The sequence below is a fragment of the Lontra canadensis genome, unplaced genomic scaffold (assembly GCF_010015895.1).
Source record: "Lontra canadensis isolate GAN:19392208 unplaced genomic scaffold, GSC_riverotter_1.0 scaffold245, whole genome shotgun sequence".
Taxonomy (NCBI): Eukaryota; Metazoa; Chordata; class Mammalia; order Carnivora; family Mustelidae; genus Lontra; species Lontra canadensis.
In genome coordinates, this window is record NW_022631239.1 from 304,983 (window position 1) to 377,071 (window position 72,089).

At 38.9% G+C, this 72,089-nt stretch overlaps 1 long non-coding RNA gene and 1 pseudogene across 2 annotated transcripts; one reads left to right on the forward strand and one right to left on the reverse strand.

The window, feature by feature from the left end:
* The first annotated feature begins 2,126 nt into the window (after nt 1–2,126).
* LOC116862464 lies at nt 2,127–32,917 on the forward strand. 2 transcript variants are annotated; one of them, XR_004381638.1, is made up of 4 exons: nt 2,127–2,164; nt 5,801–5,866; nt 12,736–12,876; nt 32,881–32,917. It is a non-coding gene; the product is annotated as an uncharacterized LOC116862464 (long non-coding RNA). The 2 variants fall into 2 exon arrangements; XR_004381639.1 differs by lacking the exon at nt 2,127–2,164 and adding an exon at nt 4,104–4,144.
* A 20,385-nt stretch (nt 32,918–53,302) lies between these two features.
* LOC116862455 lies at nt 53,303–53,933 on the reverse strand (annotated as a pseudogene).
* Between the last annotated feature and the right edge of the window lie 18,156 nt (nt 53,934–72,089).

Sequence of the window (72,089 nt, forward strand, 5' to 3'; positions counted from 1 at the left end):
GATACACAGTGAATTCTCTTGGTTGTATTTTGCCTTGTATATGCCAGACTGGGTGCTAGAGGAATAGGGAACTAAAAAAATGCCAGTAGGAAAAGACAAGAAGAGCCCCCAGAGAATCTTTTCTCTGGACAAAGAACCAGAAAGGGGGGAACCTAACAAGAAAGATAGTTTTTAGACAACTGCCCAAACACCACAGAATGAAGCATAGCTCCACCTCTACCATGCCAGCAAAGGTTGAGTGGGGAGCATGGATTCCATGCCCACACGATTGTAATTAGGCACCCATCCTTACCCTTGGGGGATATGAGAGAATACTGCATGTAGAACAGTGACTTTCATTCCAACCTGGGGGAAATGAGCACCCCTCCTCATGGTGTCAGTGGAGACCATGCGGGAGCCTACCTTCCACCCACATTCAGTGGTAATGAGGTATCTTCTCCTCTTCTCTTAGAAGTTTCATGACCATCCAATAAGGAGAAGGCCTCCTCCCCTCCACAGTGTCAGTGGAGATCACACGGAAGGCAGTAAGGAAGTGTCCTCCCCACCTGCCAGGGTGGTGTCAGTGGAGGCCTGGAGGGAGTGAACTGCCAAACAGGAACAAGGCGTCCCTTCCCTTCCACTACCATGCACAACCACCTCCCCCATGTCAGTGGAGGCTGAGAGGGGGAACCTGGACTTTTATCTTTTTGCCATCTGTCTCTGGTTAGGAACACATGCTTGGAGTTGCAAACATCCATGAAGAGAGGATAGCAACACCTCATAGCAAGTTTGTGGTGAAGAACTAAATCTAGTCAACATCATGAAGAACCTTTCCCTAGGGCCTGCTTTAACTAAATGCTTCATAAATATTAGATGTCTGTACCCCCCAAATCAGATAACTCCTGTATCTCCTTTATCTGACGCTCAGATAGGGCCCTGAACCTGGATGCAGGTCAGAATCACCTTGTGATCCTTTTCTAAACCCTTATCTGAAACTCTCTGGTTGGGAGAAATGGGACTTCCATCTCAAAGGCCGTTGAAGTTATTCATCTGTCGTAACATGGGCCTTGGGAAACAGATATGTCCATTTGACATAACGTTATATGTGAGACTCTATTTCCCCTTCATTCCTTTAATACCAGCTTATGCCTTTATTGCTAATATGGTTGCTCATTTCCCTGGACTTGCTCCATTGGAGGGGTGATCACAGGCAACTAGTGGTGGTGGTCTGAAGAGTGAAGGTGGTTTGCTTTTGGTGAAAGGGGACCTAGTGTTGTATTAGGCACTTCGTTACTCCAGTAAAACACAGTGATTGCTGGGTCTGTCTCTCCCGGTATAGCTCTTCATGGTGAGTGGCCCAGCTCATATCAGGTGCCTGAAGGAGGCAGGTTCTGAGGATGTGTCCGGATGGCTTCTACTCCAGCAGTCCTCAGGAGAGCCCATCACCTTACATCCCTGGTGGAATATGGTACCTGGCTGAAGAGAGTGCATAGATCTGAAAAAAGCATGTTGTGGAACAGCTCCTTTGAGGTTCACAAACTAGCCTAAAAGTAGAGAAGCTGCTTTCATCTCATCATGGGAGAAGAGGTTTAGCAGGTGGAATTTTATTTCGTCAGCAGCTATAGCCTGTGTAGTAAGCCCTTGAGGCCCATCTTAGAGAGACTTTTTTTTTTTCCCTGAAAAACAATGAATCATCCAGTTTAGGAAGAAACTTACTTGGACTTAAACATACATTTAATATACATTAACATAAACATACTTAAATTGTTCTCACTGTGTAAATAATCAGCAATTCTCATGTCTTTCAGATGGGTATGGAAATGTGCAGTTGTTAGATCTTTCTAGTAATATGACATTGTAACAGATTTTTCTCTGGTGCCCATGATTTTTTCCCATTATATAATGAAATGTTTTAAAGAGCCAGAAAATTTCCAAGTGTTAGTTAAAGATATCAGTGACAAGAAACTATTATTATTACTGTTATTATATTGTTATTGTTATTATTATTATTTTAAAGATTTTATCCACTTGTTTCAGAGAGAGAGCAAGGGGAGTAGCAGAGGGAGAGGGACAAGCAGACTCCTCACTGAGTGCAGAGCCCAACGTGGAACTCGATCCAAGGACCCCAAGACTAGGACCCCAGCTGAAACCAAGAGGCAGACTCTCAACCAACTGAGCCACCCAGGTACCCCTAGAACTTAACATAAGAAAGATAATTATTACCCTAGCATTTGCCCTCTTATAATGATACTCAGCTATATTCCCTAAAATAACCAGTTACACTTCAATATCATTATGATTATTTTCCTAGAATATAATATTTTTATTTCCATACTTTAGAAGGATATGGACATCAACTTTCCCTAAGTATTTGGATATATTTCACTAAAATGATTATTTCTATTTTGGTTATATGTAGCATGGACAAATTTGGTAAGACAGTGTGTGGATCTGCTAATGTTACAAGAACACAGTTGTGGAAATCTTTTCCCTGATTTATTTAATTGCATCAGAGAATTTGAATATATAAATATATGTAAAGTACTTTATTGATGTATGATTGACATACAATCCACTGCATACTTAAAGTATATGCTTTGATAAACTTTGATACATGTATGTACCTTTGAATCTAATACTAATACAGTCAAGGTAATGAACATATCAGTCACCTTAAAAACATTCTTTGTGCCCCTTTGGTAATGCCCCCATCTACCTCTCTCCAGCCTCTTTCTCTCCACATCACCCTACGCCATTCCCAGGCAACTACTGATCTTCTGTCAGTATGGGTTAGATTTCTTTTCTTACAGTTGTATGTGAATAGAATATTCAGTGTGTATTTTTTGTGTCTTGTTTCCTACAACCTAATTATTTCTAGATTTATCCATTTGTTGCATGTATCGATAGTTCCTCCTTTTTTATGATTGACGAATATTCCATTGTACGGATGTATCACAATTTATTCTGTCCATTTACCTGGTCATGAATATTTGGGTTGTTTCCGATTTGGGGCTCTCTGCATTGGTGGTATAGTGGTGAGCATAGCTGCCTTCCAATTTTGGGCTCTTATAAATAAAGCTGCTATGAATATTTGTATATGTGTCTTCATTTGGACATAACATTTTCTTTCTCTAGGGTAAATACTTATGAGTACAATGGCTGGGACATATAGTAGTTGTAAGATTGACATTTCAAGAAACTGGCAAACTGTTTTCCAAAGTGTTGGCAACATTTCTCATTGCCATTAGCAGTGTATGAGAGTTCCATCCTCCACAACGCTGCCAGGACTTGGTATGGTCAGTTTTTTTAATTTGGCTGTTCTTAGAAGGGTGTAGTGGTATGTTGTAGTTTTTATTTATATTTCCCTAATGGATTTGAATATTTGAGAAAAGTTGTTTAACATCTTTTCAAGTGCTTATTTAACATTTATGTATCTTTTTCAAATATATTTTATTTATTTACTTGACAGACAGAGATCACAAGTAGGCAGAGAGGCAGGCAGAGAGAGAGAGAGGAGGAAGCAGGCTCCCTGTGGAGCAGAGAGCCTGATGCAGGACTCGATCCCGTCCCAGGACCCTGAGATCATGACCTGAGCCAAAGGCAGAGGCTTAACCCACTGAGCCACCCAGGTGCCCAAACATTTATGTATCTTTTTTAATGGAGTGTCTATTCAAATTTTTTTTTTGCCCATTTATTTGTTAGAGTAACTGTTTTCTTGTTAATGACCTTTGTGAGAAATTCTGTATTCTGGATACAAGTCCTTTATCAGAGTTCTAATTTACAAATATTTTCTCCCGGTCAGTGGCTTATCTTTTAATTCTCTCAATAGTGTCTTTGGAAGTGCAGAAATTTTTAACTTTGAGGAAGTCCAGTTTATTGATTTGTTCACTTACTAATTATAGTTTTGATTTCGCATCTATGAAATCTTCACCTAACCCAAGGTCATAAGGATTTTTTTCCTTTCTTTTTCTTTTCTTTTTTTTAAATTAAGATTTTATTCATTTATTTGACAGAGAGACAGTGAGATCGGGAACATAAGCAGGGGGAGTGGGAGAGGGAGAAGCAGGCTTCCCACGGAGCAGGGAGCCTGACACAGGGCTCCATCCCAGGACCCTGGGATCATGACCTGAGCCAAAGGCAGATGCTAAACGACTGAGCTACCCAGGTGCCCCTCTCCTTTGTTTTCTTTTAGAAGTTTTGGGTTTTATATTTAGGTCTATGATCCATTTTGAGTTGATGTTTGTATATGGTAAAATACATGGATGACTGTGCATATGGATACGCACCTGTCTCAACTCCATTTGTTGAAAGACTGTCCTCTCTCCACTGAATTGCCTTTGCAATTTTGTCAAAAGTCAGTTGTTCATATGGGTGTGAACTCTGGACGCTTTATTCTGTTCCTTTGATCTTCTTCCTGTCTACCTTGATGCCAATACCACATTGTTCTGGTTACTGAAGGTTTTATCATAACTCTTGAAATCAGGTAGTTTTGATCTTCCAGCTTTGTTCTTTTTTTTAAAGAATTTGAGTAGTTGACACACAATGTCACACTAGTTTCAGGTGTACAACATAGTGATTGAAGAAGTTTATACATTATTCTGTGTTCATCACAAATATAGCTACCATCTCTCCCCATTCAAACACTATTACAAAGCTGTTGATTATGCTGTGCCTTTTATTCCCATGACCTATTCATTCCATAGCTGTAAGCCTGTATCTCCTATTCCCCTTCACCCATTTTGTCCATCCTCCAACCCCCTCCCCTCCAGCAACCATCAGTTTGTTCTCTGTATTTATAGGTCTGATTCTGCTCTTTGTTTATTCATTTGCTTTTTTAGATTCCACATATGAGTGAAATCATATGGTGTTTGTCTGTCTTAGTCTGACTTGCTTCACTTAGCATAATACCCTCTGGGTCCATCCATGTTGTAAATAGCACAATCTTATTTGTTCTTTTTCAAAGTTGTTCTTATAATCTAGGTCCTTTACATTTCAACATGAATTTTAGAATCAACTTCTTAGTTTCTTAAAAACAAAATGTGTGCTAGGATTTTTATTAGGATTACAGTGAATCTGTTGATAAGTTGTGGCAGAACAGACATCTTAATAATACTAGTGTTCTGACACATGAAAATGGTATGTCCCTCCATTTAGTTGGATCTTTAATTTCTGTCAGCAGTGTTTTGTACTGCTCAATGTACCTACCTTTACATATAAGTAGAGAGATGATTCCTAAGTATTTTATACTTTTTGGTACTATCATGAATGATAGTATTTTTTATTTCTATTTTTATTATTTTTTAAAGATTTTATTTATTTGACAGAGAGAGACAGCCAGAGAGAGAACACAAGCAGGGGGAGTGGGAGAGGGAGAAGCAGGCTTCCCGCCGAGCAGGGAGCCTGAAGCGGGGCTCAATTCCAGGACCCTGGGATCATGACCTGAGCTGAAGGCAGACACTTAATGACTGAGCCACCCAGGTATCCAAATGACACTATCTTTTAATTGCAATTTACACATATATTTTCACTAAACTGTCAGAAGCCAAAATGTTGAAAAATAGCCATCAAGGAATCTTTTTGGTTGAAAGCTCAGGCTACTTGCTCTGCAGTGGAAAAAGTACTTGATGCATAACATGCATTTGTTTGTATTTTTATATCAGCTTTTAGAGGTTATTGGCAATGTATTGAAACTAGGGAGAAAAATGTCCCAAAGACAAGTCTACAGTTCATCTGAAAAAAATAGTTTAGTAGTTTTCAAGTTTGTATGTGTATTTAGAATTGAATCCATTGAATTGTAGTGTTTTTCTTTTTTACTCCCCAGATATTCCACTATAATGAATTCTTGGGATCTCGAGTGGGGAGAGAAGAGGAAGAAGCATATGTGAATGTGGGTACATATGTATGCACATATGTATATATTACTAAAGCTGCTGGGAATATATTGTCAGGAATACTTGACGGGTGAATTATTGTGTGTTATGTCAGTCCAGCCCAATTCCTAGCACATGATAGGAACCAAATCAGGGTGGTTGCTGTTTGTTTTTTTCCTAGCTTTCCCTGGCCAATATGTTTACCATGGTGACTCAGTGACTGCTGTGGGATCTGATGCAGACTGATGCACTCAGATCTGTTGCCTGGATCATTTGTTACTATGATAGTTACCAAGTGTTGCTTTCCTTTTTCTTTAAAAAACTAAATGTTATTAATTTCATACCTTATGTAAAACTTTAATCATTTTGTTTTATTTTTTTCATCTGATAAGTGTACTCTTTAATCTCCATCTCCTATTTCCTCCACCCCCCCCACCCACATTGCCTCTGGTAACCATCAGATTGTTCTTTATACCTACAAGTGTATGTCTTGGTTTGTTTCTCTCATTTTTTTCTTCATTTGCTCATTTGTTTCCTTTTTTTTAAAAGATTTTATTTATTCATTTGAGAGAGAGACAGAGAGAGCACAAGCAGAGGGAGAGTCAGAGGGAGAGGGAGAAGTAGACTTCCCGCTGAGCTGGGATCCGGATGTGGGGCTCAATCCCAGTACCTGGCAAACATAACCTGAGCCAAAGAGAGATGCTTAACCATCTGAGCCACCCAGATGCCCCTCTTTTGTCTCTTAAACTCCACATATCAGTGAAATCCTATGGTATTTGTCTTTCTCTGACTTATTTTGCTCAGCGTTATACTCTGTAGTTGTATCCATGTGGCAAGTGGCAAGATTTCATTCCTTCTTATGGTTGAATAATATCCATTGTATATGTATGTATATATCACATCTTTATCTATTCATATGTTGATGGACACTTGGGATGCTTCCCTAGTTTGGTTATTGTGAATAGTGCTACAATAAACGTAGGGGGTGCATGCATTCCTTTGAATTAGTGGAGTTTTTTGTTTTGTTTTGTTTTACTTTTTAAGTAAGCTCCACACCCAACATGGGGCTTGAACTCACAATCGGGAGATCAAGAGTCAGATGATGTACTGACTGAGCCAGCCATGTACTCCTGTTTTTGTATTTTTGGGGGGAAATAGCCAATAGTGTGATTCCTAGATTGTAGGGTATTTCTATTTTTAATTTTTTGAGGAAACTTCATACTGTTTTCCATAGTGGCTATACCAGTTTGCACTCCCACCAATATTGCAGGAAGGTTCCCTTTTCTCCACATCCTCACCAATACTTGTTTCTTCTGTTTTTGATTTTAGGCATTGTGACAGGTGTGAGGTAATAGCTCATTGTAGTTTTGATTTGCATTTCCCTGATGATGTGTGATGTTGAGCATCTTTTCATGTGTCCGTTGGCTATCTGGATGTCTTCTTTGGAGAAATGTCTATTCATGTCTTCTGCCTATTTTTTAATGGGGTTATTTGTTTTTTGGGTCTTAAGTTTTATATGTTCTTTAATATTTTCACACTAACCTTTTATCAGAGATGTCATTTGCAAATATCTTCTCCCATTCCATTGGTTGCCTTTTAGTTTTGCTGATTGTTTCCTTCATTGTGCAGAAGCTTTTTATTCTGATGTAGTCCTGATAGTTTATTTTTACTTTTGTTTCCCTTGATTCAGGAGACATATCTAGAAAGAATTTGCTATAGCTGATGTCAAAGAAGTTACTGCTTGTGTTCTAGGATTTTTATGGTGTCAGGTCTCACATTTAGGTCTTTAATCCATTTTAAATTAATTTTTGTGTATGGTGTAAGAAAGTGGTCTAGTTTCATTGTTTTGGATGTTGCTGTCCAGTTTTCCCAACACTATTTGTTGAAGAGCCTGTCTTTTTCCCGTTGGATATTTTTTCCTGCTTTGTTGAAGATTGACCATATAATTGTGGGTTTATTTCTGGGGTTTATATTCTGTTCCTTTGACTTGTGCCAGTACCATACCATGTTTTTTTCTTTTTTATTTTTAAGTAGACTCCATGCCCAACATGGGGCTTGAACTCATGACCCTGAGATCAAGAGTCCCACACTCTATTGATGGAGCCAGCTAGGTGCTCCTTAGTATCATACTGTCTTGATTAGTATAGCTTTGTACTATAGCTTGAGGTCTGGAATTGTGAAGCCTCCAGCTTTGCTTTTCATTTTCAAGATTGCTTTAGCTATTTGGGATCTTTTGTGGTTCGATACAAATTTTAGGATTACTTGTTATAGTTCTGTGAAAAATACTGTTGGTATTTTGATAGGGATTGCATTAAATCTGTACATTGCTTGGGGTAATATAAACATTTTAACAATATTTATTCTTCCAATCCATGAACATAGAATGTCTTTCCATTTCTTTGTGTCATCAATTTCTTTCATCAATGTTTTATAGTTTTCAGAGTATAGATCCTTTACCTCTTTGGTTAGGTTTATTTCTGGGTATCTTATTGTTTTGGGTATAATTGTAGATGGAATTGTTTTCTTAATTTCTCTTTCTGCTGCTTTGTTTTTGGTGCATAGAAATGAAACATTTCTTTTTTTTTAAAAGATTTTATTTATTTATTTGACAGAGAGATCACAAGTAAGCAGAGAGGCAGGCAGAGAGAGAGGGGGAAGCAGGCTCCCTGCCCAGCAGAGAGCCCGATGTGGGGCTCAATCCCAGGACTTTGAGATCATGACCTGGGCCAAAAGCAGAGGCTTAACCCACTGAGCCACCCAGGCGCCCCGTTGGTTGTTATTTCTCTTCTTTCGTTAGTAATTTTGTTTGAGTTGTCTCTCTTTTTTAAATTTTTTTTAAAGGTTTTATTTATTTATTTATTTGACAGACAGAGATCACAAGTAGGCAGAGAAGCAGGCAGAGAGAGAGAGGAAGGGAAGCAGACTCCCCGCTGAGCAGAGAGCCCGATGTGGGGCTCGATCCCAGGACCCTGGGACCACGACCCGAGCCGAAGGCAGAGGCTTTAACCCACTGAGCCACCCAGGTGCCCTGTTGGTTGTTATTTCTCCTCTTTTATTAGTAATTTTGTTTGAGTCATCTCTCTTTTTTAAATGACTCTTGCTATAGGTTTATCAATTTTGTTGATCTTTTCAAAGAACCAGCTCCTGGTTTCATTGATCTATTCTGTTGTTTTCTTTTTAAATTTCTATATCATTTATTTCTGCTCTGATCTGTTTTTTCCATCATTTTGCTGGTTTGGGGTTTTGTTTGTTCTTTTTCTAGCTCTTTTAGGTATAGGGTTAGGTTGTTTATTGGAGATTTTTCTTGCTTCATGAGGTACGCCTGTGTTGCTATAAATTTCCCTCTTAGAACCACATTTGCTGCATCCCAAAGATTTTAGACTGTTGTGCTTGCATTTTCATTTGTTTTCATGTCATTTTTTATTTCTTCTTTGATTTCTATGTTGACCCATTCATTGTTTAGTAGCATGTTATTTAACCTCCATGTATTTTATGATCTTTCCAAGTTTTTTCCTGTGGTTGATTTCTAGTCATAGCATTTTGGTCAGAAAAAATGCATAGTATGACTTTGGGCTTTTTTTTTTCTTTCTTTTTTTTCTGTATTTGTTGAGACTTGTTTTGTGGTTTAATATGTGATCTGTTCTGGAGATTTTCCATGTGCACTTGAAAAGAATGTATATTCTGCTGTTTTAAGATAGAATGTTCTGAATATGTCTGTTAAATCCATGTGGTGCATTCAAAATCACTGTTTCCTTGATTTTCTGTTTGGATGATTGGTCCATCAATGAAAGTTATGTGTTAAAGTCCCCTATTACTATTGTATGACTATTGATTATTTCTTTTATGTTTGTTATTAACTGCTTTATACATTTTGATGCTCCCATGTTGGGTGCATAATTATTTATAATTTGTATATCTTCTTGTTGGATTGTTCCCTTTGTTATTATATAGTGTCCTTATTTGTCTTTTGTTAATCTTTGTTTTAAAGTCTATTTTTTCTTATATAAATATTGCTACCCTGGCTTTCTTTTGGTATCCATTTTCATGATAGATGTTTCTCCATCCCCTTAATTTTAATCTGTAGGTGTGTTTTGGTCTGAAACAAGCCTCTTATATTCAGTACATAGATGGTCTTTTTTTTTTTTTTTTTTTGAGTAGGCTCCATACCCAGCGTGGAGCCCCATGTGGACCTGGACTCAACGACCGTGAGATCAAGACCTGAGCTAAAATCAAGAGTTGGACACTCAACTGGATGAGACACCCAGGAACCCCAGGTCTTGTTTTATTTATCCACTCTGTCATCCTGTGTCTTTTGATTGGAGTGTTTAGTCCATTTACATTCAAAGTAATTATTTACAGATACGTATTTATTGGCATTTTGTTCCTTGTTTTGTGTGTTTTTTTTTTCTATAGATTTTCCATGATTCTTCTCTTGCTCTCTTTCATGGTTTGTTGGCTTTCTTTAGTGATATACTTGGATTCCTTTCCTTCATTTTTTGCATATCAATTACTGGTTTTTGATTTGTGTTTGCCATTAGGTTTGTATGTAATATCTTCTGCATATAGCAGTCTATATTATCTTGATGGTTGCTTAAACTCATTCTTTACTCCTCTTCCTCCCATGTTTTAGGTATGTCATGTCACATTTTATAACCTTCTGTTTTATGAATTCCTTGCCTGATTTTTACAGTAATATTTATTTTTATTGCTTTTGTGTTTTTTACTTTTTATACTCTCACTTGTTATTTTCCTTTCTACTCAGAGTCCCCTTTAATATTTGTTGAAGGGCTGCTTAGTGGTCACAAACTCCTTTAGTTTTTGTTTGTCTGAGAAACTCTTTATCTCTACTTCTATTCCGAATGATAGCATTGCTGGATAGAGTATTCTTGGCTGCAGATTTTTCCCATTCAGCACTTCGAATATATCATAACACTCCCTTCTAGCTTAGAAAGTTCCTGCTAAAAAATTCACTGATAAGCTTATGGGGATATCCCCTTTTCTTCTTAAAATATTTTATTTATTTATTCATGAGAAATGGAGAGAGGGAGGCAGAGGTAGTGAGAGAAGCAGACTCCCCACAGAGCAGGGAGCCCAATGTGGGACTCAATCCCAGGACTCTGAGATCAGGACCTGAGTGGAAGGCAGATGCTTAACTGACTAAGCCACCCAGGCGCCCCATGGGGATTTCCTTTTATGTAACTGTCTTCTCTTGCTGCTCTAAAAATTTTTTCTTTATTGCTCCTTTTTTTAAAAAAAGATTTTATTAGTTCATTTAAGAGAGAGTGAGAGAGAGGGCATGAGCAGGGAGAAGGAGCAGAAGCAGAGGGAGAAGCAGGCTCCTCACTGAGCAGGAAGCCTGATGTGGGACTTGATCCCAGGACCCTGAGATCACGACATGAGCCAAAGGCAGACGCTCAACCAGCTGAGCCACCCAGGTACCCTGTTGCTCCTTTTTGACCTTTTAATTACTATATGTCTTGGTGTGGACCTCCTTGGGGTGAATTTGGAGGGGAGTGGATCTCTATGCCTCGTGGATCTAGATATGTGCTTCTTTTCCCAGACTAGTGAAATTTTCAGCTATTATTTCTTCACATAAAATTTCTGCCCCTTTCTCTCTCTTCTTCTGCTGAGATCCTAGTAATGAAGATGTTATTACACTTGATGGAGTCACTGAGTTCCCTAAGACCATTCTCAATTTGCATAATTTTCTTTCCCCTCCTTTGTTCAGCTTGGTTATTTTCCATTGCTCTGTCTTCTGGGTCATTAAGTCACTTGTTCCTCTGCTTTACCTTGCTTGCTATTTATTCAATCAAGTGTATTTTTAATTTTAATTTCATTTATTGTGTACTTGATCTCTGATTGGTTCTTTTTTTTTTAATCTCTGTGTAAAGGGTCTTCCTAACGTCCTCTACTCTTTTCTCCATTCCAGTGAGTATCTTTACAAACATTACTTTAAGTTCTCTATCAGACATACGACTTGTACCTGTTTCACTTTGGTCTCTTGTTGTGGTTTGGTCCTGTTCTTTCCTTTAGGAGATGTTTCTTTATCTCCTCATTTTGTCCCACTTTCTGTGTGTTTCTGTATGTTAGGAAAGTCTACTAATTCTCTTGTTCTGAATGATAATAGCCTTAAAAAGAAGAGGTCCTGTAGTGCCCTGCAGTGTAGTGTCCTCTGCTCCCCAGGGCCTGGAGCTTCTGCTTGTGTTTCCTGTGTGTATTGTATGTGCTCTGCTATTGAGTCTTGGCCTCTTTTTCCTTCAGTCCAGTCATCTGCACAGGCTCTCTTTGCTTATTTTGGGTAGCAAGTTGTGCAGTGGTCTACTTGCTCAAGCTGAGGTCCTGCCATCCAAAGCTTCTTCAGATTGGCTTCTCTGTCCATTTGTCACTTCCTTAGGGGTCTTTGAGTATCGAGTATCGACTTTTTACTTTCTGAGCTTGAGTATTTCCCTGTCTATAGAAAGAAAGCAACATTGCCCATGTTAGAGCAATACTTTGAGGATTTAAAGAAAAAAGTCTGAAAATAACAACTTATATTGAGTGGCATTTAGTAGGCCCTCTAAATGCTAATTGCCTTTTCCAACTTGGCCTCCTTAATTCTGTCAATGTGATGCCACCTCTGACATAAACATCATAGTATAACTACCAGAGAGAGTACTTGGATATGGAACAGCAAGCAGGGATGAGCCCCCATTTCCATGATGTGAGAGCTTCAGTGTCACTTGTGTGTGTGGGAGGGGGCTATACATCATTGCACAGCTTTCTGTGAACTGAGTGGGGACAGGCAAGTTTGTGTTCACCCTTTTTCCCTGTCTTTCATGTGCTTTCCCTTCCTCTCACTTTTTTCTCTATTCCAACTGCTGTCTGATCCCTTGACTTTCCCTTCTAGTAGAACATCAGAGAAAGGTGTGGACTGTAGGCCCTCCAAACAGGAGCTGATAGAGAAGAACCAAGTATAATGTCCAGTGTGCTAGTCAATTTCCTGGAGCAAGAATGAAGATATCGGGTTCCCATCATTGGGAAACGTTAGGTAAGTCACTGCCCTTCCACCAGCCTCATCTATACTTTAGTAAAGTGATACCCAATTCCTCCCACTACACAGGAATATTGTTGAGTTTAAGTGTGATTTTATGTGGGAAAGCAATCTGTAGTCATAGGTGGGAGGGAAGGACCAGTGCCCCCTTTGAGTAATTATATTAATGGAGATGCCCTTCATATCACATAATCTGCATGGTATGCATTAATGTTACACAAATATCAGATGTTTAGGTCAGGATTTTGCCAAGTGTGGTTCATGGACCACTTCATCAAAATTGTCAGGGAGTGTTGGTGGAAACTGCAGATTCCTGGGCTCACCCTAGGTCTGCTGTATCCCAAACAGGGAGGTAGGTGGGAAGGGTTTAAATTTTGAATAATTTGGTTCAAATAGTTGGTTCTGGCTCATTCCAATTTGTAAAGAACTCTGGATTTACAACAAAATGTTCTTAAAATTTTGAATCTTTGGCATCTAATTTCTTTGTCAAATATCTTTGTCTGCTCCTGTGTGTCAAATAGGTAGTAATTCCTTCATTTAGGTCATACATTTTTAGTGATTTATATGTGAGGCCTTAAACTAGGTATTGGGAATATAGCACAGAGAACAAGATAGGCAGAGTCCCTGGAGCTTTCATTCAGATTCGGGAAAACTGGCAATAAGCTGTTAGATCATAAGTGGGTCAGTTCCATATGGGCTTTAGGAAGGTAAACACATACACAAAAGAGAAAATGATGGGCCAGGGATTACTTAGATTGGGCTGTCCATAAAGTTCTTTCTCAGGAAGTGGCATTTGAGGTGAGTCTTGAAGGACAAGAGGCAACTAGGCCTAGGCTGGCCTCTTGATTTGTGATGTGTGTGGCCAATCATTTGTTCCAGGAGCTGATGATGAGCTTGAGTGGCTGGAGCCTGGCAGATAGAGTACAGATGGTAGGAAATGAGGTCGGAAGGGCAGATGGAAGCCAATCCAAGGAGAAGTAAAATATTCACACTCGCACACTTTGTAAGTGGCAGAACTAGGGTTTGGCCCTAGTCTGTCTCCAGAGGCTGCATTCCTAACCAGTGTACTTAAGAAGAATTAAAAAAAACACGTGTTGGGGGTGCCTGGGTGGCTCAGGTGGTTAAGTATCTGTCTGCCTTCAGCTCAGGTCATAATCTCGGGGTCCTGGGATTGAGCCCCGTGTCGGGCTCCCTACTCAGTGGGGAGTCTGCTTCTCCCTCTCCTCCTCCACCCCCCCAACTCCAATCATGCTGTCTCTCTCAAATGAATAAATAAAATCTAAACAACATCAAGAGCAACAACAAAAACAGGTATTGAACTATGTCAGCTCATACTGGGTGATGTTAGGCTGGAGCTATATGTTTTTTTTAAAGTTTATTTATTTTTTTAAGTAATCTCAGCACCCACTCAAAACCATGACCCCAGGATCAAGAGTCACATGCTCTACTGACTGAGGAAGCCTGGTGCCCCCAGGGCCATGTCTTTGGGTGAAAGCTATGCTTCAGTGTGCATTTTTTTAAATACATAGAGGGTATTTAAGAAAAACGAGAAGGTAATAATTATAAAAAACAAAAAAAATGATTATCATAGTTACTATGCATTGGACAACTTGTCTATTAAAATAATACCTTGGGCTTCCACAATGAATTCTTTTTATAAATTCAGAGTGCTCTTCAAGATGAGAATGACATTATTTTGTGTCTGAGGCCTCGGTTGTTGGGTGGCAGGTATGATCTGATCCCTTTTGACAGGTGAGGCAAGCAGAGCTGTCTTAACTTACCCAAGGTCACCTAGAATTAGTGGGTTAGGTCTGGTGCAGGTCAGATATATCTCCTGCTTATACTCAGTTTTCTTTCCATCAGATATGGTACTCTATGAAGTGCACCGCTTTTCAAGAGCTCAGAGGATATGTGCTTCTCTGAGGTTATTCTGAAGGTTATATAAGGGGACACTAAATACTTTCAAATGAAAGGAAATGAGGTGTTGATTTTCCTCTTTCTTAAACTCAGTAGGGAGATTAGAAGAAAAAATTTCTGGAATCATACAGCATGTACTCTTTTACATTTGGCTCCTTCAAATCAACATAATAGGGGTGTATGTGTGTGTATGTGTGTGTGTGTGTTTGAGTATGTGATTTACATTATCATTGTAGTTGCAGATCATTCTCATTGGTGTATAGTATTACATTGTAGATATTTTAATCTATATATCTGTTATGGGGATTGGGTGTTTTCTAGTTTTTTTACTTAATGTTGCTATGGATGTCCATACTTGTACCTACCTTTTAGATGGATACTTACTTTCCTTTCTCTTGGGCACATACCTAAGACAGGCATTTCTGAGTCATAGTATGTGTGTGTGTATGCTGAGCTTAGTAGATACTACCAAACACTTTTTCAAAGTGGTTGTTTCAGGCTGTATTTCCAATCTCAGCAACACTTGGTATCTTTCATCTTTTTCATTTTTGTTGTTTAGGTAAGCTTGTGGTAGTATCTCATTGTGGTTTTAATTTTAATTCTCTGAAGTCTTCAGTGGCATTTATTTTTTTTAATTTTATTTTTTTAAAGACCTTATTTATTTATTTGACAGAGAGAGAGATCACAAGGGGGCAGAAAGGCAGACAGAGGGGGAGGGGGAAGCAGGCTCCCCACTGAGCAGGGAGCTCGATCCCAGGACCCTGAGATCATAACCTGAGCTGAAGGCAGAGGTTTAACCTTCAGTGGCTTTTATTTTTATTTATTTATGTGTTTAAATTTTTAATTTTTAATTAACATATATTATTAGCCCTAGGGGTACAGGTCTGTGAATGGCCAGGTTTACACACTTCACAACACTCACCATAGCACATACCTTCCTCAATGTCCATAACCCTACCTCCCTCTCCCTACCCCCCCTCCTCCTGGCAACCCTCAGTTTGTTTTGTGAGATTAAGAGTCTGTTATAGTTTGTCTTCCTCCTGATCCATCTTGTTTCATTTATTCTTTTCCTACTCCCCAAACCCCCCCACATTGCCTCTCAACTTCCTCAAAACAGGGAGATCATATGATAATTGTCTTTCTCTGATTGACTTATTTCACTAAGCATAATACCCTCTAGTTCCATCCATGTCATTGCAAATGGCAAGATTTCATTTCTTTTGATGGCTGCATAGTATTCCATTGTATATATATAGCACATCTTCTTTATCCATTCATCTGTGGATGGACATCTAGGTTCTTTCCATACTTTGGCTATTGTGGACATTGCTACTATAAACATTCGGGTGCACGTGCCTCTTCAGATCCCTACATTTGTATCTTCTGGGTAAATACCCAGCAGTGCGATTGCTGGGTCATAGGGTAGCTCTATTTTCAACTTTTTGAGGAACCTTCATGCTGTTTTCCAGGGTGGTTGCACCAGCTTGCATTCCCGCCAACAGTGTAGAAGGGTTCCCCTTTCTCCGCATCCTCGCCAGCATCTGTCGTTTCCTGACTTGTTAATTTTAGCCATTCTGACTGGTGTGAGGTGATATCTCATTGTGGTTTTGATTTGTATTTCCCTGATGCCGAGTGATGTGGAGCACTTTTTCATGTGTCTGTTGGCCATCTGGATGTCTTCTTTGTAGAAATATCTGTTCATGTCCTCTGCCCATTTCTTGATTGGATTATTTGTTCTTTGGGTGTTGAGTTTGAGAAGTTCTTTATAGATTTTGCATACTAGCCCTTTATCTGATGTGTTGTGTGCAAATATCTTCTCCCATTCTGTCAGTTGTCTTTTGGTTTTGTTGACTGTTTCCTTTGCTGTGCAAAAGCTTTTGATCTTGATGAAGTCCCAATAGTTCATTTTTGCCCTTGCTTCCCTTGCCTTTGGTGACGTTCCTAGGAAGAAGTTGCTGTGGCTGAGGTCAAAGAGGTTGCTGCCCGTGTTCTCCTCAAGGATTTTGATGGGCTCCTTTCTCATATTGAGGTTCATCATCCATTTTGAGTCTATTTTCATGTGTGGTATAAGGAAATGGTCCAGTTTTGTTTTTCTGTGTGTGGCTGTCCAATTTTCCCAACACCATTTGTTGAAGAGACCGTCTTTTTTCCATTGGACATTCTTCCCTACTTTGTCGAAGATTAGTTGACCATAGAGTTGAGCATTTATTTCTGGGCTTTCTATTCTGTTCCATTGATCTATGTGTCTGTTTTTGTGCCAGTACCGTACTGTCTGGATGATGACAGCTTTGTAATAGAGCTTGAAGTCTGGAATTGTGATGCCACCAACTTTGGCTTTCTTTTTCAACATTCCTCTGGCTATTCGATGTCTTTTCTGATTCCATATAAATTTTAGGATTATTTGTTCCATTTCTTTGAAAAAGAAAATGGGATTTTGATAGGGGTTGCATTAAACGTGTAGATTGCATAGACATTTTCACAATATTTGTTCTTCCAGTCCATGAGCATGGAGCATTTTTCCATTTCTTTGTGTCTTCCTCAATTTCTTTCATGAGTATTCTATAGTCTTCTGAGTACAGATACTTTGCCTGTTTGGTTAGGTTTATTCCTAGGTATCTTATGGTTTTGGGTGCAATTGTAAATGGGATTGGCTCCTTCATTTCTCTTTCTTCTGTCTTGTTGTTGGTGTATAGAAATGCAACTGATTTCTGTGCATTGATTTTATATCCTGACACTTTACTGAATTCCTGTACAAGTTCTAGCAGATTTGGAGCAGAGTCTTTTGGGTTTTCCACACAAAGGATCATATCATCTGCAAAGAGTGATAGTTTGACTTCTTCTTTGCTGATTTGGATGCCTTTAATTTCTTTTTATTGTCTGACTGCTGAGGCTAGGATTTTTAGTACTATGTTGAATAGCAGTGGTGATAATGGACATCCCTGCCGTGTTCTTGACCTTAGCGGTAAAGCTCTCAGTTTTTCTCCATTGAAAATGATATTCACGGTGGGTTTTTCATAGATGGCTTTGATGATATTGACGTATGTACCCTCTATCCCTACACGTTGAAGAGTTTTGATCAAGAAAGGATGCTGTATTTGTCAAATGCTTTTCATCATCTATTGAGAGTATCATATGGTTCTTGTTCTTTCTTTTATTAATGTATCACAATGATTGATTTGCAGATGTTGAACCAACCTGGCAGCCCTGGAATAAATCCCACTTGGTCGTGGTGAATAATCCTTTTAATGTACTGTTGGATTCTATTGGCTAGTATTTTGGTGAGAATTTTTGCATCTGTGTTCATCAAGGATATTGGTCTGTAATTCTCTCTTTGACGGGATCTTTGTCTAGTTTTGGGATCAAGGTAATGCAGGCCTCAAAAAATGAGTTTGGAAGTTTTCCTTCCATTTCAATTTTTTGGAACAGTTTCAGGAGAATAGGAATTAATTCTTCTTTAAATGCTTGGTAGAATTCTCCTGGGAAGCCGTCTGGCCCTGGGCCCTTGTTTGTTGGGAGATTTTTGATGACTGCTTCAATCTTCTTACTGGTTATAGGTCTGTTCAGGTTTTCTGTTTCTTCCTGGTTCAGTTGTGGTAGTGTATATGTCTCTAGGAATGCATCCATTTCTTTCAGATTGTCAAATTGGCTGGCGTATAGTTGCTCATAATATGTTCTTATAATTGTTTGTATTTCTTTGGTGTTGGTTGTGATCTCTCCTCTTTCATTCATGATTTTATTTATTTGGGTCCTTTCTCTTTTCTTTTTGATAAGTCTGGCCAGGGGTTTATCAATCTTATTAATTCTTTCAAAGAACCAGTTCCTAGTTTTGTTGATTTGTTCTATTGATTTTTGGTTTCTGTTTCATTGATTTCTGCTCTGATCTTTATTTCTGTTCTCCTGCTGGGTTTAGGCTTTCTTTGTTGTTCTTTCTCGAGCTCCTTTAGGTGTAGGGTTAGGTTGTGTATTTGATACCTTTCTTGTTTCTTGAGAAAGGCTTGTATCACTATATATTTTCCTCTCAGGACTGCCTTTGCTGTGTCCCACAGATTTTGAACCGTTGTGTTTTCATTATCATTTGTTTCCATCAATTTTTTCAATTCTTCTTTAATTTCCTGGTTGACCCATTCATTCTTTTTTTTTTAATTTTTAAATTTTTTATTTCTTTTCAGCGTAACAGTATTCATTGTTTTTGCACCACACCCAGTGCTCCATGCAATCCGTGCCCTCTCTAATACCCACCACCTGGTTCCCCCAACCTCCCACCTCCCACCCCGCCCCTTCAAAACCCTCAGATTGTTTTTCAGAGTCCATAGTCTCTCATGGTTCACCTCCCCTTCCAATTTCCCTCAACTCCATTCATTCTTTAGAAGGATGCTCTTTAGTCTCCATGTATTTGGGTTCTTTCCAACTTTCCTCTTGTGATTGGGTTCTAGCTTCAGAGCATTGTGGTCTGAAAATATGCAGGGAACGATCCCAATCTTTTGGTACCGGTTGAGACCTGATTTGTGACTCAGGATGTGATCTATTCTGGAGAATGTTCCATGTGCACTAGAGAAGAATGTGTATTCTGTTGCTTTGGGATGGAATGTTCTGAATATATCTGTGATGTCCATCTGGTCCAGTGTATCATTTAAGGCCTTTATTTCCTCGTGGATCTTTTGCTTGGATGATCTGTCCATTTCAGTGAGGGGGTGTTAAAGTCCCTTATTATTGTATTATTGTCGATGTCTTTCTTTGATTTTTTTATTAATTGGTTTATATAGTTGGCTGATCCCATGTTAGGGGCATAGATATTTAAAATTGTTAGATCTTCTTGTTGGACAGATCCTTTGAGTATGATATAGTGTCCTTCCTCATCTCTTATTATAGTCTTTGGCTTAAAATCTAATTTATCTGATATAAGGATTGCCACCCCAGCTTTCTTCTGATGTCCGTTAGCATGGTAATTGTTTTCCATCCCCTCACTTTAATTCTGGGGGTGTCTTTGAGTCTAAAATGAGTTTCGTGTAGACAGCATATTGATAGGGTTTATTTTTTTTATCCATTCTGATACACTGTGTCTTTTGATTGGGGCATTTAGCCCATTTACATTCAGGGTAACTACTGAGAGATATGAATTTAGTGCCATTGTATTGCCTGTAAGGTGACTGTTACTGTATATTGTCTCTGTCCCTTTCTGGTCTACTACTTTTAGGGTCTCTCTTTGCTTAGAGGACCCCTTTCAATAATTCCTGTAAAGCTGGTTTGGTGTTTACAGATTCTTTCAGCTTTTGTTTGTCCTGGAAGCTTTTTATCTCTCCTTCTATTTTCAATGATAGCCTAGCTGGATATAGTATTCTTGGCTGCATGTTTTTCTCGTTCAGTGCTCTGAATATATCATGCCAGTTCTTTCTGGCCTGTCAGGTCTCTGTGGGTAAGTCTGCTGCCAATCTAATATTTTTACCATTGGACGTTACAGACTTCTTGTCCCGGACTGATTTCAGGATTTTCTCTTTGTCACTAAGACTTGTAAGTTTTACTATTAGGACCTAGTCTTACTGATTTTGAGTAAATCTGTGCCTCCTGGATTTTGATGCTTGTTCCCTTTGCCATATTAGGGAAATTCTCTATAATAATTCACTCCAATATACCTTCTGCTCCCCTCTCTCTTTCTTCTTCTTCTGGAATCCCAATTATTCTAATATTGTTTTGTCTAATGGTATCACTTATTTCTCGAATTCTCCTCTTATGGTCCAGTAGTTGTTTGTCTCTCTTTTGCTCAGCTTCTTTATTCTCCATCATTTGGTGTTCTATATCACTAATTCTTCTTCTGCCTCATTTATCCTAGCAGCAAGAGCCTCCATTTTTTATTGCACCTCATTAATAGCTTTTATCATTTCAGCTTGGTTAGATTTTAGCTCTTTTATTTCTCCAGAAAGGGCTTTTATTTCTCCAGACAGGGTTTCTCTAATATCTTCCATGCCTTTTTCGAGCCCAGCTAGCACTTTTAGAATCGTCATTCTGAACTCTAGATCTGATGTATTACCAATGTCCATATTGATTAGGTCCCTGGCCTTCAGTACTGCCTCTTGTTCTTTTTTTTTTTTTTTTTTGTGGTGAGTTTTTCAGCCTTGTCATTTTATCCAGATAAGAATATATGAAGGAGAGAATAAAGTACTAAAAGGATGGCAAAGACCCAGAAAAATGTGCGTTAACCAAATCAGAAGAGACCCCAAATCATAGGGGGATTTATTGATTGAGTTCATCTTTTAAAGCATTGTGGTCTGAAAATATGCCTAGTATAATCTCAGTTTTTGAGTAGCTGTGAAGAAGTGATTTGTGACCCAGTATCTGATATGTTTTGGAGACTGCTCCATGTACACTCAAAAAGAATGTGTATTTTGTTGCTTTAGAATGAAATGCTCTCAATATAACTGTGACGTCTATCTAGACCAGTGTGTCATTCAAAGCCATTGTTTCTTTCTTTATCTTCTTCTTAGATCATCTGTCTATAGCTGTGAATGTGGTGTTAATATTCCATACTATTATTGTATTATTATCAATGAGTTTCCTTAAGTCTGTTATTGATTCATATATTTGTCTGTTCCCAAGTTGGGGGCATAAATATTAAAGTTGTTAGATCTTGTTGTTGGATAGACCCTTTTATTATGATATAGTGTCCTTCTTCATCTCTTATTACAGTCTTTAGTGTAAAATCTAGTTTATCTTTCATAAGGATGCTACTCCAGCTTTCTTTTGATGTCCATTAGCATGATATGTGGTTCTCTACCTCCTCACTTTCAATCTGGAGGTGTCTTTGGCTCCAATCTGAGTCTCTGTAGACAGTATATGGGTGGGTCTTGTTTTTTTATTCAATCTGATACCCTGTGTCTTTTGATTGGAGCATTTAGTCCATTGACATTCCCTGTAATTATTGAAAGATGAATTTAGTGCCATTGTATTACCTGTAAAATTACTGTTTCTGTAGATTGTCTCTGTTCCTTTCTGGTCTTTATTACTTTTGGGCTCTCTCTGTGTTCAAAGGATCCCCTTTAATATTTCTTCCAGGGATGGATTAGTGCTCATGAATTCCTTTAGTCTTTGTCCTGGAAACTGTCTCCTTCTGTTCTGAATAACAGCCTTGCTGGATAAAGTATTCTTGGCTGCATATTTTTCCCATTTAGCACATTGAATATATCATGCCAGTCCTTTCTGGCTTGCTAGGTCTCTGTGGACAGGTCTGCTGCCAACCTTATGTTTCTACCCTTGTAGGTTAAGGACCTCTTGTCCTGAGCTACCTTCAGGATTTTCTCATTGTCTCTGAAATTTTCAAGCTTCACTCTTATATGTCAAAGTGTTGACCTATTTTTATTGATTTCGAGGGGTATTCTCTGTGCCTCCTGGACTTGAATGCCTGTTTCCTTCTCCATATTAGGAAAGTTCTCAGCTATAATTTGTTCAAATAAACTTTCTGATCATCTCTCACTCTTTATCTTCTGGGACCCCTATTATCTGTATATTATTTCACTTTATGGTATCGCTGATTTCTTGCAGTCACCCCACGTGATCCAGTAGTTGTTTTTCTCCGTTATTCTCAGCTTCCTTATTTGCCATCATTTGTCTTTTAGATCACTGACTCATTCTTCTGCCTCATGTATCCTCACTGTTAGAGCCTCCATTTTTGACTGTATCTTAGTAATAGCATTTTCAATTTCAGCCTGATTAGATATTAGTTCTTTTATTTCTATAGTAAGGGATTTTCTAGTGTCTTCTATGCTTTTTTTTTCCTAGCTCAGCTAGTATCTTTATAATCATTGTTTTGAATTTTTGAATTCTAGTTCTAACATCTTACTTATATCCATATTAATTAAATCCCTGGCAGTGAATACTTCCTCCTTTCTTTTGGGGTGAGTTTCTCTATCTTATTATTATGTCCAGAAAATAATAGAAGAAAGAGAGAGAAAAGACAAAAATAACAAGGCCAGAAGAAAAGAAACAAAACTAACTAGAAGAAAACAGAAACAAAACAAGATAAGAAAAAAATCAAGCAAGAAGTAAAACTGAACAAAACAATAAACCAGATCTTGGGTGTATTTTGGTCAGTTATTAAAAGAAACTAGATCCCAAAATAGGAAAGAAAGTAAAACTTATAAATATATACAAAAATAAAATAAAAGACAATGAAAGGAAACCAAAAATAAAAGAATATATATATGTGTGTAGATATATATATATAATGTATACATAAAAATAAACATTAAAAAAGAGTAAGAGATAGAATTGAGAAAGTAAGTACATAGTTGGAAAAAAATAAAACTGAAAGACTAAAGAACAATAATAAAACCTGTGGGAATTTGTAATACCTGACTAGGTAAGTTTTAATAAACATATGCCTCCCTGGGTGAGACTAGTTGAAAAGCAAAGAATGAGTGCCCATAAAACTTGGCCTTTTTAAGGGTTTCTGGACTGAAAACAGCTAGATTGTTGTTGTGGCTCAATGTACCCATCCAGGGAGTAAATCCTTAGGAGAAAGATTTATCTTTGGTGGTCACGTACTCCCTGCCTGCATGTGCATCAAGAGCACAGCTCATTCTAATCACACGATGCTTCCCTATATTGCTGTCCTGATTATTAAACCTTTGCACTCCTTTTTGTTTCTCTTATTCCTCTGATATATTGATAATATTCCTAATAAAAGTGGAGGCAGTGCTTGGCTTGGGGCCTTCTGCCACTAGAGCATCTGGTCCCCCTGCCCTCTCCTTTCTTCTACTTAGGTGTCTGGAGTGATCTTTTCATTTACTGCCTCAGGATTTGCTGGCCAAACCTAACAAAAACCATGTCTGCTATATACCTTTTTCCCCAAGGGCTGAAATTTTGCAGTTCTCTGTGATCGGTAAACTCGGTACTAGCTGGTTGTTCCTGCTGGTCTTCTGGGAGGTGCCTGTGTGCTGATTTTTGATGCCCTTGCTCTGGTGGAATTGCATCCCCCTTGCCAGAGGGCCAGGTTCAGTGCAAGAGGCTCCAGGTTGCAATATGTAGTGCTGTTTTGCTCCCTGATGGCTTTTGGCACAGAAGTGCAGGATGAACATGGTGAGGCCTTGATCTCTAGCCCTGGAGCCGAAAGTTTGTGCTCCCCACTCTTCAGTGAGCCCTCACAGAAAAGCAGTCAGTTATCTTGTCTCTCTGGTTTCTGTCCAAACTATTTTTTCCCCAGCTTGTGACTGAGAATTTTTATCTCAGGCACACGACTGAGTTTCAAGTCTCCAAACTTTACAACTCCCGTGGCATGGACCTGCACTATTCCTCCCGGGTGAATGTGCTTCTGCATTTTACCGGGCCCCTGCCCTGAGAGCAGTCATGCAACCATGCACTGGTTCTCAGTTTATGACAACACCAAGCAGAAAGCTGGTGCCTAGACTCACTGTTTACAGCTGGCTTCCCCACTCTGATGCCTGGCATCACTGCCACCCTCCGCTCCCCCTCCCCCTGTTCTTATGACCCCAGGGATCCTGAAACCTCCCTTTTCCACCTGGTTTTCTGCCCTGTTTCATCACCTGAGAACCTTTAAGCCAGAGACATCCCCCACTGTAGCAGACCTAAAAGTTCTGATTTTATGTTCCACTGCTTATAATACTTTATAGTAGCCTCCTTAAGAAGGTTCCCTCCTCTTGTAGTATCCTCTCACATCCCACCCCAGATTCATGTCTCCACACCTCCTACCTTGCAAAAAGTGGTCACTTTTCTATTTGTAGAATTGTAGCATTTCTTTTCTTAGATCTTTGATTGATTTTGTAGGTCTTCAAAATGATTTGATAACTATATAGCACAATTCCTGGGACCAGATGAACTTAGGGACCCCTACTCCTCTGCCATCTTTACTCTCTAAATGCACCTTGCTTTTTTCGCTTAATGATGTATCTTGGATACCATGCTATATCCCTACAGAGAAGGAGTCTTCATTGCTTTATTTAAATAATTATTAAGTTAAAACACACATAAATTTACCATCTTAACCATTTTTATTTTTCTAAAGATTTTATTTATTTATTTTATAGACAAAGATCACAAGTAGGTGAAGAGGCAGGCAGAGAGAGAGAGAGAGAGAGAAGGGAGGGGAAGCAGGCTCCCCACTGAGCATAGAGCCCAATGTGGGGTTCAATCCCAGAACCCTGGGATCATGACCTGAGCCGAAGGCAGAGGCTTTAACCCACTGAGCCACCCAGGCACCCCATCTTAACAATTTTTAAGTTTATAGTAGTGTTAACTATATGCATATTGTTGTGCAACAACAACAATTATAGAACTTCCTCATCTTACAAAACTGGAAACTCTGTTTCCATTGAACAATGCTTTCTCCTTCCTCCAAGACCCTTCCAACCACCATTCTACTTTGTGTTTCTATGAATTTGACTACTTTAGACACTTGTATCTGTGGTATCATGTTGTATTTTTATCTTTTTGTGACTGGCTTATTTCACTTAGCATAATGTCTTTTTAAAGATTTTATTTTATTTATTTGACAGAGAGAGAGATCACAAGTAGGCAGAGAGACAGACAGAGAGAGAGATGAGGAGAAGCAGGCTCCCTGCTGAGCAGAGAGCCTGATGTGGGACTCAATCCCAGGCCCCTGGGATCATGACCCGAGCCAAAGGCAGAGGCCCAACCCACTGAGCCACCCAGGCGCCCCCACTTAGCATAATGTCTTTAAGGTTCATCAATGTAGTAGCATATGACAGGATTTCCTTCTTTTTTAAGGGTGAATAATATTCTATTTTATGGATATATCACATTTTGTTTATCTATTCATTGGTAGATGGACAGTTTGTTGCTACCTCATCGTTATTGTGAATATTGTTTTGGTGAAAAATAGTACAAATACCTCTTCAAGATCTCGTTTTCAGTTCTTTTGTATCTATACCCCGAAGTAGAATTGCTGGATCGTATATTAATTGTATGGATTTTTGAAAAGATTTCATTTATTTATTTGACAGAGTGAGAGAACACAAGCAGGGGGAGCAGCAGAGGGAGAGGGAGAAGCAGGATCCCCGCTGAGCAGGGAGCCTGATGTGGGGCTTAATCCCAGGACCCCGGGATCATGACCTGAGCCAAAGGTAGATGCTCAAGCGACTAAGCCACCAAGGTGCCCCTAATTGTATGTTTTAATTTTTGAGGAACCTCCATACTGCTTATGATAGGGGCTATAAACCATTTTACATTCACACCAACAGTGCACAGGGTTCTAATTTCTTTACATCTGTATCAATACTTGTTATTTGCTGTTTTTTTTAATAGTGGTCATCCTAATGAGTGTGAAGTGATATCTTATTGTGGCTTTGATTTGCATTACCCTGATGATCAGTGATGTTGAACATCTTTTTATAGACTTCTTGACCATTTGTATATCTTCTTTGAAGAAATGTCTACTCAGGTCCTTTGGCCATTTTCTAAATCTAGTTATTTGTTTTGTGTTGTTGACTTGTAGGAGCTCTGTATGTTCTGGATATTAACTCATTATCAGATACATGATTTGAAAATATTTTCTCGGGGCACCTGGGTGGCTCAGTGGGTTAGGCCACTGCCTTCGGCTTGGGTCATGATCTCAGGGTCCTGGGATCGAGCCCCACATCGGGCTCTCTGCTCAGCGGGGAACCTGCTTCCCCCTGCCTCTCTGCCTACTTGTGATCTCTCTCTCTCTGTCAAATAAATAAATAAAATCTTAAAAAAAAAAGAAAATATTTTCTCTCACTCAGTATGTTACCTTTCCAGTTTGTTATTTCCTTTTGCTGCACAGAAGGTTTTAAAAATTTTTAAGATTTCATTTTTAATTAATCTCTATACCCATTGTGGGGCTTAAACCTACAACCTCAAGATCAAGAGTATGCTCCACCAATTGAGCCAGCCAGGTGTCCCAGAAGTTTTTAAATTCGATGTAGTCTCATTTGTCTATTTTTGTTTGTTTCCTGTGCTTTCAGTGTCATGAAGAAATCATTGCCAAGTCCATTGTCATGAAGGTATTCCCCTATATTTTATTCTAGGAGTTTTATCATTTGAGGTTTTTAATACATTTTGAGTTAATTTTTCTATATGGTATAAGGTAAGGGTCCAGCATCATTTTTTTTGCATGTGTATAGCCAGTTTTCCCAGTATCCTTTGTTGAATTGACTATATCTTTTCTTCATTGTGTCACCTTGACAACCTTGTCAAGGATCATTTAACCATATATGCAAGGGTTTACTTCTGGGCTCTCTAGTCTGTTTGGTCTATATGCCTGTATTTATGCTAGTGCCTTACTGTTTTGGGAACTATAACTTTGTAATATGTTTTAAAATCAGGAAGTGTGAAGCCTTCAACTTTGTTTCTCTTTCTCAAGATAGACTTTCCCAAGTTTTCCTATTAGCAGGTCCTTTGAAGCTCCAAATGAATGTTAGGATTATTTTTCTATTTCTGCAAAAGATGGCATTGAGATTTTGATAGTGACTGCACTGATTCTGTAGATCACTTTGGGAAGTATGGATATTTTAATAATTTTAAGTTTTCCTGTCCATGAACCTGAGATGTCTTTCCATTAGTTTGTATCTTTAGTTTTCATCCTTGTCTTGTAGTTTTCATCGTATAAGTCTTTCACTTCCTTGGTTAAGTTTATTCCTGAGTATTTTATTATTTTTTGATACCACTAAAAGTAGAGTTGTTTTCTTAATTTCTTCTTCTGATTGTTTATTGTTAGTATATAAAAATTCAAGTGACTTTTGAAAGTTGATTTTATATCCTGTAACTTACTGAATTTGTTTATTCTAACAGGTTTTTTTGGTGAAATCTTTAGGATTTTCTACATGTAAGATTATGTCATCTGTGAGCAGAGATAATTTTATTTTTCCTTTCCAATTGGGATGGCTTTTTTTTCTCTTTCTTTCTTTCTTTCACCTAATTATTTTGGCTAGGACTTCTAATACGATGTTGAATAGAGTAGTAATAGTTGGCATTCATGCCTTTTCCTGATAATTGAAGGAAAGGCTTTCAGTTTTTCAAGGCTGAGTTCAATGTTAGCTATATGCTTTCTTTATACAGCCTTTATTATGTTGAGGTGATTTCTTTCTATTCCTAGTTTGTTGAAAGTTTATCATGAAAGAGTTTGGATTTTCTCATGTTTCTTGTGCATCAGTTGAGATGATCACATGAGAATTTTTCCCTTTATTCTGTTAATGTGTGATATATTACATTGACTGATTATAATATGTTGAAACGTCTTTGTGTTTCAGAAATAAATCCCAGTTGGTCACGTTATATATATATATATTTTCCCCCCTCTCTGGTGTATATTCTTTTTAATGTGCTATTGAATTTCATTTGTTAGTATTTTGTTGAGCATTTTTACATCAATATTCATCAGAGATATTGTTCTGTAGTTTTCTTATATCTCTGTCTTGTTTTGGTGTCAGAGTTATGCTGGACTCATACAATGAGTTTGGGAATATTCTCTCCTCTTCAAATTTTTGGAAAAGTTTGAGGAGGATTGGTGCTATTTTTTCTTTAAATATTTGGCAGAATTATTCTGCAAAGCCTTTTGGGCCTCTTTTTTTTTAAGATTTATTAATTTATTTGACAGAGAGAGAGAGAGCGTGAGCGAGCACATGCACAAGCAGGGGGAGCAGCAGGCAGAGGGAGAAGCAGGCGTCCTGCTGAACAGAGAGGTGGATGTGGGACTCAGTCCCAGGACCTGAGATCATGACCCGAGCCAAAGGCAGACTCTTTTTTTTTTTTTTAAGATTTTATTTATTTATTTGACAGAGAGAGAGAGATCATAAGTAGGCAGAGAGGCAAGCAGAGAGGGGGAAGCAGGCTCCCTGCTGAGCAGAGAGCCCGATGCGGGCCTCTATCCCAGGACCCTGGGATCATGATCTGAGCCAAAGGCAGAGGCTTAACCCACTGAGCCACCCAGACACCCTAAAGGCAGACTCTTAACTGACAGAGTTACCCAGGTGCCCCAGTTGGGAGTTTTTTGATTATGGATTCAAGCCCCTTACTGTTATAGATCTGTTTAGATTTTTTCATTTCTTCTTGATTCAGTCTTGGTAGTTTGTATGTTTGTAGGAATTTACCCATTTCTTCTAGGTTATCCAGTTTGTTGTTGTATGATTATTCATAGAAGTCTCTGTGATCAGGGTGCCTGTGTGTCTCAGTCAGTTAAGCATCCGACTCTTGATTTTAGCTCAAGTCATGAGCATCAGGCTCCTACTTGAGATTTTGTCTCTCCCTCTGCCCCTCCACCCTTGCTCATACTCTCTCTCCCCCCCCCAAAAAAAAATCTCTTGTGATCCTTTTTATTTCTGTGGCATAAGTCTCTCATATCTGATTTTTGAGTCTTCTCTATTTTTTTTCTTAATTTAGCTAAGGGTTTGTCACCTTTGCTGATTTTTTCAAAACATCAACTCTTAGTTTCATTGATTTTTAATACTGTTTTTCTATTTTCTATTCCAATGATCTCTGCTCTAATCTTTCTTTCTTTCCTCTTGTTAACTTGGGGTTTAGTTTGTTCCTTTTTTTCTATTTCCTGGAGGTGTAAAGGTAAGTTGTTGATTAGAGACCTTTTTTGAATTAGACCTTATTCCCATAAGCCTTCTTAGTATTGCTTTTGTTTCATTCCATTAATTTTTGATGTATTTTGTTTTCATTTTCATTTGTCTCAAGATATCTTCTAATTTCCTTTGTGATTTCTTCTTTGGCATATTGGCTGTTCAGGAGTGTACTGTTTAATTTCCACGTAATGGGAATTTTCCAGTTTTCCTTTTGCTGTTGATTTCTGGTTTCATTCCATTGTGATCAGAAAAGGTATTTGGTATGATTTCAACCTTCTTAAACTAGTTAAAAATTTGTTTTGTGGCCTACTATATAATCTGTCTTGGAAGATGTTTTCATATGTGCTTGAGAAGAATGTGTATTCTGCTGTTGTTGGTTGGAGTATTTCTTATATGTCTTTTAGGTGCAATTAATCTACAGTGTTCAAATCCTCTTTCCTTATTGATCTTCTATGTGGTTTTCCTATCCATTATTGAAAGTGGTCTATTAAAATCTCTTATTATTATTGGGCTTCTGTGTATTTCTTCCTCTAATTTTACCAACACTTGCTTCATATATTTGAGTGCTGTGGTGTTTGGTACAAATATTTATACTTGTTATAACATCCTGTCGAATTGACCTTTTTATCTTTATATAATATCCTTCTTTATCACCTGTGACAATTTTGATTTAAGGTCTATTTTTTCTTATGTAACTGTGGTTGAGGTTATACCTACTCCCTTTTGGTTATAATTAGCACAGAATATCTTTTTATATTCTATATCTTTTTATATCTATATCTATATCTTTTTATATTTATATCTAATTATAACCTACTCCCTTTTGGTTATAATTAGCACAGAATATCCATCCTTTCACTTTCTGCCTGTGTGTATCATTATATCTAAAGACAACATACAGTTGGGTCTTATTTTTTTATCTGTTCAGGTGCTCTATGTCTTTTGGGGAGTTTAGTCCATTTACATTTAATGTAATCACTGGGGCACCTGGCTGGCTCTGTTGGTAGAGAGCGTGACTCTTGAGCTCAGGGTTGTAAGTTTCAGCCCCACATTGGGTATAGAGATTATTTAAAATAAAATCTAAAAAAAAATCACGGATAGGAAAGGACTTACTATTGCCATTTTGTTAATTGTTTTCTGTGTGTGTCAACATTTATTCTGTTCCTCTTTTCCTCTCTTCTAGGCTTTCTTGGTGTTTTATTGATTTTTTTATTGTGATAGGCTTTCTATTGTTCTTTTGTGTATGTTCTATAGGTATTTTCTTTGTGTTTACTATGGAGATTATGTAAAACACTTTATAGTTACAACAGTCTATTTTAAACTGATAAAAACTTAACTTCAATAGCGTATAACAACTCTACTCCTTTATGTCTCTTCCACTTTGTTATTGATGTTACAAATTACATCTTTTTATATTTTGTATCCATTAATGTACTTTATAGTTATAATGATTTTTATGCCTTTATGTTTTAAATACTATACTAGAACTAAAGGAGATCTATGCAATACCATAATCAATTCAATTCAATTAATGTGTTTTTCAGCCTTGGAATTTCGGTTTGGTTCTTCTGTGTAGTTTGTTTCTGTGTTGATATTCTCATTTTGATCATGTTTCTTTTTCTGATTTTTAAAAAAATTTTTTAAGAAGATTTTATTTATTTATTTGACAGAGACCACAAGTAGGCAGAGAGAGAGAGAGAGGAGGAAGCAGGTTCTCTGCTGAGCAGAGAGCCTGACGTGGGACTTGATCCCAGGACCCTGAGATCATGACCTGAGCTGAAGGCAGAGGCTTAACCACTGAGCCACACAGGCGACCCTCTTTTTCTGATTTTATTTAGTTTTCTATGTTTCTTGTATCTCACTGAACTTCCTTAAGATGAGTATTTTGAATTTTTTGTCAAATAATTCATAGATACTTATGTATTTATGATTGGTTTCCAAGAATTATTTTGGAAATATGATTGGGTCATATTCCTGTTTCTCTGTATGCCTTGTTACTTTTGTTGAGATTTATACATTTGAAAAAGCAACATCCTTTCCCAGTCTTTATGGACTAGTTTTCTACAGAGGAAGATCTTTATCAGTTAGCCTCACTAGAGATTGAGGGGAACTTCTCAAATCTTTTTGGGGAATGCATATTCTCTGGGCTTGTTCAAGTAATTTCCCAGAGTGATATGTTGGCTTTTTTTTTCCTGAACTTGGAATCTCTTGTTCCTTCTGGTCTGTGGTACTACAGGTTCTCTGGTTCTCCAGCAGGCTACAGAGCTCTCATTTGCTTTCATTGGCCACTTTCAGCTTTTTGGGTCAGATGACACAGAAATGATTCCCTTGGGAAGCCCGTGAAAAGCCAGAACCTTGGATGTACATATCATTCTTGTCTTTTGCTCTAGAAGGACAAACTGCAAATTGGGTATTTTCTGCCAGCTGCTCTGAGCTTCGCTGGCTTGGGTAAGGGGCTAATGTGGGTGAAATGCAGTGGCTTTTCTTACACATATTCATGGAGCTTTTCTTGGTTTTGTACTTGCTAGGGTATGACAACTTTTTAACTGGTTTCTGGGCTCTCATAAAAGCCTTTTGGATTGTATATTGTTACATTATTGTCTCCGTGGGGAAACAAGGCCTGAGGCTTTGTATTCTGTTATCTTTCGCCAGGAGGAATCCCTCATGCTCTTTATTTTTTATTTAATTTTTATGTAGTTTTAATTTTAATTCCAATTAGTTAAAATATAGTGTTATATTAGTTACAGTTGTACAGTATAGTGATTCAACAGTTCCATGTATCACCCAGTACTCATCATGACAAGTGCCCTCCTTAATCCCTATCACCTATTTCACCTACCCAGCCTACCCCTTTCTGGTACCATCAATTTATTTTCTATAGTTGAATATGTTTCTTGGGTCTTCTTTTTGTGTCTCTCTTTTTCCCTTTGCTCATTTGTTTTGTTTCTTCATTTCCATATATGAGTGAAATCATATGCTATTTGTCTTCCTCTGACTGTTTTGCTTAGCATAATACTCTCTAGCACTGTCCATGTTATTGAAAATGGCAAGATTTCATTCTTTTTTTTTTTTAAAGATTTTATTTATGTATTTGACAGACAGAGATCACAAGTAGGCAGAGAGGCAGGCAGAGAGAGGAGGAAGCAGGCTCCCCGCTGAGCAGAGAGCCTGATGCGGGGCTTGATCCCAGGACCCTGAGATCATGACCTGAGCTGAAGGCAGAGGCTTTAATCCACTGAGCCACCCAGGCACCCCTCATTCTTTTTTTTTTTTAATTTCTTTATTTTAGTGAGAGAGCACAAACGGAAGGGGCAGAGGGAGAGGGAGAGAGAATCTGAACCAGACTCTGCACTGAGCATGAGCCCAAGAAGCTCCATCTCATGACCATGAGATCACGATCTGAGCCAAAACCAAGAGTCAGATGCTTAATCAACTGTGCCACCCCGGCACCCCAAGATTTCATTTTTAATGGCTGAATAATATTCCATTGTATATACATATATATACACATTTTTCCCTCTTTTTGTTTTAGATTTTATTTATTTAACAGAGAGAGACTAAGAGTGTGCAGCAGGGGGAGAAGGAGAAGCTCCCTGCTGAGCAAGGAGCCGGATGCAGGACTTTATCCCAGGACCCTGGGATCATGACCTGAGCTGAGGATGGACGCTTAACCAACTGAGCCACCCAGGTGCCCTTTCCCTCATGTTTTTTTTTATACTTGCTTAGTACTCTAGGATGTAGATGTACTGGTCATTCAACCAGTACCCTATGGTTAGACATTTGTCTTATTTCTTATCTTTTACTATTGTGATTGTTTTGCTAGTAATGGCCTTGTACTTATGTTTTTTTGTCTTTTTGCATTATATCTTTGGGATAGAGTCTTAGAAGTAAAAGTGCTGGTTCCAAGAGGAAATATTCTAGTAATTTTACTAGATAGTATCAAATCCCCTTAATATGAATTGTAATATTTTACATGGTTGTTGGCCTTTATTTCTTCAAATACTTTTTATCCATACACCCTTTCTCCTTTCTTTCTAAGATAACCAACCATGTCACTAATTTCAGATTTTTTATATAATCTCACAAGTCCCCGAGTTGTCATTGTCTTTTTTCTTTAGTCTATTTTCTCTCCATTGCTCAAATTGGGTACTTCTTATTGTTGTGTATTCAAGTTCATTGATTCTTTTCATTTTCTTCTTCATTCAGTTGTTGAGTCCATATACTGAGTTTTAAAATTTTCAGTTATTGTGTTTCAGGTCTAAAATATTTATATTGTTCTTCCATATATCTTCTGTTTCTTTCCTGAGAATTTCTGTTCCTTAATTTATTTCAAGTATAATTATAATTACTCTTTGAAACATTCTGAAAATGACTACTTTAAAATCCTTATCAGATAAGTCCAACATCTGTGGCATCTTGTTGTTTTTATATGTTGACTGTCATTTCTCATTCAAGTTGAAATTTTTATGGTTTTTGAAGTAATGGGGTATTTTTAAATTTTCTTTATGTTATATGTAGGATTTGGTAGCATTTCTTTTTTTTTAAGATTTTATTTATTTATTTGACAGGCAGAGATCACAAGTAGGCAGAGAGGCAGGCAGATAGAGAGAGAGGTGGAAGCAGGCTCCCTGCTGAGCAGAGAGCCTGATGTGGGGCTCGATCCCAGGACCCTGGGATCACGACCCGAGCCGAAGGCAGAGGTTTAACCCACTGAGCCACCCACGGTGCCCCTTTGGTAGCGTTTCTTATTCCTGTAAGAAGTTACATGGGGATGATGGGAAAGAGGATGCAGATCATCTTCCCTTTACTTTTTACTTCATCTTCTCATCAAATTTTTATTTGATCTTTAACTTTTGAATCTTTTTTTTTAATTGTTTGTTTTGACATTGAAATAGCTGGCCCCACTAATTTCCAGAAAGGAAACAGTACAGAATAACAGAGTATGAAGATTGGTCAGCTCTGCAGCTGACTGGGAACAGGAGACCTACATCCAAAATATCAGAAAAATTCTTGCCTACAGGACTATGGGTAGTCACCTCCTCTTTGCTGACCTCAGCCCTGACACAGAAAAAGATTATCTATCTCAGTGGATAGGGACATGGGCTCTGTGGAGTGTGATTTAAGTTTGGGCATGTTTAATTGCTGGTTTCATGATCTTCATAAAGCAAATTATAAGTCTTCAGATCTATGAAACCCACATGTGTTGTATATACATTATATATGCATGCATAGTGAATATAATGGGAGGAAATGAACATATGTGACAATATCTTTTTTTTTAAAGATTTTATTTATTTGTCAGAGAGAGAGGGAGAGAGAGCAAGCACAGGCAGACAGAATGGCAGGCAGAGGCAGAGGGAGAAGCAGGCTCCCTGCCGAGCAAGGAGCCCGATGTGGGACTTGATCCCAGGATGCTGGGATCATGACCTGAGCCGAAGGCAGCTGCTTAACCAACTGAGCCACCCAGGCGTCCCCATGACAATATCTTTTTTTAGAGAGGGAGGAGGAGAGAGAGAGGGTAGGGGAAGGGTCAGAGCAGGCTCCATGTGCAGCATGGAGCCCAATGTGGGGCTTGGTCTCAACACCGAGATCTGACCTCAACCAAAATCAAGAGTCAGACGCTTAACCCACTGAGTCACCTAGGCACCTCTGACAGTATTTTTTTTGTATTAATAGGTGGTTGGTTTGCTGACTAATTATGTATCACTGGAATTAACCGTGCTTTCCGAAATTTTCAAATTAATGTGTATCGTTGCTTACAGCATATATAAACTCATTTTATGGTGATTGTTATGGTATTTCACACATACAAAAAGTTACAGAAATCATATAATGAAAAAATAAAAGAAATCATATAATGGAGTTTGGTACTCATATTAATAAATAAAACATTACATATCTCATTTGAATTCTTTTCTGATGGCATTAGTCTCCCTCTAACCCAGGCATAACTACTAACAAAACATTGGATTTTTCATTCTTAATACATTTCTCTGTAGTTTTATTACATATGTATATATTCTTTACAAAAAATATGGTATTATTTTGTTGCATATGTTTACCCATAGATGCTTGGTTATCTCACAGAAATTAAACAGGAAGAAATATGAGAAAACCAAATCCATATTCACATTTTAACAGTGTGACCTGCCCTATCAGCCTCCTTGCTATATGTGTTTTCTTTCTAATCTTTTAAAATGGACACACCCATTTTCTCAGTTTATATGTTATAAGGAGCATGAATAGATTTTGAACATACTATTCTCAGTAAATTTTTCGTGTGTGATGTTCAAAGTCTTAGAGTTTGTTAGGTCCTGGCTACTGTGAAACAGTACCTGAATGTGTCCTAACTGCAGAACATCTTCTTGTTTATCCAGGCTTAATTTTCTGGCTTTAATCCACTCTGTTACTCATCTAGGCTTGTAGATCTGGAATCTAATCTGGACCACTCTGGTGAAAGAAGACAGTGATTGTAAGGAGTTTGTTTTCCTGTGTACAGACTAATGACCAAATCCTTGGGTTGGTTTAGGGAGGCATCCCATTCTGAACTTGAGCTGATTTCAATTACAAGTGCTGGGCACCTGTATATTTTCCTTTCCTTTTACTATTTTAATGCTTGGCTAACCAGGAGGTTAAACCCATGAGCCTGCTTTCCATTCAGGGAGGCTTTATTTGGGAGATAAGAGAAGCGTGTTGTGAAAATACTTTTGTCTCATGACCTTTGCTAAATCCTGGGAGGTAGAAACATTGTCTGTCTGTAGAATGCAAGGTTTATATGAGCAACATGCTTGCTCTTCCCTTAGGCATCTGTAATTTTCCCAAAGACACCCAATTGGAACAGTCATGTGGTAGATTACTAAATCAGTTCTATGACCATCCTATTACCTAATTCCCTTGGGTTAGTGATAATACGCATTCTGATCCTGAACCACTTTCTTATGGGAAGGGCTGAGGATATATATTTCTTTTACTTCCAAAATCAAGACTTTTTTATTTTTTATTATTATTATTTTTTAAAGATTTTATTTATTCACTTGACAGACAGAGATCACAAGTAGGCAGAGAGAGAGGAAGAGAAGCAGGCCTCCCGCTGAGCCCAGATCCCGATGCGGGGCTCGATCCCTAGACCCTGGGATCATGATCTGAGCCAGATGCAGAGGCTTTAACCCACTGAGCCACCCAGGCGCCCCCAAAATCAAGACATTTTTAAAAGAAGATTTATTTATTTATTTTAGAGAGAGGGAGAGCGTGATTGGGGGGCAGGGCAGAGGGAGAGGGAGCGAGAGAGAGATAGAGAGAGATAGAGAGAGAGACAGACTCCTTGATGAGCGTGGAGCCTGACCCAGTGCTTGATTTCACAAACCTGAGCTGAAATCAACAGTCGGATGCTTAACCAACTAAGCTACCCAGGTGCCCCTCAAGTCATTTTTGTTGTAGATAAAAATGCAAAATGCAGGAGATGAAAAGATTGTTAAGAACCCTTAGAAGTCTACTATTCATGAGTAACCACTGTTATCATTTGAATATATGTTTTTTCAGAAATTTTATATGTCACTGTATATTTAAGAACAAAAATGAAATTATATCCTACTTAACAGTTTTGTAAACTGCTTTTTTACAACAAATATGTTATAAAGATCAATCCATGCCTATCAGTGTACACCCATATAGTAATAAAAATGATAGTAGAATCTCTAATGCATTCTGTTGTGATAATAATAATAAGAAAGGTTAATATTTCTGACTTCCTCAGTTCCCCACTCTGGTGTCAGTGCTAAGCTTTCGCTTATTTCAACCTCACCACAGCCTATGAAAAGGAGCTATTGTTGCCAGACTTTAAAATCAGGGAACCGAGGCACAGCGAGGACAGGGCTAGTAAGTCATTAGGCTTATATTAGAACACAGGCTTGTGGCTCCTGCATCACTTCATCTAACCAGTGTATGATACTGCCTCTCATATGGTAAGACTGCCAACCTTACTTTTAATCAGGGTGAAGAAAAATGAAACAAATTAGGGTACCATGTTTTTCCTCAGTTAACTAAGCAGAGATCTGAAGTATTGATAATAATTATTGTAGTTTGGAATTTGGGGAGCTGTGTGCTGTTTTACTGTAGAAGGGGCTCCCGCAGTATCTTCTTTCCTGTCCTGTGCCTTTGGGATGTCCCTGTTCTAAAGCTGACGGCTTTTCTGTAGTTGGGCTGAGACCGCTTAAATTTTACTGTTGTTTCATTGTTTTGTGTAATTGTAAGAGTATTTATTACAAGGCATTTAATATAGTAAAAATTAGATAGCAGAAAAAAATACTAACAATTAACATAAAAAGAGAATAATTTTACCCTCAAACATAAGCACCAGAAGAAAAGTCCTGCTAAGGTTTTCATCTGCATTATATCCTTTCAGAAATTTTCTTATGCTGGTACTTATACATTTATGCACATATGCATTTATTTAGTTCTGTAACCTGCTCATCTTTTTTAAAGATTTTATTTATTTATTTGACAGAGAGAGCATGTGCACTAGCGGGGGAACGGCAGGCAGAGGGAGAAGGAGAAGCAGGCTCTGCACTAAGCAGAGCCCAATGTGGAGCTTGATCCCAGGACCATGGGTTCATGACCTGAGCTGAAGGCAGATGCTTAACCAACTGAGCCACCCAGGCGCTCTGACCTGCTCATGTCTAACAATGTACCTCTAAGGTCATTGACTGTGAATAAAGATTAGTACATATCATATGGATAGTAGAGATACTAATGGCCAATAAAGACAGTGACCGAGAAATTAAAATGACTAAGAGGTATTATGTAGCAAGTACCTTATATGTATTGAGTCATTTATGCTTACAGAACTATTATGAGTTAGATATGGTGTTAATCCCCATTTTTACAGATGAAGAGCTAAGGTACAGAGAGTATAAGGATTTAGCCCAGGACTACATAGTTAGGGAGTTGTACAGCTTGGATTCGTACAGTACCTCATGATCTAGAGCCTGGAAACTGTCAGATTTGTTAAGTGACAGAAACAGTTTGCACAAGCATGAGTGTTTTAGGTGGTCATTAAAAGCAATATTTATATATTTATATTTTTATACAAAATTAGTGTACCTAGTGACAAAAGGTGGCTTGTGACCTTAGTGAGACCATGTTCATTGCAGTCATGGGGACAGAGCTGTAGTGCAGTGGAAGGAGGTGTTAGTGGGAAGTAAAGAATGTTACCAAGGAAGGTAAACTCTTTTTGGAATTTTGATGAGGAAAGCAAGGAGGGATTTTTAGAAATCTTAAGTTCTTTGAAATTTGAGTGAGTTTAAAAGTTAATGGGGAGGAGCTAGCCCATCTCAGATTTAACCCTTGAGTTTGCCCATATACTCATAAGCTCAATATATATTTATTAGTTACTAGTGAATGGAGGAATGGATAATGGTGTGTCAAAGAAATGATGATAATTCTTGGATTTTTGTCTCCTGGGAAAGCAGTAAATGGCTGGTAGCTTGGTATGGTGTAGCTGAATAATGTACTGGTGACTTTAAGATGGGTCCAGAATTTTTTCCATAAATGTATTAAGATATGGAGCAGTCCAGGAGCAGTAGCTGGGCAAACAGCATAGCATGCTGCACTGGTGCCATTTCCCACTGAGCTCATGAGGTGAATCAAAGACAAGCCTGTCTTCCCAGCATGGGGGGCTGCATTAGGTTCTGCTCACAAGCATGATGGTGAGCAGCTGTAATAAGCTTCAGAAACATCCAGGAAAGTAGATCACCTTCCATCTCCAAACCTTTGAACTCAAGCCATGTCAGAGACATATTTGTTCATCTCCTCTATATGTCCATAACCTCATTAGGGGAAACAATGAGAAACAACTTTTCATGAAACCTGCCTTAGCCCTGAGGCTCAGCCAACCCCTACTGCCAAATCACAACATTTAAAGGGCCAAGAAATCCCCCTATGTGTTGTATTCTCTGGGCAGGTTTTCTCACCCCTTGGGACTGCTCTGTGACAAAGGAATCACATATCATGAGTCTTATTTCACAGATGACCAAGCTCAGGCTGATAGAACCTAAGTCGTCACTCCAGGTCTGTGGCAGGGTGGGAATGAAGTTCCATCCCTTGCCCTCCCTAAAGGACACACAGCAGCCTCCCTCTTAGAAGATGGGCTTTCAGGGCTAGAGAAATGGTTGGTCACAATTTCTTGCTACTCTGACCCCTGGGTAACCCAGTCAGCAACCCATTTGGGTAATGAAGAAGACAGAGGAGTTGAAATCCCATCCCTTGTACCCACAGATCTGACTATGCATATGTCAGGCTACATGTAGTGGCTAATCCCTGAAGTGCTGAATCAGGCTGTCCCAGCATAGATGGGACAGATGATCTAGAGGGAGGAAAAGTGATATGTGTGGAACTGCATTAAGCAAATACACATTCTGTTTCATTTCTTTAATCCTAACAGCTATTCAAGTTACCTATCATTATGACCATTATTCAGATCAGAGTACTGACTTGGGGTTGTATAATTAGTCAGAGAGATAACTTCATTATCTCCTGATCAGCAGCTCACTTTGGAATTAAAATATTTTTCCATTTTGCTTTGAGGTCCATAGGGAAGTATAAATGGTTTGTTAACTTTGCTTATAGTTTTTCTGTACACGTGGACATTTAGATTGCTTATATTTTTCTTTTCTTTTTTTCTATTTCATGCAATACTATATCAGATGATCTCTTACCTCCTTACTTTTGCACATATTAAAAAATTTCTGTGCATTGCATTGCTTAATGATCTTCCCTGGGGCTTCATTTCAGTAGTTTAAACTCCCTCAAAAAGTGAGTGTTCTTATTTAAAAAAAAAAAGATTTATTTAAGAGAGAGCACATGCAGGGGGTAGGGGCAAAGGGAGAGAGAGAGAGAATCTCAAACAGACTGGTGCAGAGACCGAGATGGGGCTTGATCTCATGACCCGGAGATCACAACCTGAGCTGAAATCAAGAGTCAGAGGCTTAACCAACTATGCCACACAGGTACCCCAAGTGTTCTCATTTCTTACCCACCTCTATACTTGTTCATAATATTTAAATTGGTCTCTGTGTTTCCATTTCCTTGACTCTTACTGAAATTGAATCTCCCTCTTTCTTCCTCTACCACACACATACACACATACACACACACACACACACACGCACAGCCGTTTTCACATTTTTATTTGTGAATTTTAAATTTTTATTCATTTTTCTCCATATATTTTTACTTTTATTTTTAATTTATTATTGAAGTGTAATTGTCACATCATGTTATGTTAGTTTCAGGTCTACAACATATTAATTCCATAATTCTATACATTACTCAGTGCTCACCACATTAAATGTGGTCACTATACAATGTCATTACAGTATTATTGATTATATTTGCTATACTGTACTTTTCATCTCTGTGACTTTTATTTTATTTTTTTGTTTTTTTCTCTAAATTTTTATTTATGTTCCAGTTATTTAACATGCACTGTAATATTAGTTTCAGATATAGAATTTAGTGATTCATCACTTACATACAACACCCAGTGCTCATCACAAGTGCAGTCCTTAATCCTCATCACCTGTTTAACTCATCCCCCCCACCCAGTAACCATGTGTGTTCTCTATAGTTAAAAGTCTCTTTCTTGGTTTGCCTCTATTCCCCCGATGTTCATATATTTTGTTTCTTAAATTCCACATAGGAATTAAATCATACGGTATTTGTCTTTCTCTGACTGACGTATTTCGCTTAGCAAAATAGCCTTTAGTTCCAACCACATTATTATGAATGGCAAGATTTTATTCTTTTTGATGGCTGAGTAATATTTCATCTCTCACACACACACACACACACACACACACACACACACCGTGCCACACCACACCACATCTTCTTTATCCAGTCATCAGTTAATGGACATTTGGACTCTCTCCATAGTTTGGCTAGTGTTGATGATGTTGCCATAAACATCAGGGTGCATGTGTCCCTTCCAATCTGTATTTTTGTATTCTTTGGGTAAATATTACTAGTACAGTTGCTGGATTGTGGGGTAGTTCTATTTTTAACTTTTTGAGGAACTTCTGTACTGTTTTCCAGAGTGGCTGCACCAGTTTATGTTCCCACCAATAATGCAGTAGGGTTCCTCTTTCTCTGCATCCTCACCAACACCTGTTTTTTCCTAACTTGTTAATTTTAGTCATTCTGACTGGTATGAGGTGATACGTCATTGTAAGTTTTGACTTGTATTTCCCTGATGATGAGTTGTGTTGAGCATCTTTATGCGTGTCTTTTGGCCATTTGTATGTTTTCTTTAAATGTCCATGTCTTCTGCTGAAACATTTTCTTAAATTGGATTATTTGGTTTTTTGGGTGTTGGGTATTTTAAGTTCTTTATATATTTTGGATACTAACCCTTTATCAGATATGTCATTTGCAAATATGTTCTCCCATTCTGTAGGCTGCCTTTTAGTTTTGTTAGTTGTTTCCTTCGCTATGCAGAAGCTTTTTATCTTGATGAAGTCCTAATAGTTTGTTTTTAATTTTGCTTCCCTTGCTTTTAGAAACATGTCTTGCAAGAAGTTGCTATGGCTAATGTCAAAGGGGTTACTGCCTGTGTTCTCCTCTAGGATTTTAATGATTTCCTGCCTCACATTTAGATTATTTTGTAACTGGAATTTTCATAACTGTGAATGGGGAGATGGACAAAATAGATGAAGGGGATTAGGAGGTACAATTTTTTTTCTGTATTTAATATATATCAGATGGTCGGTAATAAAAGGATATTTAGATGATTTCATTTGCATTCTTTTTTTTTTTTTAAAGATTTTATTTATTCATTTCACAGAGGTCACAAGTAGGCAGAGAGGCAGGCAGAGAGAGAGAGAGAGTGAGGAGGAAGCAGGCTCCCCGCAGAGCAGAGAACCCGATGTGGGGCTCGATCCCAGGACCCTGGGATCATGACCTGAGCTGAAGGCAGAGGCTTTAACCCACTGAGCCACCCAGGTGCCCCTCATTTGCATTCTTTAAATTATTAGTGATTTAGAACATATTTTCTTGTGATTATTGACCATTTATTTGCTTTTCTTCATCTGTGAACTGTTCATACATTTTGTCCATTTTGCTGTTTTGTTATAGGAGCTCTACATGCATTAATGGTAATACTCTACTGATTCATGGATTTGTGATTTCAGTCGGTTTTTATTGGGTGGGTACTATTTGCCAGAAATTCCAGTGAAAATCCATGTCCCAGATCCCTCATCTGAGACCTAAATGCTTTTATTTGCTGAAAAGGTCCACTTGGAGAAAGCATACTAGTGTCCATCCATACATGCACAGCTTGTCAAGAAGAGCATGTACAGACAATTCAGAAACACTTATCTCTAAGCTTTGCATGGCTACAAAGTAAAAAGGATGCATTGTGTTATATGAGGAGAATACCACCTCATGATTAGGATTTCTGTGATCTTTACACTTAGGGCAAGATTTTTTAAAACTGTGTAATATTTCTTAGTTTGCCTTTTCTCATTTATAAAATGGAAACCCTTTATAGTTGATATGAGATAACTGTTGAGGAAAAAAAGAGCAAAATCAAAACTATCACCCCATTTCACTTTATTTCATATACTTTCCCATCCCACCTTTTTTTTTTTTTTAGAGAGGGAAAGTTGGGGAGTGACAGAGGGGAGAGGGAGAGAATCTTAAGCAGACTCCACAACCAATGTGGAGCCCAATGCAGGGCTTGATCTCACAGCCCCGAGATCATGACCTGAATGGAAATCAAGAGTTGGATGCTTAACCAACTGAATCACCCACGTGCCCCTTCCATCCCACTTTTTATCTTCTGTGTTAGTTTCTCAAGAATAGTATGTACAACATAACTCTGAGAGAAGAGGCTCTGCAAAAGGACCCTGTAATAGAACACTGGGAACTCTCTGGGTAAGTCATTTTCCCTGTGCTCACGTTTTTTGGATAAAAGCTTTCAGACAAGACTAGAGGTAAGTGGAATTCCATTTAGGAAAGCACTTTTGGGGCACCTGGGTGGCTCAGTCGGTTAAGCAGCTGCCTTCAGCTCAGGTCATGATCCCAGGATCTTGGGATTGAGTCCCACATCCGGCTCACTGCTCAGAGGGGAGCCAGCTTCTCCCTCTGCCTGCAGCTCCCCCTGCTTGTATGTACATACTCTCTCTCTCTCTCTCTGCCAAATAAGTAAATAAAATCTTAAAAAAGAAAGAAAGCACTTTTGAGACCTTAGTTAGGAGGGAAGGAGCAGTGATTTCCAGATAATTATTTCCAGTCTTCACTGCAGCTGTTATCATAGTCTGTATTAGGTGAAGTCAGTTAAGTTCTTAGAGTGTTTTATAATTGAATGACCATTTGTGCATGGTCATAGAGTGTTTGGAACTTAAAACTCTCAGAAAAAGCAGGACTCCTGACCTCAGGAAACCCAGGAGGACTCGATGTTCCTGAATTCAAGCTACCATTTTGTTTCATGTGTTTCCCACAAAATTCTAGGGAGGCAGAGGATGTGATTGCCCCACCATTTTGGATCTAGTAAAATGACACTGTACAGAGAGGTTGAGGAACCTGGTTGGAGGTCACACTGCTACTGAGACTAAAAGCAGAGACTGCAACCTTATATGTTCAAATGTAGACTACATGATACTCAGCTGCACATCACACAATGAAGAAAATCTTGGTTTCCTGTTCATTTGTTTCACTTCTGAAACCTGTATTTTTGTTCCTGATTCCAAGATGCTGGTGCTATCTGTATTTATGCAAGTCAGTGAAGCTGTTTCAACCACAATTTTCTATTCTGTAAAAACAAGGAGTGTGAAAGGAACACAGGGAAATTTTTGGAAGTGCTGGATATGTTGAGGACCTTGGTTGTGGTGTTTGTGCTATGGGTATATGCATAGGTCCAAGCTCATGAAAATGTACACATTAAATGTGTGTAAATTTGTATGTATCATTTATACCTTAATAAAGCTAAAAAACCCCAAGAGAATATGTTTAAGATATTTTTGAAGGTAGGGGGCTCAGGCAACATAATTCAAGGAATATGGATTCTCTAAGAGAGGGATGAGGGTCATGCTGAGGATGAACACTTGAAGGAGCCCCAAATACGTACAGACTGGGAGAACAGAAACTTTTGGTGAACACTGACAACTCAACCTAGAAAGAGGTTGTAGTTATTGACATCCCCACCAGCAATAACAGGACTGCAGGCTTCCCCACACGCACACCCACATTGGGAATCCTCAACAGTTTGTTATACTTTGCTGATATAATAAGTAGAAAATCTATCATCATCATATTTAACTGAATATTAAGGTTATTTAAAAAGCTTTCCTACTATACAAAAGACTCTGTTAACCATTATTGTCATTATTTTTCCATGCAAAGGGGTCCAGTTACATATGCAGCCTAACAATGAGCAACAGCCACAAAGGCCTGCAGGTTCTCCTAGTACTACTGTTGGCTCGTAGGCTCCAGGATCTGTGTGTGAATGTTTGTGTAGCCTCTGGGGGTTCCTAATTACAGTATGTATGCCTAGAAGGAGATTGAGAAAATCTCTCTGTGATACATGTTGAATTCAAGTTTGGGGAGGAGCTGGAGCTGCTCTTCCTTGAGACTTTGAATGACACAAGAACTGAACCACAGCATGTTTCTGAGCAGACTGTAATCCCACACCCTTGACGGATGGCAAGCCTGTCTTCCTGCTTGGGGCAGGATCCCTCCAGGACCTGTGCGGCAGTCTGCCTAAATCTGCCTCTGAACCCTGAAGTTGAGGGCTCCCATCTTATAGCCCTCACTTGCAGAGTCCTGAGAAGCTGTGTTTTCTCAGCTACGCAACACAACCAGTTCGTCAGTTGAATGAAGAGTTCTATCCTGATGCAAAAATCTCGAACTTCCCAGCACGTTTGACAACTCCTGCATCCATCCATGCATCCAATCAACAGGCATTAACACCAAACTACATCATTGCTTTGGTTAAGTTTCAGGCTGCTCCAGAATAGAAACAAGGAAGTAAAATGTGGAAAGGGTCAAGTGGTAAATTCAGATAGTAGATTTTTTTAAAAGATTTTATTTATATGACAGAGTGAGAGAAAGCGCAAACAATGGGAGCAGCAGAGGGAGAGGGAGACACAGGCTTCCCATTGAACAGGGTGCCCAGTGCAGGGCTCAGTCCCAGGACCCTGGGATCTTGACTTGAGCGAAAGGCAGACACTTAATCAACTGAGCCACCTGGGTGCCCCTTTAGGTGGTAAATAAGAAAAGATGGCTCCTTCCCAGTAAGCTTTCAGTCTGCTCAAGTTTCCTATAGTTGACAATTTCAAATGCAGTTTAATACCATGAACCCTTCTCTATTCCTCTAGTTTCTGTCCTCTTTACATATATTTTCCCCTTTGCCCCAAAGTCCTATAGAGAATTCTTTTTTTTTTTAAGAATTTATTTAGAGAGGGGCGCCTGGGTGGCTCAGTGGGTTAAGCCTCTGCCTTCTGCTCGGGTCATGATCTCAGGGTCCTGGGATCGAGCCCCGCATCGGACTCTCTGCTCAGCAGGGAGCCTGGTTCTACCTCTCTCTGCCTGCCTCTCTGCCTACTTGTGATCTCTTCCTCTCTGTCAAATAAATAAATAAAATCTTTTTTAAAAAAAGAATTTATTTAGAGAGAGAGTGCATGTACAAGCATGGCAGGGTGGGACAAAGGGAGAGGAAGAGAATCTCAAGCAGACTCCATGCTGAGCATGGAACCCGACTCGGGGCTTGATCCCATATCCCATGAGATTGTGACCTGACCTGAAATCAAGAGTTGGACACTTAATGGACTGAGTCACCCAGGTGCCCACCCTATAAAGAATTCTTGATACTCAACTTACATGCCCCACACTTCTCCAGTTCAGTCTTTATCCTTCATCTAACAGAGCTCTGTTCCACCATGCTTCCATGGACATTAACCTTGGCAAGGTCAACAACCACCTCTTTGTCACATTTATAGAACAAGGTTGTTGAAATGAAGGTTCAAAGGAGACAAGTAGCTACTTCTCCAGGAGGTATATCTGTCCTAAGGACAGAATTCATTTACTTGTGTATAGACAAGGATTATGTTGCAATGCTACTAGTTACCAAAAAAAGTTGTAAAATACCTTCTATAGAGTCAGATAATGTGAATGCTGTGCTTTGGACAGCAGGCTTTCAAATAAAGTCTTTTCACACTTCTTACATCCAGTATTTTTGTTTCATTAAAATAGATTTTGTAAATAAATTTAGTATATGTCACAATTTTTTATGGTCACTTTATTAAACTGTCTTATCTGTTATTTCTTTCTCAACTGATTTCCAAGTATGCAATAAAATAATCTAAAATTATGTCTCAGACTCTGCCATGCTTAAATGTATTGTCTAAAAACATTGGTATACCACAATTAGACAGTATAATGGTTCTGAAATATAATAGGGTGATAACACTTTTGTAGGTTCCTGACTCTAAAATACCTACATTTCACCACAGAAACCACATTTTTGGGATATATCCTTCCAGTAAAATAATACCTTTATAATAAAAATATACATGAATCCATATTAATATAAGTGAATTAATAAATGGGAGAGGAGAGTTTAAAAATTTCTTTTTTATTGAGGTATAGTTGACATGTTAGTTTCAGGTGTACAACAGTGATTTGACCATTCTATACATTATGAAATGCTCACCACAATAAGTGTAGTTACCATCTGTCACCATAAAAAGTTATAACAATATTATTGAACATTTTCCTGTGCTGTATTTTTCATCACTGTGACTTATTTATTTTACAACTGGAAGTCTGTGGGCCTGATGGCTTGGTCAGTTAAGCATCTGCCTTCAGCTCAGGTCATGATCTCGGTTTCCTGGGATGGAGTCTCAAATTGGGCTCTCTCCTTGCTTAATGGGGGGAGTCTGCTTCTCCCTCTCCCTTTGCCCCTCCCCCTGCTCATATGCATACTCTCTCTCTCTCTCTCTCTCTCACTCTTTCACTTGCTCTCAAATAAAAAAATCTTTAAAAAAATAACTGGAAGTTTGTGTCTTTTTATCCCCTTCACCCATTTTGCCCATACCACTCCCCCCATACAACACTCTGGCAATCAACAGTTTGTTTTCTGTGTTTGTGTTTGTTTGTTTGTTTTTTTTTTGCTTGTTTGTTCATTTGTTTGATTCCACATATACATGAAATCATACAATATTTGTCTTTGTCTGACTTATTTCACTTAACATAATACCCTCTAGGTCCATCCGTGTTGTAGCAAATGGGAAGATTTAGTCCTTTTTTATGGTTGTGTAATATTTTATTATATATACACATGCCACATCTTTATTCATTCAACTATTGACACCTAAGTTGCTTTCAAATCTTGGGTATCAGAAATAATTCTGCAATAAACAGGAGTGCATGAATTTTTTCAAGTTAGTGTTTTCATTTTCTTCAGCTACTTACCAAGAAGTGGAATAACTGGGTTGTGTGGTATTTCCATTTTTAATTTTTTGAGGAGCCTCCATACTGTTTTGAACAGTGGCTGCATCAATTTACATTCCCACCAAAAGTGCACAGGAGTTTCTTTTGACCCATATCCTTGTTAACACTTGCTATTTCTTGTCTCTTATGACTATTCTGGTTTGAGATAATATCTCATTGTGGTTTTGATTTGCATTTCCCTGATGAGTAATGATGTTGAGCATCTTTTTACGTGTCTGTTGGCATGGATGTCTGGATGTCATCTTTGGAAAAATGGCTTTTAGGTCCTCTGTCCATTTTAAATCAGATTATTTGTTACTCCCTTTTGCTACTGGAGATACATTTTCTTTAGCAGACAATTCAAAATAATATGTATAAATACCTTCCCTCCATGAGTTGAAACATTCTGCCTCCTGCACCTGAGGGCAAGGAAGACTTAGTGATTCACTTTTAAGGAACAGAGTAGGTGAATGAAAAATACATACTGTATACTGGGGAAACTAGACAAATACCATCTTAGCCCAGTGATGAAGGTGAACATCTCCAATTTTTAAAAAATTTTATTTATTTGTCAGAGAGAGAGAGCACAAGCAGGGGGAGCAGCAGGCAGAGGGAGAGGGAGAAGAAGGTTCCCCACTGAGTGGGGAGCACAATGTGGGGCTTGATCTCAGAACCCTGGGATCTTGACCTGAGCTGAAGGCAGATGCTTAATCGACTGAGCCACCCACGTACCCCTCTGATTTTTTTTAAGAGAACATGAAATTTATTAGATGTAAACTACAAAAATAAAACCACCAAAATCAGGACCCAGTGGGCCCCCACCCAAACCCCCATAAAAACATTTCACATACACACACAATAGCTAGCAAAGACTAAAAGGATGCAAAGCTTCCCGTGCGACAGATGCTCAGCTGGAGAAGGTTGATGACTGGGTCAGATGAGCCCATTCCTGGAGGAGCCCACTGTTGGCTCAGTCACAACACCAGGCCCCAAAACCCAGGCTTCTGGCCCAGTGGTTGATGGCAGGGTGTCCCTAAGCATGTGATAGGCTGCAGGCTCTGGGTGGGAGGCAGACCACAGTGATGTTACATGAATATTACATTCTTCTAAATATGTGATAAGAAGGGCACTTCAACTGGTTTTCTTTCTCAAAACCAAAAACTACAGTCCAATCAAGAGAAAAATAAGACTATGCCTGTACTCCCCAACACTGTCACAGGCATGAAAACAGTCCGACAGTTCCTCAAATGGTTCAACAGAGAGTTATAAAATGACCCAGCAATGCCATTCCTAGGAGAAAAGACAACATATGCCTACATAAAAACTTGTACATGAATATGTGGAGTATTAGCCAAAAGTGGAAATGTGTGTGCAGTTCAGGTTTCTGTCACAAGATGGCACCAACGCACCACTGTCATCAAATTTCTAAGCTGTGTCTGCAAGGAGTAAAAAAAAAATAAAATCTTTAACAGAAGGAAGGAAGGAAAGGAAGGAAGGAAGGAAGGAAGGAAACTGCCTTAAGACACAGCCTATGAGCTTATGTATAGAATGATTCTGTCTGAAAAAAGCTGATGGATGTAAAAGAAGACTGTAAAAACATATACTTCAGGTCCTGAGAAGATGAAATAATGCTCCTTGACAATGGGCAGCAGGTAGGTGAAGAGCAGGGCAGGGCAGCCAGGAGGTGACAAAAAAGATGGGGCATTGAAGTGTGATCTGGGGTTCTGTGTCTAGTGTCCTGGACAGGGAATGGTACGGGGCTGGGAGAAGAAATGGGTGTAGAGGGGTGGGGTAATGGAAGATGAATACCCTGTCCTCTTGGAGGTAACCGCCTCTACAGTATGGATCAGTCATCCTACACTGATGAGGGAAGAGCAAAATCAATAAGTGTGATGTAGATTTGGGGTCAACAGCAGATGGAATTGCTATGACAAACGTGATTTTTCTACACAGAATTGGTATTATACTAAAGAAACCATTCCAAGTGTTAAAAAGAAAACCACAGGTCCCAGATGGTGTCACTAGGTTAAGGCCCCAAGTTAGTAAACCAAGACCTAATACCCAACCTAACTGCATTTTCAACCTCCCAGAAAGGTAAGCTTTAACCAGTGAACATGGGAATTTCTATCAGCACTAGGAATTTATTGGTAGACCCCTTCTGTTCCCTTAGGAGGACGACCTTGCCTAAAACAATACATTTTTCTTTTCTAAAAAAAGATTTTATTTGTTTGTCAGGGAGAGGGAGAGAGAGAGAGCAAGCAGGGAGAGCCGCAGGCAGAGGAAGAAGCAGGCTTCCCAGTGACCAAGGAGCCCAATGCGGGACTCCATCCCAGGACTCTGGAATCATGACCAGAGCTGAAGGCAGACTCTAAACTGAAGGAGCCACCCAGGCATCCCAACAGTACATTTTTTCTCTAATAATTTCCTTTTTTCTGCTCTCTTGCTCTCTCCCTTTAACAAACCTTTCTCTCTCTCTCTCTCTCTCTCTCTCTTTTTTTGTAGTCCTTTGGAGTTTCCCTCTATTTGCTAGATGGGATGCTGTCTGATTCATGAATGGATTAATAAAGCCAATTAGATCTTTAAAATTACTTGGTTGAGGGGCGCCTTGGTGGCTCAGTCGGTCAAGTATCTGCCTTCTACTCAGGCCATGATTCCAGTGTTCTGGGATTGAGCCCCACATGTAACCCCACATCTAGCTCCCTGATGGTCGTTTGGCGGGGGGGGGGGGGGGGGGGGCGGCAGGGAAGGCTGCTTCTCCCTTTACCCTTCAGCCTGCTCGTGTTTTCTCTCGCTCACTCTCTCTCAAATAAATAAATAAAATGTTAAAAAAAGGTGCTTGGTTGTTTTTTGTTATTTGTTATCTAACACAAGACATGTTATTCTTTGTAAAATGTGCTCCTTTTCATTAAAAAAATGGAGCGGGCTCCCGCCTAGTGGCCATATCCAGGATTGCAGCTCAGAGAGTCCCACCTGGGGGCTAAGCAAAGAGGGGCGGTGGAGTTTGGGATCTTGGTTTAATGGTATCAGCCAGTTTTCTGGAATTATTCTTCAAAGGGAATAACTCCTCTGCAGCTATCATTTTCTGGGATCTCTAAACCTTCATTTGTTTGTCCAACCTTTGTCAAACTGAAGATAAAGCTGTACTTGTGAGTTTGTATTTGAGGGGTGATCCAGCTGGAAGAGACAAACACAAGACCACACATACTCCCCCACACGCACAGATACACTGTCAATTCAATTTTTACTGACTTAATTACCCCATAAATGCATACAGTGAAAGTTTTTCAAAGTAAGAAATATATGTGCATATTCCTTCTGTCAATTTGTTCACAAATATATTGTGTTCAAATTTTTATCCAAATACTTTTTTCCTCAATACTACATTTCAAACAATATATGAAAGTATATTATAAATTAGTCTGCATCTCTCGTCAACCCAACTGCCACCCTTTGACCCGAAGGGGTCTATTGTCAATAAGATGTGTCCTTGTAGGTAAGGGTTACATGAACATAGACACCTGCACACACACACAGTGTCTCTCAAACAAGAATCACATTTCTAATCTTTTTCATATTGTTTTTTCCATTTAATATTCTTCTTGGGGTTTATATTTTCATCTTATTAGTTCAGTAGTGATGGTTAATTTTATATGTCTATTTGACTGGCCATGGGGTGCCCAGTTTAAACATTATTTCTGGGTGTGTCTGTGAGACTGCTTCTGTATGAGATTAGTATTTGAATTGGTGGACTCAGTAGATTGTCCTCCCCAGGACAGCTGAGCCTCACCTAATCTCGTTGAAAGCCTGAATAGAACACAGTGTAAAGAGGAAGAATTTTCCCCTTTTTCCTGCCTGCGGCACTGCTTGACATCTCATCTTCTCTGGCTCTCACGTTGGGATTTAAACCATTGACTTCCCAGGTTCTCAGGTCTATGGACTCAAGCTGAATGTTACCGCTGTCTGTTCTGGGTCTCCACCTTGCAAATGGCAGACTGTGAGACCTCTCATCCTCCATAATAGCATGAGTCAATTCCTCATAAATAAATCTCCATATATATATATATGCATGTCCTGTTTCCATTTCTCTGGAAAACCCTAAGACACTACTGCTTTAAGTATGTTCTAACATACTTATTTTTTTTAAGAATTTATTTATTTGACAGAGAGAGAGATCACAAATAGGCAGAGAAGCAAGCAGAGAGAGGGGGGAAGCAGGCTCCCTGCTGAGCAGAGAGCCTGATGTGGGGCTCGATCCCAGGACCCTGAGATCATGACCTGAGGTGAAGGCAGAGTCTTAACCCACTGAGCCACCCAGGCACCCCAATACTTATTGTTGTTATATATATTTATTTGAATTTCTTGCTGAAATTAGTTGCTAATCATTTTTTTCAGTTGTCATTTATTTTTGGCTCTTGGGGCAGTGTTATTTTTCAGTATGAAAAAAAGCAAATTCAACACAAAATAGAAATTTGAAGTGTAGGGCAGGATGAAATCAAGGGAGGAGAGTGGGTAGGTAATAGCAAAAGGAAGAACTGAGATGTTGCCAAAAGGTGGAGGGTCTCCTTGTCCCCTGTCTGGAAGAATGATTCAAAAGATTTAGGTACCAATACACACCTTTCCACATGTACAAAGTAGAGCTGGGTTTCTACTAAGAAAAGGTGGGGATGGCCTTTCTGGAGGCTTTAGGGATCAAGGGAGGGCCTTTCTGGAGACTTTAGGGATCAAGGCTAGTCCCTTGCCCCCCCTTCTCCAACCAGGAGAAAAAGAAGGAATCCAACATGTGAAGGAGGTTATAGAGGAGAGGGAAGGATCTTGCTTAACAGAGTGGGGCAGACTCCTGCTAAAGGAACAGCTCAGGACAGAGCTTGGAAGAAGACTAAAAATAGAACTAATACTGTCAACACCTCCCATGAAGCTGAGAGAGGAGCAGGGAAATTCATGGAAATTAGGGCTCAATAACCTGGGTATTCTTCTCCAAAACTGCGCTAGAATAGAAAACTCTACCCCTTCCTTACAGGTACTGCTACTACTATGAGGTAGCTTGGTTTCCTTTCCCCCAGTGTACTACATGGGCTTAGGATAGTGTCCATCTACTGGGTTTTTAGTACGTGGTTCTAAATGAGATATGATGAGACCTAGCTTCTTGGAGAATTATCTTAAAAAACAAAGGGAAATATCACCTGAACAGATGGGAGAAATGGACAGCAAAACAAAATACAGGGTTACCCAGAAGGGCAGAAAATCTAGGTTTCCCAGAGTGGGAGAGAAGAAACATTCAACGACCAACAAATACTAATTGAGTGCCTATTATGTACCAGGACTGTTCTAGGACCCCCCTTCCAATAAAGGAAGCAAAGCAAAACAAAACAAAATGAGACAGAGGCAGAAAATGCAAATTCTGAGGGAGAGAACCAGGGCAACTGAGGAGGAAGGCTGAGGGAACAGAGAAGCCTTAGATGATGTGCTCTGCCTTAGGCGTCCTCTTTGGCCTCCTCACCAAAATCCTCTTCTTCTTCGGCGGTGGCATCCTGGTACTGCTGGTACTCAGAGACAAGGTCGTTCATGTTGCTCTCAGCTTCAGTGAATTCCATCTCGTCCATGCTCTCACCTGTGTACCAATGGAGGAAGGCCTTGGCTGGAACATGGCCATGAACTTCTCTGAGATGCTCTTGAAGAGCTCCCAGATGACTCTGCTATTTCCAATGAAGGTGATTGCCATCTTGAGACCATGGGGTGGGATATCTCAGACAGCTGTTTTAACACTGTTGGAGGATCCAGTACACAAAGTAGCTGCTGTTCTTGTTTTGCACATTGAGCGTCTGCTCATCTTCCTCCTTCATGGACATCTGCCCATGGAAGACAGCAACCACAGTGAAATAATGGCATAGCAGGCGTCCCAGGCAGCATCATGTTCTTGGCATCAAAGACCTGCTCATTAATTTCAGGCACAGTGAGAGCTCAATACTGCTGGCTTCCAAGGCTGGTCAGAGATGCAAAGCCAGACATGAAGAAGTGAAGATGTGGGAAACGCACCATGTTGACTGTTAGCTTGTGGAGGTCAGCATTGAGCTGACCAGGGAAGCGGAGGAGTTGCCAATCATTTTGTTACTGAGTGCACTTCACTAATCATGACCATTAACCCAGTATCTGAGGTGCAGTTTATAAATGTTTTTTCCCTTTTTAAAAACACAACACTTAGTGTTTTTTTCATTTAGAAATTGTTTTTTAAAAGAGGAAGTATTTTAAATTTCAATAATGTGGCTTAGAAACAACAGAGTATAATTAAAAAAGGAAAAATGTGGGGAGCATGTATTGTTAGCCTCAGGAAGATTATAGCATTTAGAACCCTGGAGACATCAAGACAAGTGGAAGGAAAAAAAAAAAGCTAGAGTAATTCCAGAGTGAGCTGCTGATCAGGAGATAAGAGTTGTCTCACTGATTAATTAAACTTCCCTAAAAGAAGTACCTTGGTAAAAGTGTTGGTCATAATGATAGGTAACCTGCATAGCTGTTAAGATCAAAGGTGATAAAATATATTTTTGCTTAATGTGGCCCTGTACATATCACTTTCTTTCCCTCTAGATCATCTGTTCCAAGGGTAACACCTGAGCTTCTGCCTGAACCCCACTTCCCCCTAGAGATCAGCCAACAGATGTGGTCTGACACCCAAGTCTCTTCGCATAAAGGCCGTATTTCATTTCCTCAGTTATCTTTATCACCCAGAGGGGTTGCTGAGTGAATACCTGAGGGGCCACAATGGCAGGGGGTTTGTGATCCAACCATTTCTCCATCCCTGGAAGCTCATCTTCAAAAAGGGAGGCTGCTCTGTGTCCCCTAGGGAGGGTTAGGGATGAAACCTCATTCCCATCTCCACTGATCTAGAGAGGGAACTTAAGTAGGCTTTGTCAGTCTGAGCCTGGACACCTGTGAAGCAGGACTCACCATACCTTTGTACAGAACTGTTTCAAAGAGTAAATGAGAAAAGTTGCCTATATTATGTGCATGTAGTGGGACTTCAGGGGCCCTTTAAATGTTGAGCTAGAACAAACAGTCGGTGCTGGCTGAGCCTCAAGGCTAAGGCAGGCACCGTGAAAAGTTGTTTCTCTTAATGAGATTACAGAAAGGTAGAGGAGGGAAGCAATTATCTCTCTGATATGCCTTGAGTCAAAGTTTCGGACACAGAGATTCTCTACTTCCTTGGGCGATTCAGAATCTCATAAGAGCTGTTCAACATTGTGCCCCTGAGGAGACCTTAAAGCAGTTCCCCATGCTAGGAAGACAGGCTTGTCTTTGACTCACCTGGTGAGCTCAGTGGAGGATGGCACTAGGGCAGCAAGCTGTTGTGTTTCTTAACTGTTATGTCTGGACTACTCTATATTCTAACATATTTATAGGAAAATTCTGGACCCGTCATGCAGTTGCCAGTGCAAGCGTCCTCAGATCATGCATTATCCAATAACACCACACTAGGATTTCTGCCATCTGCTGCCTCTCCGAGAGGCAAAAAATCCACAAAGCCTAGCTTTTTTTTTTTTTTTGACATGCAATTATCTGTTCTTCCATTCACTGACTAAATATATTGAGCTCAAAACCCATGCTGTTCCACGGGAGATGTCTCACTAACTCTTCAGTGGAAGTAAGATGGTAAGAAGGAAAGTCAGTATATGGGGAAATTCAAGAGTTAAATCAGAGAAGAAATGACTCTTCACATGAACTTTTACACTTTCAGGGAACTGGAGATTTTTAAAAATCCCTCCTTGGACCCCTCATCCCCATACAGTCACAAGTCTCTCTCACACTCTCTCTCCCCCCTCAAAATAAAATTTCCAGAGTTTTTTTTAAACATTCCCTGTTAACATTTTTCATCTCCTACAGTGTTGGTTTGAAACCCTCCCAGGAGCTTCCCTGATGTTATCTGAAACTGGACCCTGTACTTCGAAGGCAGGGAGAGACTGAAGAAAGAGGCAGGCCACTCCAGGTTGGTAAGTGGCAGTTTTAATAAGTAAAGGGAACTTACATATAAAGCTTGTCTTGGACAACAGCAAGTTGAAGGGATCCCTGCACCAGCCCTCCAAATCTTTAAAGTTTTTATAAAGAGGCCCTAAACGGGCTCAGTCATGTATACTGTACAGGTGTTTTCAATACCACATCAACATCTCAACACTATGTTCTTGGGGCAGCCCCTGGGAACAGGAAAGGCAAGAAAAACTCACATTCCAAGGACAGGAGAGGGGGTGAGAAGCTTTTGAGTGTCTGGGTCCAAGCTCACAGGTCAATCAGAGGTTGCGTCTTTTTCGTGATGTTCCCCAACACTCAGACTCATTCTTCATTTGTACTATATAGCTTCTGTCCCTGTGATTGCAATGAACCCTTGCTTTCTCACACCAAGGTCACAAGCCATCTCTTTGTCACTAGGTCTAGATATTTTATATAAATATTTTAACATGTTGAGTATTACATTTAATGACCTTCTAAATTACACATGCTTGTGTAGACTGTTTCTGTCACTTACATCATCTTTGCCTAAGTGATTTATATCCTGTGCCAGTGAAAGTGTCTTGCCAGTGGGATAGAGATTTGATGATTCCCATCTTTTGTCTAGATCACCCATTATTATTCTTTTCTATTCTGTTCTACTTCTTGGAGCTCAATAAGAAACTGCTTTACCCATGTCAAACTAGAAAGAAAATAAGAGACCAGAAGATACATGGAATGAAGGGAATGATGACAGAGGACCAAAATTTGCGTTCTATTTATGAGACAAAGGTGTTTTCTCTTGGAACCAGGAATCTCTTCTTAGACTTTGTATAGGAAATATCACGTAAAAAGACAAAAAGGCATTAGCACATAGCCATTCTTCACAGAACAAATCATAACAGCAAAAGACAAGGAATAAGACATATGTCTACCAATAAGGTTAAATGATAATCTAAGCACATCTAATACTAGAGTACTATGCAGCTATAAGGAGCAAAAAGGAGCTCCTCCCTATATTGCTATGGCATGATCTCCAGGATATATTGTTCAGTGAAAGAAGCAAGGTGCAGGAAAATGTGTAAACTTGCTGCTATCCAATATGGTAGGCACAGACACATGTGGCTATTTAAATAGAAGATAATTAAATTTAGATGAAATTAAAAATTCAATTCCTCAGTTGCATTTACCATACTTCAGATGTTCCACAGCTATAAGCAGCTAGCTACTGTGTTGGACAATGAAAACACAGAGTATTTCTATCTCTGCAGAAATTTCTATTGGATAATGCTAATGTAGAATATACCACCTTTTACCTATGAAAGGAAAGACAATTAAAATATATTTGTTTATATATTTAAGAACTTAAAGGTTAAAACAAAACAAAACAAAACAAAAAAAACCAGATAAAGATTATTATCTGTAAGAGGACAGAGAAACAGCCCAGGATGGAAGGTTATGATCTGTATTCTCTTAAAAATACTGTACAGATTTATGAGCTCTATATACTGAAGAGGGCAGGGAAACAGTGAACAACCCAGTAGCAGTGAGCACCCCTAGTCCTCAAACTGAATCCTCTGAAGCATTCTCTACTAAAAGGAACTCAGCTTTCTTGGAGAAATGGTTCATTCCAGGTCTGGGTGGGAATTGTTCCAGCTGAGTCTGGACCAAACTCTCATACGAGAAAGCGTGTCAAAGACAGAGAAGCCAACCTGAAAGGGCGTCCACTGATGAAAGATAAAACCGTTTGAATGTCAAATAAAATAATGACTACAATGTATTAAAACTCATCAAAATATAGATGAATCAAGAGCTCATGATGACATTCTGAAAGAAAAAAAGCAACAAAACCAACTTATTGCTCACTTTTGAAGGATCCTAGGGAAACAATTTATTATTTTGAATACAGAAATATAAGAGGCGCCTGGGTGGCTCAGTGGGTTAAAGCCTCTGCCTTTGGCTCAGGTCATGATCCCAGGGTCCTGGGATGGACCCCCACATCAGGCTCTCTGCTCAGCAGGGATACTGCTCCCCGCCCCTCTGCCTAGTTGTGATCTCTGTCTGTCAAATAAATAAATAAAATCTTAAAAAAATTTGAAAACAGAAATATTGCAAAAGAATTAAACATTCATTCTTCCTGTGTGAACCATACCACAGCATAACCTAACAGGAGATTAGGGGAAGTTCCTTTTATGGAAGAATTCCAGATAATAAATGTAGAAAAGATTGTAAGATTAGAATATCACCATTTTGTGATCTCTAATGAAATGTAGATCTGTGCAACAATCTTTATTTATTTGTTTAACATATATGTATGTATTATTGCTTTCAGGGGTACAGGTCTGTGATTCATCAGTCTTATGTAATACCCAGTGCTCATTACAACATATAACCTCCCCAATGTCTATCACCCAGTTACCCCCTTCCCCCTTCCCTCTAGCAACCCTCAGTTTGTTTCCTAAGATTAAGATACGGTTTGTCTTCCTCTTTGGTTTTGTCTTCTTTCATTTTTTACTCTCTTCCCCTATGATCCTCTGTCTTCTTTCTCAAATTCCACATATGGGTGAGATCATATGATAATTATCTTTCTCTGATTGACTTATTTTGCTTAGCATAATACCCTCTAATTCCATCCACATCATAGGCAACAATCTTTACATGCTGCCAAAAACTTGAGGTGAAAAGCAGATGGGAAATCTTATAATGGACAGATTAGGCTGACAACATCTGAACCAAGTGACTAATCTCAGCATCACAAGATGGAAGACAACTAGACACAATGAGCCTCCTGGTGTAATATTGTGAGGATAAACAACAATACATCTGAAGTAATTTTGCCAAAAAAAATATGAATTGGATCAAGCCTCTGAATCTAATCATCAGTTTAATAGAAATAAGGGAGGGAAGCAAAAGAACATAAACAATACAAGAGGGATAAAATCAGCAAAATCCAGAATAAAAATACCACAGGACAAAAAAAGGCAGTTTCTTAAGCAAATTAATTGAAAGGTGTGGTGGTTAATTTCATGTGTCAAGTTGATTGAGACACAGTATATAATGTTTGTGCAAGCATTATTCTTGTGTTTGTGAGGGTATTTATGGATGAGACTAACATTTGAATGGGTAGTCTGAGTAAAGTGGATTCTCCTCTCTAATGTGGGTGGCCACATCTAATCAATTGAAGGCTTGATGGAGCAAAAAGGCAGTTCTTGTCTGCCTTTAGACTCAAACTGAGAAATAAGCTCTTGGATCTCGAGCTTGCTAAATTTGGACTGGAATTTACACCATAGGCTCTTCTGGGTCTCAGTTTTGGAAATGGACTGGAACTACACCAAAGTCTCTCTTAGGTTTCTAGCTTGCGGACTGCAGGTCTTGGGATTTCTCAGCTTCTATAATCACGTGAGCCCGTTCCTTAAAATAAATCTATGTATGTATCTATATATCTATATATCTATATATCTATATTTACATCCTATATGTATATGACCTATTGGTTCCATTTCTGTGGAGAATCCTAAAATAAGCTTTTTGTACTGAAAGTGGTACTAAGGGAACAGTAACTTAAGGATGAGTTTTCTGAATACGTTCTGGTTTCTGTAATTGCTATTCTCAGTGATCCTATGGGTGAAGCATTATTATCCCCATTTTGAAGAGGGGGAAGCTGGGGCACAGTATCATTACCTGTCTTCCCTCCTGTGCCTCTACCTTTAGAGGAAAGCAGCTCCTGGACACACCTGTAGCAGGATGCACACTCCCTGGAGCTGGGCAGGACCCCAATGGCTTTACCTACAAGATGGCTGGGACACTGAGCCTGAAAGTGGGAAAGAGTTGGATCTGGATCCCTTTGTCTCCCCACACCCCAGGGTGGTTTAGCCTCCACAGCAGGGACCCACTCCCTCAGCTGATTCCCAGATATCTGAGGAAGAGAACTGCTCTCCTCACTAAGGCACATTTATCTCTATAAAAGTCATCATGCTCACCCTATTGCAGGATGGCAGAGTTCTTGTCTCACTGAGTTGAAGAATGAATCTCGTGGACACAGAAGGGTGAGTTTATTAAGTGAAGGTGAGCGCTGAAAGGAATGGAAAAAAGCTCTCTAGAGTGAGAGGGGTCCCAAATGTGTTGCCACTGACGGCATTTAGTGGCAGTCTTTTATTGAGAACAGGATGAGAAGCTTGTGGCCTTGAGATTCTTGTGCCGTCGTGGTTTGTTCCCTGGTCTCTTGCTCTGCTCTGTGTCAGCGTCTTCACCTGCCAGGAATAGTTTCGGAGCCTAGTCAGAGGAGTCAGGGTCCTCCTATCTCTCCTGATCATCCCTTCACCCCTTCCCCACTCATGGCATGGGATCTGTGGGCCAGAAGGAGCTACACTGGGATTGTGAGGAATGACTGTATACCTTTTTTTTAAAGATTTTATTTATTTATTTATTTAAATGAGAGAGAGAAAGAGAGAGTATGAGAGAGACAACATGAACGGGGAGAAGATCAGAGGGAGAGCCTGATGTGGGACTCAGTCCCGGGACTCCGGGACTCCCAAGATCATGACCTGAGCCAAAGGCAATTGCTTAACTAACTGAGCCACCCAGGTGCCTCTGACTGTATACTTTTTAATTAGTGGGTGTTAGGGATAGCACAAGTCTCCAAGGGATTCGGAAACAAGGCTTTCAGGACCTTGAGGGGCCAGCTGCTGCCAAGATAATGTTCTTTTAAAGCATTAAGTCACTAAGACAGCCATGAGTTCCTTGAGGAGGGTCACGCTCTGCATATTTCAGGTATCTATCAGTGGGCTGCAAGCTGTAAGGAGATTTTAATTTAAGCTACAGTTCTTTTGTTTTTGTTTCCCATACCAACCCTATGACGTCAGGTTTCTGTGGCAACTGGTATGAGCAGGGCTGGCCCTCTATACCAGAAGTCCTTTGCATATTCCTCCCTGACCTTTCCCTGGAAGCGAAACACCTTAGCTCTTCAGGCCACCACTTGAGAAAGTATAGTAATTACAGGATTTAGAGTGGGTCCTGGGGAATTGGCAGAACTCTGCCCAAATTGATGAAGAACAAAAACAAAATGTTCCTTTTCATTAGGAATTTTGCTTGCTTTAAAGTTGTTAGGGAAATATTATGAATACACAGTCCCAGCAGGTATCCTAGTGTTCTTGGAGATGAGCTAGCCCTGGAATGATGACCATGTAAAATCAAGTTCATGCTAATCACTTACTTGATTTACTGAGGCCACAAGGACAAATGGGTTGCACATCCCAGGCCTTCTCCATTGTTCTGACTGCATGTTCATCAAGCCACCTTCTGGGGAAATGACTTTCCATTGTCTCAGGGAACAGTATGTACCAATAACCTCTCATTCCCTTATAAAGCATGATTGAAGTGGAGGCTGTCTTGTGGAAGGGGATTGGAATACACTTCTAAATTTCAAGAGTAGGATGAAAATCATAAGCCATAAAAATTTCTCTGGAAAACCCCTTCAAGAGGAATTAAGAAAAAAAAAAGAAGGAATTGAGGAATTGTCCAAAATCTATACCCACACATAAATCCGCACACAGACTATAGCCAGGCAACTACAGATGTGAGAGAATAATAGCATATTTCATGTGGTGATACATACATATGTAATAAAAGTATCAAGAAATGTATTAAGATTGAAAAATCCAATTTTGGGGGAATAGTGACCCTTGGATAAGAAAGATAATGCAGTCACGGGGCGCCTGGGTGGCTCAGTGGGTTGAGCCGCTGCCTTCGGCTCGGGTCATGATCTCAGGGTCGTGGGATCGAGTCCCGCATCGGGCTCTCTGCTCGGCGGGGAGCCTGCTTCCACCTCTACCTCTGCCTGCCTCTCTGTCTACTTGTGATCTCTCTGTGTCAAATAAATAAATAAATAAAATCTTTTAAAAAAAAAAGAAGAAAGATAATGCAGTCAGAAAAGTACTTCAAATGAATTACAACTACATATGTAATATTTTATTATTTAATAGGAGGCTATAGTAGTCTTATATTATTTTTATAATTTGTTTAAAATAATTTATAATAAGCAATGGTTCTCTGAGCTTTGTGATTTTTAATATGATTCATATTAATTTAGAAATTGTTGGAAAAAATTAAGTCCAAAAGGAGATACATAAGAAGCAATCCTACTATTCATTAATTGAAAAAATGTGTCGGGTTTGTGCATTTACTCCAATTACAAGCTCCATTCATGCTTCTATATTCATTACATGTAGTTTTGCATAGGAATCAACGTTTGCTAAAGATCATGACACCAGTTACTAACTTTTCCCAACTTCACAAACAACTTTATCTGACTTTAAAGTGCCTGTCCCTAGCCTTTGGGTAATACAGTCTTTTCTCTGTGTTAGGGCTGAGGCTTTTCTTTTTCTTGCTCCTTTAGGTGTATGGTTAGGTTGTTTATTTGTGAGTTTTCTTTCTTCTTTATGTATGCCTATATTGCTATAAACTTTCCTTCTTAGAATAGCTTTAGTTGCATCCCATATATTTGGGCTTTTGAGCTTTCATTTTCATTTGTTTCCATGTATTTTTTAATTTCCTCTGATTTCTTGGCTGGTGAATTCATTTTGGGTTTTTTTGTTTTGTTTTGTTTTGTTTTTGCCTATTCATTCTTTAGTAGCATATATTTGTGTTCTTTCCAGGTTTTTTCTTGTTGTTGATTTCTAGTTCTATAGTGTTGTGGTTGGGGAATAAAAGCATGGTATGACTTCTATTTTTTGTATTTGTTGAGACTTGTTTTGTGGTCTAGCATATGATCTATTCTGGAGAATATTCCATGTGCATTTGAAAAGAATGTATATCTACTGTTTTAGGGGGAATGTTCTGAATATATCTCTTAGATCCGTTTGAGCCAATGTGTCATTCAAGGCCACTGTTTCCCTGTTGATTTTTTGTGTGGATGCTCTCCATTGATGTAGGTTGGATGTTAAAGTCCTCTATTTTCATTGTATTACCATTGGTTACTTCCTTTATGTTTGTTTTTAGCTGCTTTATGTATCTGGGTGGTCCTGTGTTGGTTGCGTAAGTATTTATAATTGTCATATTTTCTTGTTGGATTTTACCTTTATACTTATAGTGTCCTTCTTTGTCCCTTGTTGCAGTCTTTTATTTATTTTTACTTCCTTTTCTAAAGATTTATTTCTGTATTTGAGAGAAAGGGAGAGACCCTGGGGGGGGGGGCAGAGGGAGAGAGAGAGAGAGAGAGAGAATCTCTAACACACTCCTTGTTGAGCGCAGAGCCCATGGGGCTTGATCTCAAGACCCTGAAATCATGATCTGAGCAAAAATCAAGTCATACACTTAACTAACTGAGCCCCCCAGGTGCCCCACAGTCTTTGTTTTAAAGTGTATTTTGTGTAGCATAAGTATTGCTAGCCTAGCTTTCTTTTCACTACCATTTGCATGATAAATTCTTTTCCATCCTTTCATGTTCAATCTGCATGTCTTTTTTTTAAGATTTAATTAATTTATTTGACACACAGAGAGAGATATCACAAGTAGGCAGAGAGGAAGGCAGAGGGAGAGGGGGAAGTAGGCTCCTGGTTGAGCAGACATCCCAATGCAGGGCTCAATCCCAGGAGCCTGAGATCGTGACCTGAGCCGAAGGCAGAGGCTTAACCCACTGAGTCACCCAGGTGCCCCTGCATGTCTTTTTTTTGTTTTTTAAAGATTTTATTTATTTGAGAGAGAGAGGAGAGCAAGAACACAAGCAAGGAGAGCAGCAGAGGGAGAGGGAGAAGCAGGGATGCGTGGCTCGATCCCAGGACCCTGGGATCATGACCTAGCCAAAAGCAAGTGCTTAACTGACTGAGCCACCCAGGCATCCCTGGATGTATCTTTAGATATGAAATGAATGTCATATATAGGCAGCATATAGATGGGTTTTGCTTTTTATCCATTTAATCACCCTATGTATTTTGATTGGGTCATTTAGTCTATTTACACGAAGTAATTATTGATAGGTATGTACTTATTGCCATTTTGTTGCTTCTTTTATGGTTGTTTTGTAGTTTTTCGATGTTCCTTTCTTCTCTTGTCTTCTGTCATGGTTTGCTGGTTTTCTTTAGTGATATACTTGGATTCTTTTCTCTTTATTTTTTGCATATGTATCACCAGTTTTTGATCTGTTATGACCATTGGGTTTATATATAACATTTTCTGTATGTAACATTCTGTATTAAATTGATGGTTGCTTAAGCTTGAACCCATTCTTCACTCCTTCACTCTCCCACACACACATTTTAGGTTTATGGTGTCATACTTTGCATGCTTTTATTTTGTGAATCCCTTGACTGAGTTTTATAGATATATTTAATTTTACTGCTGTTGTGCTTTCTACTTTTCTTACTCCTACTTTTGGTCTTTCCTTTCCAGTCAAAGAGTCCCTTTCAATATTGTAGCACTGGTTTAGTGGTCATGAATTCTTCTAACTTTTGTTTGGGAAACTCTTTATCTCTCCTATTCTGAATGATAACCTTGTTGGATAGAGTATTCTTTTTCTTTAAACATTTTTAAAATTTAAATTCAATTAATTAACATATAATGTATTATTGGTTTCAGAGGTACAGATCTGTGATTCATCAGTCTTATATATACAGTGCTCACTACATCACATGTCCTCCTTAATGTCAATCACTCAGTTGTCCATCCTTCCACCCCCCCACTCTCTAGCAACCCTCAGTCTGTTTCCTATGATTAAAAGTCTCTTGCAGTTTGTCTCCTTCTCTGTTTTTTTTTAATTTTTTATTTTTTTCCTCTCTTCCCTTATAATCTTCTGTTTTGTTTCTTAAATTCCACATATGAGTGAAACCATATGATAATTGTCTTTCTCTAATTGACTTATTTTGCTTAGCATTATACCCTCTAGCTCCATAGATGTCATTGCAAATGGCAAGATTTTATTTTTTTGATGGTTACATAATATTCCATTGTATATAGATCCCACATCTTTATCCATTCATCTGTCAATGGACACCTAGTCTCTTTCTGTAGTTTGGGTATTGTGGACATTGCTGTTATAAACATTGGGAAGCTGGTACCCCTTCAGATCACTACATTAGTATATTTGAGGTAAATATCTAGGAGTGCAGTTGCTGGGACATAGGGTAGCTCTATTTTCAACTTTCTGAGGAACTTCCATACTGTTTTCCAGAGTGGTTGCACCAGGTTGCATTCCTACCCACAGTGTAAGAGGGTTCCCCATTCTCTGCATCCTTGCCAACTTCTGTTGTTTCCTGACTTGTTAATTTTAGCTATTCTGACAGGTGTGAGGTGGTATCTCATTGTGGTTCTGATTTGTGTTTCCCTGATGCTGCATGAGTATTTCTTCATGTGTCTTTTAGCCATTTGCATGTCTTCTTTGGAGAAGTATCAGTTCATGTCTTCTGCCTATTTCTTGACTGGATTATTTGTTCTTTGGGTATTGAGTTTGATAAGTTCTTTATAGATTTTTGGATACTAGCCCTTTATCTGATATGTCATTTGCAAATATCTTCTACCATTTGATAGGTTGTCTTTTGGTTTTATTGACTGTATCCTTCGCTGTGTAAAAGCTTTTTATTTGATGAAGTCCCAACAGTTCATTTTTGCCTTTGTTTCCTTTGCCTCTGGAGATATGTTTAACAAGAAGTTGCTGTGGCCGAGGTCAAAGAGTTTGCTGCCTGTATTCTCCTCTAGGAGTTTGATGGATTCCTGTTTCACATTTAGATCTTTCAACCATTTTGAGTCTATTTTTGTGTATGGTGTAAGGAAGTGGTCCAGTTTCATTCTTCTGCATATGACTGTCCTATTTTCCCAACACCATTTGATGAAGAGACTGTCTTTTTTCCATTGGATGTTCTTTCCTGCTTTGTTGAAGATTAGTTGACCATAGAGTTGAGGGTCCGTTTCTGGATTTTCTGTTCTGTTCTGTTGATCTAGGTGTTTGTTTTTGTGCAGTACCATGCCGTCTTGATGATTACAGCTTTGTAATACAGCTTGAAGTCTGGAATTGTGATGCCACCAGGTTTGGTTTTCTTTTTCAACATTCCTCTGGCTCTTTGGGGTCTTTTGTGGTTCCATACAAATTTTAGGATTCTATTTTCCAGCTCTGTGAAAAACATCGATGGTATTTTGTTAGGGATGGGATTCAGTGTGTAGATTGCTTTAGGTAGTATGGACATTTTAACAATATTTATTCTTCCAATCCATGAGCATGGAATATTTTTCCATTTCTTTGTGTCTTCCTCAATTTTTTAAGCCTTCCTAAATTTTATTGGCACTGAAATAGAACATGGGTTGAGCATAAACCCCACCAAAAACAATTTTTAAAACCCCTCAAAAACACACATACATGCAAAAACTCAGAACAAAATCTAAACTTTCTCGCTAGCCTCCCTGTGGGTGCATTATTATCCCCCCAGGCAGCTAGACTGCACCACAACTCCAGGTTTGAATTTAGCTGGTAGAGGGCATATCACCAAGGAAGTGTCAATATAATTCATATATAATTTATGAATGTTCTATAGTTTTCTGAGTACAGATCCTCTGCCTCTTTGGTAGGTTTATTCCTAAGTATCTTATGGCTTTGGTATAACTGTAAATGGGATCAATTCTTTAATTTCTCTTTCTTCTCATTGTTAGTGTATAGAAATGCAACTGATTTCTGTGCATTGATTTTATATCCTGCCACTTTGTTGAATTCCTGTATGAATTCTTGCAATTTTGGGGCAGAGTCTTTCGCATTTAGCACATAGGGTATTATGTCATTGGCAAAGAGTGAGAGTTTGACTTCTTTGCTGATTCAGATGCTTTTTATTTCTTTTTGTTGTCTGATTGCTGAGGCTAGGACTTCTAGTACTATGTTGAACAGCAGTGGTAATAGTGGACATCCCTGCTGTGTTCCTGACTTTAGTGGAAAACCTCTCAGTTTTTCCTGTTGAGGATGATAATCGCTGCGGACTTTTCACATATGGCTTTTATAATATTGAGTTATGTCCCCTCTTTCCCTCCATTGTGAATAATTTTAATCACGAAAAGATGCAGTACCTTGTCAAATGCTTTTCATACATCTATTGAGAGGATCATATAGTTCTTGTCCTTTTATTAATGTAGTGTATCGCATCGATTGATTTGTAGATGTTGAACCAAACTTGCAGCCCAGAAGTAAATCCCCCTTGTTCGTGGTGAATAATCCTTTTAATGTATTGTTGGATCTTATTGGCTAGTATCTTGGTGAGAATGTTTGCATCTATGTTCATCACATTTATTGGTCTGTAATTCTCCTTTTTTGGTGGGGTCTTTGACTGGTTTTGAGATCGGTGATCCCATTACCTTGGGAAAGGTAATGCTGGTTTCATAGAATGAGTTTGGAAGTTTTCCTTTCCTTTTTATTTTTTTTGAAACAGCTTCAGAAGAATAGTTATTAATTCTTCTTTAGATGTTTCATAGAATTCCCCTGGGAAGCATCCAGCCCTGGGTTCTTTTTTGTTGGGAGATTTTTGATTATTGTTTCAATTTCCTTGCTGGATATGGGTCCATTCAGGTTTTCTATTTCTTCCTGTTTCAGTTTTGGTAGTTTATGTGTTTTTAGGAATGTATCCATTTCTTCCAGATTGCCTAATTTTCTCAACACCATTTGTTGAAGAGATTATCTTTTTCCCATTGCATATGCTTTCCTACTTTGTTGAAGATTAATTGATCATATAATTTCTGCTGCCATTTTTAATACTATGTGCATTTGTAGTGTATGGGGTGGATTGAGCTTCATGATATATTTATTATGAAAAGGCAGTATGCAAAATTGTAAGTAAAATCTTATTTCCTTTCTGTTCTTCCATGTAGTTATGTTTGCATAGTAAAACTTCTGAAAAAAGATATGTTGAAATGGAAACTGCCTTTTGTGAGTAATATGTCATGTTATAATACATAAAGGAATGCAAATTAATATCCTGAGCTATCATGTAAAAAAGACAAGTTGCTTAGGTGTACCTTGGTGGCTCAGTCAGTTAAGCATCTGACTCTTGATCTCACCTCAGGTCTTGATCTCAGGAGTGTGAGTTCATAATCCCATGCTGGTCTCCATGAGGGGTGTGGAGACTACTTAAAAAAAATACTTAAAAAAGACAAGTTGCTTAAAATTTGTTATAATATAATTTGACAAAAGTATATATGTAAATGAACATATTTTGTTTTATAAGTATATGTGTATGTGTGTATATGTGTGTGTATCTATATCTATATCTATATCTATCTACATTCTTGCCTCTAAAGATGTGTATGACACTGGAGTAGTAGTGACTTTGAACTTATTCATCTGTAAAATGGGGGTATTGGTATTTACATCAAGGGGCTGTTATGACAAATGAGGAAAACTTTAGAAACCACCTGATACATATTATTTCAGCAAATATATGTATGGTCTTCAATGTGTTCTTCCACTCACAAAAGAGATGGTTGAAAATTGATCATCCATATAGATCTATCAGATTGAAGCTGAAGGAAAGGAAATGTAAACATATTTATATGAGAGATAAGATTTTGTGGTATTTCTTTATAGGATGATTTACCTAAAGATGGTTTAAACAAAGAAACAAATCAACTCCTCTTTATTTTTTTGTCCATTCTGATCTTTTTACCTTCCATTTGACACTGGAGAAGCAAGATTCCTTTGAGTCACAGAAAAGAGACAGTACAGAATAACAGAGTACAAGGATGGGTCTGCTGTACAAAGACTGGAACGAGGAAGCTTTGGTCCCAAATACCAGATCAGTTTTTGCTTATAGTGCTATAGGTAGTCACTTTCCCTGTGCTAGCCTTAGCCCTAACACAGAAAAAAATCTTGCAATTCACAATAGCTAGTGATGGAGATTTGGGGTCAGATAGAGTTGTCAACTTGGGAAAATTTAATAACTGGTTTAATGATCGTTAACAAATATTGAATAATATGTGAAACCCACATGTAATGAATTTACTTTACAGATGCATACCTAGAGAAGATAGTAGGAGGAAATGCACAAATATCGTATTCTTTAAAAAAAATAATTCATGTTAGGATTGCTTCTTAATTATATATGTCATTCTGGACCTAATAATTTTTCCACAGTTTCTAAATTAGTATGGAATATTTTAAAAATCAGAATGAAAGTGCATAGAAACAAGCATCATTGGTTATATAATTTTTAGATGGACATTGTAAAAATAATAGAGCAAACTTCCACATTTTTCATATAAATATTAAATATTACATATACGGTTGTAACTCATTTGAACTACTTTTCTTACTGTATTAGATATCTTCTTTTTAAAAAAGATTTTATTTATTTATTTGACAGAGAGAGAGAGAGAATGGGAGAAAGACCACAAGCAGGGAGAGCGGCAAGCAGAGGGAGAAGCAGGCTCCCTGCTGAGCAGGGAGCCTGACTCAGCAGCAAGCCTGATGTGGGACTTGATCCCAGGACCCTGGGTTCATGACCTGAGCCCAAGGCAGACGGTTAATGACTGAGCCACCCAGGCACCCTCTATTAGATACTTTCTTATCCAGGGGTAATCACTAACAAGAATTTGGACTTTTAAATTTTCAATGTATTTCTTTATATGTATATGTGTGTGTATATATATATATATACACACACACATATATATATATCACATTTATATATTCCTATGTGAAATATGCTATTATTTTCTTTCATGTTTTATTTATAGTCTCCTGGTCTTGTCTGTGTGTGGGTTCATATGTGCCTATGGATTTTGAACATTTCCTCAATTCACTCTTGAAAGGATTTCCAAAAGAAATTTGCATGATGTCTGATTTTCATCCAGCTCTTTGAACTTTGAAATTCATTACAATCCCCTTCCACAAGAAGAGACTCCACTGCTATGCTCCTTTATAAGAGAATGAGAGGTGTTGCCCCATACTGCTGACTGAGACACATGGAAAGCCACTTCCTCAGACAGTGACTTGGTGAGTATGTAGTCAGAACAAGGGATGTTTATTCACTTTGAGAAGTTTTTTCAAAGACGTTCTCCTGAGATAATTTGTACTGCCACAGGGAGAGACTTTCAAGGAAGCCAATTTTCTTTTATTGAAGTATAGTAAATACACAATGTTACATTAGGTGTATACATCAGGTATACAGAAGCCACTTTTCCTGAGTACACATAGACAGGACTCCTTTACTGGAGAAAGGATACTTAAGTATTGAAGTCCCTGATTGTCTTATGCAGCCCTGCTGGGTGGAAGGATCTATACAGTTCTGGGGTCCATTAATAGGAAGCCCAGCTGCCTTGCAGCAAATCTAAGCCACATTATTCAATATCATCTTTGTAAGGAACAAAGTAAATGCATTTTTCTCCTTCTTTTGTCCTATTTCTTAGCTTTTCAGTGGTTTCTTAGTTCAAGATGAAATATGGAAGAGGGGCATATTTGGGGGGCCCTCCAAGGTCCAAGAATTTTTGAGCAAGACCACAGGAATAATTTGGGAGCCAGAAAGATAGAAAAGAAGAAAATGGTTGTGGATGTATTTTTAGACCCTCTCCTGAGGGCAGAGGACAAACATGTATTTCATAAGGGGAGCTTGCCAAAAGTTTTGAAGGGAGAGGCCTGGGCTGTTCAACCCATTTGTCCTTCAACCCCACTATTCAGGTAAGTGACTCTCTAGATAGAGGAGTGAGTGCAGGTGGAGGATATGCCCACACCTGGAAGAAAATATCAGGAATGGAGGATATGAATTCCCCAGGGTTCATATATACAATGGAATATTATTCAGCCATCAGAAAAGATGAATACCCACATTTGCATCCATATGGATGGAACCAGAGGAGATTACGCTAAGTGAAATAAGTCATGCAGAGAAAGACAATTATCATATGGTTTCACTCATATGTGGAACATAAGCAATAGCATGGAGGACCATAGGGGAAGGAGGGAACTGAATGAGAGGAAATCAGAGAGGGAGACAAACCATGAGAGATTCTTGACTCCAGGAATCAAACTGAGGGTTGCAGAGGGGAGGAGGGTTGGGAGGATGTGGTAATTTAATGGGATATTAGTCACTTGATGTGATATGATGAGCACTGGGTGTTATATGCAACTAATGAATCACTGAACACTACATCAAAATCTACTGTTTTTGATGTGCTGCATGTTGGCTAACTGAAAATAATAATAATAATAGAAACTCTCCTCCCCCAAGGAAAGAATTCCCCAGGAAAGACAATGTATGGTTCAACTGGTAGGTTTCTGCCTATTAAGTGACTGTAATCGTTTAGGCCTATTTCCCTGAAGTAACTCTGAGACTTCTTGAATGACATTTTTGTGTGTGTGTGTGTATGTATGTATCTAGGTCATTCAGTCACATGGTTAGAGACAGTCTCTTAGTTTTCTGCCACAGATGGCTGACTGCTTACCATAACCTTGATTTTAAATGTGCACCCTGTGAAGGCTAGTTCATCTCCAAGAACCCTAGAGTAACTCCCTGAGTCTCTGCATACTGATAATATTCCCCCACTGTCTCTTTAAAGCAAACACAGTTCCTGATGACAGGGATATTCTTTGTTTCATCAACTTGAGCAGAGTTCCCTCAGTTGCCCTGTCCCAGTCTAGTGCATCTAATTAGTATGTTTTCTCACGTGATGGCCTAAAGTGTTACAGTATTTTCCTTTCAGCGACTTCCAAAAAGCTCTAGTGGGTTTGTGTCACAGATTCTCCCTCTCACTTTCATTACAAGCTGGAGTTCAGGCTTTTGTCACAAGGTGGCAACAAAGTACCACCTTCATCAAACTCCACGCTGAAGAACTGTCTGCAAAGAGTAAAAAAAAAAAAAAAAAAAAAAAAAGACAATAATCTCCCTTAAAACAAGGAGTTGAACCTATACAGAATAATACTAGGGATGTCTGGGTGGCTCTGTTGGTTAAGCATCTATCTTGGGCTCAGGTCATCATCCCAGGGTCCTAGGATTGAGTCCTGCATCAGGTTTCTTGCTCAGTGGGGGACTCTGCTTCTCCCTCTGCCCGGCACACCCCCTCCTTGTGTGCGCACTCTTTCTCTGACAAATAAACAAAATAAAATAAAGAATGATTCTAATTCTGTCTAAAGAATGATTAGATGTAAAAGAAGATTCTGAACACATATATTCTGGGAACTGCCGACCATGAAACAAATGGTGGGAGTGGTGTATTGTGGTATTCAGTGGCAGGTGTGTGAAAGTGGTGTAGAGCAAAAGATGGGGTAGGTGACTGAGAGAGGCTGGGGCATCAGAACTAGGTCTGGGCAGTTGTGTTCTTTGCCATGGA